A 72,089-nucleotide genomic window follows, 5' to 3' on the forward strand; every position below is an offset into this window, starting at 1 on the left:
TAAAAAAAATAGATCTCCATGGATTAATTCTCAATTGAAGCTGATTTTACAATTGCTTGTTTCTGAAGTGAGGTTTTACAGTGTGTATATTTTGAAGCATTTTTTTTAAAATAAACAGTGGGGCTGTGAGTCCTAGGAGGGTGCTCTTTCAAAAGGCAACTGGACTTTGTTTTTCCTTGAAGATGTTTCGCTTCTCATCCGAAGAGCTTCTTCAGCTCTAACTGAATGACAGAGGATGGAATTATTTGGGTTCCTTGCCATCGTCTGGCTGTTAGCACTCTTTCTTGAGGCCCCTTGGAGGTTTATCTGTGCCCTCGGGGTCACCTGGATGGTGCAAATGGGTGTGGAACCTCCTTGGATCTGCAGAAAGGACTGTGTTGTAAATGGGAGATAGGTGGTGTCATATCCCACCCACCCTATCTTGAGAGAGGGCTCTTCAATGTTAATATAGACGGCCTCTTTGACCTCACTTTCAAATCAAAAAGTCCAGTTGCCTTTGGAAAAAGCACTTTTGGAACAAGCAGGACCTGGATGGTGGAGAATCTCCACAGACAGTGGGGTTGGGAGGTTTGCAGCTGAGATGATGGTGTGTCCCATCTGGTGGATGGGGTTACTTCACCTGGAGTGAATACTCTTAATGGGTTGGGGTCATGTTGGCGTTTTGATCCCTTGAACGTTAAGAGTTAAATGCAAATGGAGCCATGTTTCTGCTTGCAGGGGTCACCCATCACCACAAGAGCCCCCTTTGCCATCTCCTTCCCCCAAATGTGAGCTCTTTCTTCAGGGGGTGGAAGCCTCCCCTTGACGTCCTTGCACCCCCATCGAGCTCTCTTTCTGGTGTGGAAGTGGTGGGGGTTCTGTATCTATCCAGATGTGGTTTGGTGACATCTTCCCCTCCGGCTGGAGGCCTCCCCTCCTTCTATCTTGCCCCAATGAGACCCTGCAGTGCTTGGGCCGGATCCCCATGGCCTCCTGGAAGTGGCCCCCATTTTCCATACTCTGACAAGACCTTGTAGAAATGGCGGCTGCTTTGGAAGCTTTCTACCCAGATCCTCAGGCTGTTGGGAGACTGCAAACCTCTCCTGGCTCTTTCTAGCTTTGGGAATGCAGACACTGCATGCTGTGGTGGGAGGTTCAGGATGAGCTTCCTAAAACCTTTCCCTTCCTCCTTTCACCCCCTTCCTCCTCCCAAAACCCAAATTTCTTCAATAAAGAAAGACAAAGGAAACCTGGGAGAGACAAACGTCTTTATATTTCACTTCTTCCCCCTCCCCCCAGAATTAGGTGCTAACACTAAACTCTCCACCTCTATCCTTAAATCTCTGTCCCCCTTAACAATTTGCTAAAAATGCAGCATGCCTGAAACAGAAGCAGAGAGTTAGAAGGAACCTTGGAGGTCTTCTTGTCTAACCCTATGTTAGCAACCCTAGTTGCTATGCTGCTAACTAGGGCATACAAAACCTTTGCTAGACCAATACTTGAATACTGCTCACCTGCCTGGAACCCACCCTGCATTTCTGACATCAATACATTAGAGAGGGTCCAGAGGTATTTTACAAGAGGTGTACTCAACTCCTCTGCTCGTAATAACATTCCATATACCAACTGGCTTGAAACTTTAGAGCTGAATAACCTTGAACTACGCCGTCTAAATTCAGACCTGAGCTTAGTGCACAAGATAATCTGCCATAATGTCCTACCTCTTAATGACTACTTTTACTTCAATTGCAATAACACAAAGGCTATCAATAGATACAAACGAAATGTAATCCGTTCTGATCTTGATTGCAGGAAGAATTATTTCAGCAATAGAATAGTAAATGTGTGGAATACATAGCCAATCCTGTTAGTTCCTATAATCCCCATAACCTTTTACGTTAAGCTTTCTACCATGGACCTTATGCATTTCTTAAGAGGTCCCTAAGGGGGTGAGCATAAGTGGACCAGCATGCCTACTGTCCCTGTCCTACTGTCCCATTTATATGTACTCTTTTTGTGTGTTTATTTTTATGTTTTATTTATTTATATCCATTTATTTCCATGTCTTTTTCATACTTGTTTCCTTGTACTTGTTGACAAAATAAATAAATAAAAATAAATAAATAGATGCTCAAGCAGGCAACCCTCCCATTTAACATCTCAGACAAACGGTTGTCCAATCTCTTTGCAAAACTCCCCAGTGTTGGAACACCCATAACTTCTGTAGGAAAGTCCTTCCCCTGATTAATTTGTTCTCTCTGCCAGGAAATTTCTCCTTAGTTTTAGGTTGGTTCGAAGTTACTTACTTTGATTCCAGAGAGTCAAAGAGAAAAGGAAAGAAGCAAGCAAAGAAAATTTTTGTTCTCTGCTGGTTATGCTGACTTTTGAGTTCAGTGTTGGCTCAACTGCCCCACTGCATGTGAGGAGGCCCCTCCCTCATAAAAGAGGTTTCTGACCCCACCTAAGGCTGCCCTGACTGGATGGGTTGGGGGCTCCATCTACCTTCCTCAGGAATCCTCAAGGGGAAAACAACCCAAGAAGTTTGGGAAACTTTGAAAAGTAAGCGTAGGCATTCATATCTAATGGATATCAATTGTTGGTAAGTCAGAGCTCAGCCTCCGTCTTCTGCCTGTTTTTCCTTCAGGGAGGGAAAGGCAAAAAGGCAACCAAACAATAAAACAGGGAAGGAAACATAAATCTCTTGCCAGTCCTGGGGACCTGGTGGTCAAATTGTCAGGGCACCTGGCTTCAAATTGTTGCTGGAATTAACAGAGACTCAATACTCCAAAAGGACTGGAAACTTGAACACATTTTTGTCTGCAGTGGATGTGGTTGAATTTTCATTTCATAAAAGAAAAGCTTCAATGTTTTTTTCCCATAAAGGAATTATAAATTATGAACCTTGTCAACTAAGGCCAAAATTAATCTAAAAGTTAAAACCATTTTCTATTTCCGCTCTCTAATTTCTATAAGCTTTTTATCAACACTATTTTCCTTTAATGCCCAATTTCACTGCATCTTCCTCCTTTTTATCTGTTTTTACTTCTGTTTCCTATTTTTCTTCAGTCAAAGAATTTTTTCTTCATTTTTTAAATACACTTTAAAAATTGTTTCTTGGATCTTCTCTTCTTCTGATTCTGCCCTTCATATGAGCAGCTTCCCCTGAAAGAGAGAAGATTTCTCCTTCAGCCCCTCCAGTTCTGAGGGAAGACAGAAGCTCCACCCCTCTCTCTCCCTACTGGCTGCCTTTGTTCCTCACCTGCCCCTGTCATCATGGCAATCCAACAGCAGCCAATCAAACAGGAACGAAGAATGGTTGCCAGGGAACTCAGCCACCAATCAGCCTCCTGGAGGAGAGGTTAAAGAAAAAAAGACAAAGGGGGGAGGGGAGAGAAGTTCAAATGAGGATGAAATAAAAACGGTTTTAAGTGGGATGAGAAAGAGAAGAAAAAAACAACAACTGAGAGAAATGCAGAGGGAGGGGAGGCTGAAGTCCTGGAAGAGCCTTTCCCCTCCCCCACCTGGAAATGGCTGCCCTGGAGAGCTTCTCCTCCAGTGGAGGCTCTGGGGCAAGTGGGAGCAGCGGCTGCCCAGGAGAGCCCGGCCGGAGGGTCTTCAGAGGCCATGAGGGACCCCCAGGATGCCCCTTCCTCAGAGCCCCAGAAGGTCCCTACAGGGAGACCCCCACCCTCAACTTCTCCTTTCCTGGAAACACACAAAGAGAAACCAAAGCTTCACAAACCCCCTAAAATTCAACACCAAAGCCCATAAACCACGTTAGTCTCTTTACAGAATAGAGAGGGGGGGGGAGGGAAGGATTTCCTGAGATCCCATCCTCTTTCCTGGGAATTTTCCATGGGGGGAATTTTCCATGGAGGAAAAGTCCACAATGGGTCTGGGCTTTCTTCCCCCCCCCCTCAGTCTTGTGTGCAAACTTACTTCATTGGTTATCACCAAGGTGATGTGGTAAATCCTAAGTTAACACCCTTAACTTAGGTTAAGGAAAGAGAACTGCTACATAGACATAATGTATCATGCCAAAACACCAGATCCTGGCTTAGCATGAGGACCTGCTCCATTGCTATTGGGATGTATGAAATGGGATACACCTTTTTTAACATTTATTTTCAGGGATTCTATGGCTGACCAAAGATGAGTCCCCTGCTCTTTAGAGATTTATTTGAAGATGTAAGGGAGAAGGAAGCTATTTTTTTTTCATCTGGTTCCCTCTGAAGATCAACATCTTTGCACCTCCCTTGGGCAGTGCCAGGCTGAGATGTGCCCACCTTGCTAAAACTACTGCAGAAATGTCTATGAACATTTCTATGAACACAGTTCTATGATGGTCTATGGAATTTGACCCACTTGGCTCAATTCTGCAGGGCACACACAACTGTCAGCCACCTGGTGGGACACCCACCCAACACACTCATAGGGGCTCTGCAGTTGAGTCCTGCAAAGGGGACTGAGGGGATCCCACCAATATTGGGTGTGCTGAGGCTGCCCTAATGCAAGCATGTTTGCAAACACCTTAGACTCTGGTGAGCTCTCCTAGCCTCCAGGTGCCTGGGACTTGACTCCTGAAGGGGTTCCTGGCTGACCATCTGGGCTGCATTGTGCTGACAACAGAAGGGGGTGCTTTGATATGGAACCCCCACTGTCTGAAGCCCAAATGTTTGTGATGTATTGCTGCTCTCCCATCCTTTTCATGTGCTAGAAGGGCTCCTCCCTCAGAGATACTTTTTCCCAACCATGCCGAGGCTGCCTGAGCCAGACAAAAGTAGGGGGCTCCATTGGCCTTCCTCTTCTCCAGCATGCCCTCCCTTCCCTTGACAGGAAGGGACATCCACCTCTTGCAGCCCACCTGGCCTTCTGGGACTTCTGCTTCATCAACCTCCCTGCAGCCTTCATGAGTATTTGAAATTCGTGGTCAAAATTGGAGCTTTCCTGCTGCTTCTATAGAGATCAACCTGTCTGAGCTTAGCAAGTTGGAGGCCACTTGGCCGGTCTTGCAAGACTGAAGCCAGACTCAGGAAGGTCAGAGCCTCAGCCAGTTGTGTATGAAAGTTACCCCCCCCCCAAAAAAAAAGCCATAGGTGGAAAGTTTTTTTAGAAGTGGTTTGCCATTGCCTCTTTCCTAGGGCAAAGGACCCCATTGAAGGACTGGCTGTTGAGGTATCTTACTGCAGCATCATTTTCAGGACATGTCCTTACAGGAAGGACTGTGACCACTACACAACACTGCTCCAAGGGGACTATCTGCTATTTTTCACTCATCAGATGGAAGAGATTCAAGATCCCAAAAGGACAAGTTGCTTCTCATTGTAATTATCACCTCACTGGCCTTGACACCTCTCCTCCTCCTCCTCCTCCTCCTCCTCCTCCTCCTCCTCCTCCTCCTCCTCCTCCTCCTCCTCCTCCTCCTCCTCCTCCTCCTCCAGTGACTGCCTTTGATGTAAACATCACATTGAAATGACATGGAAGGGATCTTCTATTAGAATAGGATAAATGCAACAGGATAGGCTTTTTGTGGCTGAAGTTACAGAGCAGGCAGGAGCTGTGATCTTCAATGTACTTTCTCTCTCTTCCAGGGGAATCTTTGTTTGTCTGTGTTTGAACCAGGAAAGCCATTGGATATTCCACCCTGTGCGACTTATTCTAATTCTTCCAATTGTTCTTTAGAAACAGGAAGGAGATTGATTCAACCCCAGGAATTATGGACCTCTTGCTTCTGTTTCTGATGCTGCTGGTGCCCCAGTCAGTCTCTGGGAAACTTAGAAAGAAATGCCCACTGAATTTGGACCATCAGGATGGAGAAAAGCCATGGAGCTATTATAGGCCAGGAGATTTTCTCATTGGTATAGTCCTTTCTGCATCTAAAATAACACTTGCAACGTTACCTTTCAACATGGCTCCTTCTAGTCAGATTCGGTTGTAAGTCATTCATTGTGATTGAGTTTCATTCCCTCCATTTGCAAGTCTAACATCTTCTTCTTCTCCTTCTCCTTCTCCTTCTCCTTCTCCTTCTCCTTCTCCTTCTTCTCCTCCTTCTTCTTTTTCTTCTTCTTCTTCTTGTTACTCTTATATTGCAGTACCTGACTAATTATTTGAATCCTTTTGCTTTCCACTTTTGACTTATTTTCAAGGAGAGGCTCCAATCCAAATTATGGGGAAAATAAACCTGAAAGAAATCCACATTATTTTCCTTTTCCTGTTCAATCCTCAGTTCATGACTTGAATACTAGGTTTTCTTAAAAGTAGTGATTGTTGTAGTTTCCAGGTAATTTCTATATTTTTATAACTGTAGATTGATATTCAATCCCTTATTTTTTAGGAATGGAGATGACATGTTTTAGAACGATTTTCCGAATCACTTATTAAAAGTCCTTTTTAATAAGTGATTAAAAGCAAAATGCTTTTGTTTTAATGACTGAAATATCCTGCAACTTCATTACTGGACTGATGAAAATTAGTTTTGCTACAAATAATCATACATTTCTTAATTTTAGACCTTTTGATGAACTATCCCCATCCTATCTTCTGAACATTCATAATATTAAAAACAGTGATGAGTGACTATCTTTTGTCTCTGATTTGGATTGATAATGATTTAAGTCTTGGTTATCTTGTGGAGGAAAGAAAGATTAAATATAGAAAAAGTGTTTAATTTTTGCTATTTGTGATCCTAATATTAACATGGTTTTACATTAGTTTGACTCATAGAAACCCACATTATTTTCCTCTTCCTGTTCAGTCCTCAGTTGATGACTTGAAAACTAAGTTTTCTTGAAAGCAGTGAATTCTTGTAGTTTCCTCTAGCCAAGTCATTTCTATATTTTTATGACTGTAGATTGATATTTATTCCTAAAAAATAAGAGATTGAAAAAATAAGAGGATGACATCTTTTTAAAAAAATAAACAGTTTTTTCTGAATCACTTATCCTCTTCCATGTATTATGTTTTTGTTTTCATGACTGAAATATTCTCCATTGGGCTGATGAAAATTAGTTATGCTACAAATAATGGTATATTTCTTAATTTTAGTCCTTTTGGAGAACTATCTCCATCCTATCTTCTCAACATTCACAATATTAAAGAATGATGGGTGACTATCATTTGTCTCTGATTTGGATCAATGTTGACTTACGTCTCAGTTAGCTTGTGGAGGAAAAAAGGTTTGAATAGAGAGAAAGTGTTTAATTTTTACTATTCATGATCCTAACATTAACATGGTTTTACACTAGTTTACCTCATAACAAGGCTAAGATACTATGCATGATTTTCAATATTGAGATGGTTACCAAAAATCCCCAGCTCTTGCACAATCTCACTCTTGGCTACAACATTCATGACAACTATGTAAACACATTTGGGGCTTCAGATGCCTTGCTGGACATGCTGTCTACTGGAGAAGCCAATGTTCCCAACTACAACTGTGGAAGGAAGGATAACCTGTTGGTTCTTCTTAATGCAGCTTTTGAAGACATCTCCATCCAGAAGTCAACATTAGTCGGCCCCTACAAAGTTGCCCAGGTTTGTATATATGTTTATCTCTCTGGTAAAGTGAGTGGAATGTTGGTGTGTGAGTGAGTGAGTGATAGATCCAACCATTTCATCTCTATGAAATGCAAACTCTGCTTTTCACCGTGGCATTTTAGGTGCCATGGTGTCAGGATTGGGACAACAATGGGGAGGGAGCAATGTGGAAAACAGGAATATTTACTCATGGCAGCCTCCCCATTGCTATGAGGGCCTCTGTTGCATGATTGTGAAGGTGAGGACAGGCTCTGTGTTCAATTAAAAGGTCTTATGTACAATAGGAAGCTGTAGCACCAATGGAAAGCTCACATTTTGTTGATGATATTAGCCAATGTAATGATATTCTCAAATATTAATTAATCATTTTATAAAATAATTATAAATATGTAATTCTACAAGATGGCAATTGTAGTTTGTACATATAAAAAGTGAATAATAAGGACCCTAATTCTCTAACAGATGTTGTGTGTAAAATACATGCCATCTTCCCCTTGACTAGAGTTGAGAGTGGCAGATGAAAAGGGCATTCCTTGTAGAAGAACCAGAAGCAGATTTGATCCACTATTGGTAATTCTGTTGCCTTGAACCATCTAAGTATAACAAATGTCAGTCAGAGGAAAGAATGCCTCAGATGCCTTTATAGCATTTGACACAGTAAAGAAAGGAATATTACAGAAGAAACTGGTGGCTTTTGCAATGGAGCTCAGAATGTTGACCCTGCTCAGAGTCCTTTCTACAAGCACTGACAGTGAGAACAATTAACCAGTGGAAGAAGCTCACGAAGCTGATGGTGCTCCACTACTGGAGGTTTTCCAAAAGAGCTGGGCATTCATAATTGGAATGGCATACGATCTGCTCTATGAGCAAAGGGTTGGACTGGAAGACCTCCAAGATCCCTTCCGTCCCAATTATTCCATGTTCTACATTCATTTGTTTGAGAGTGTGTTTTAGCACAGAGTTCCCCAATGTTTCCCATCTTCGAAGATTGGTGTGTGTGTGTGTGTGTGTGTTAAAGGGGACATTTCTGTGCAAGTGGATCATATAAATAGACCATGTGTGCACATACTCACACGCTGCTCAGGGACGTGAGGAATGGCTTGTGCACGTGGATGCTTGCCATCCGTTTCTATGGCTTTGTTGCAAACCCCTCATGGACCACTCGTCAGCCATGGCTCATTGGCTGGGGAGCCCTGTTTAAGGATCCATGAAGCCCTGAGAAGTAGGACTGATCCTTACCAGAAGGCAAGACCAGGGTGCTGCCTATATGACCTTCAGTTTCATATACTGTTAAGACTTGGCTCCTGTTCTCGTAACAATTATATGATTATTGATAAGTCAAAGTCAAAAGTTATGATCTTTAGAAAATGGTATCATTGCCAAATAGGGCTATTTGATGATGAGTCAATAGAGCAAGTTCACACCTTTCCTTACCTGGGAGTATTTTTCTCTGTGACTGGATCTTAGCTCCCCCAACATTGAAGGAGGTCATTTAGACCAAAGGGACAAATGAACGCAGTTACTTTTTTTTTAAAGTCCAACTATGCAGCTTTCTTAACCTAAATGATCAAAGTCAAAGTCATCCTCTGAGAAGAATCTTAAGGATGGAGAAAAGAAGTCCAGCTGCTGCCCCCAGGGCTGAATGCAGAATGTATACAATTGATAACGATAAGGGCATGCTTTTTTTCCCTATGAAATTAATGATATGCAAATTGTAAGAGTCTCAAAACTCTGTTAGAACAAAGAAATTTCAATTAAAATGTATTGAAGTGTGCTATTGATAAATTATTTTGGTAACTGTGGTCTCCCTGTCTTTTTACAATTGGAGAAAAATTGAAAAAAAAAGCTTCAAAAGAATCAAGGTTAGCAAAACAGGGAAAGATCATAGCTCTACTCAGTAAGGTTGGCATATTGAAATGCATCAGATGCTACAAATGAACCTTCCAAGTATTGAGTTGAACCTTCCAAATCCCTTTCAGTGAACATACTTTTATTTATGGAGGTTCAGAGATAGAAGAAGGGATACATCTATTACTTGAATCTTAATTATAGAAGAAAGAGGGAGATCAACTTCCTGGATTGCACATTAGATAAATGACGTATTGGGATCCTAATATTAAAAAAGGTATTTCCTGGGTGCTCAGAATTCAAAAATTATATATAATAAAACTATTTTTGGAAGGGAATTATGCTCTGATTGTTGTAAATTTAGGGGTCATAAAATGCTATTTTCATTCTTTATGCTTTTTCTATTGAACTATATATTTTAAAAAATCTACATTTACATGCTATTTTATTAATGCTCTGCCTTTTATGTTCTGTATCTTGATATGTCCTTATGACTAATAATAATACATAATACAATAGTAGAGTTGGAAGGGACCTTGGAGGTCTTCTAGTCCAACCCCTGCCTAGGCAGGAAACCCTATACCGTTTCAGACAAATGGCTATCCAACATCTTCTTAAAGACTTCCAGTGTTGGGGCATTCACAACTTCTGGAGGGAAGCTGTTCCACTGATTAATTGTTCTAACTGTCAGGAAGTTTCTCCTCAGTTCTAAGTTGCTTCTCTCCTTGATTAGCTTCCACCCGTTGCTTCTTGTTCTACCCTCAGGTGGCTTTGAGAATAGTTTGACTCCCTCTTCTTTGCGTAATCAGCAAGAAACTGTTCCAATATGTGCATGAGAAAATAGTTGGATTCATTAAAAGCTAAAAATTGGAACTTGGTAAGACCCTAAATGTAACAGAATTCTTCACTGCTTTTTTTCAGGTCAGTGAAAGAATTGCTTTAGAGGCTCTGAGTGATAAAAGTAAATTCCCTTTTTTCCATCCGATGCTCCCCAATGAAGGGTTCCGATACCCAGCAATTGTCCAACTGCTCCTCCATTTCAGATGGACCCTGATTGGCCTCTTTGCTTCAGAAACAGAGAAGGGAGAGCATTTCATGAGAACTTTTACTCCTATGCTTGTCCGGAATAGAATTTGTGTTGTTATATCACAACAATTCTCAACAACCACACACACAGCATCCCTCGGGAATGCCATCTCTAAGTGGAGGCAAGTTAATGTATTTGTTCATTTCATAGAAGTTGCTGGCCTTTGGGACAGAATTCTTCCCTTCCATTCAATACTTGAAGGTTTCCCAAGACCCATTGAAGGGAAGGTCTGGATCATGACAGTGGTTGGGGTCTATTCCATGGGTAACCATCATCTTCTCAAGTACGTCCATAGTATTTGGACCTTTGATTTTCAGTGGCGAAAGAATTGGAAAAAAGATGATGCCCTTAAAATATATTTCTTTGTGGAACCTGAATTTCAAAATGAGTATTTTCACTGTTCTGTTTCAAAACACGTCTTTTCTGTCAAAGGCCGGAGAAAATGTACCCAGAAAGCACCAGTGGAGACCCAAGAAAAAAAGAATAGGATACGGATGGAAAATGACACCTATTCTCATAGTGTCATTAAGATTCTGGCTCATGCCTTAAATGCTGCATCCAAATCCAAGAGGAGAAGGGAGAAGGGAGAAAAGAGGTTGGGGGCTCCAAGGCTGCAGCCATGGAAGGTAAGGGGTCCCAACAAGGATCCATCAGACTAAATTCCTTTTCAAAGTTTTTGGTGCATTTTCCTCTTAGTTGTTTAAGATCCTAAGCTTCTGCACAGCATCTTATACTTACTGGAAGAGCTCTGCACCCTCCGTTCTACAACCAAGATGTTTTGCATATTCAAAAAAAAAAAAATCTTCCCAGGCTTTTTCTGATTTTTAAGCTTCTGAAAACCAGCATGGCTCTTCTCCATGTAGTCTTTCCTCAAGGCTAAAAGCAACTCCTTTGATCTCTTCCTCGCCTCCTTTGTCCTTCCCAAAAGCAGGTGAAAATCTTCTTCTCCAAGTGCGGCTCCTTCAAGAGGACTTTTATGATTCAACTGGGTCATTAATGACATTATTGTCAAATTAATAATATGGTTTTTATCATATCATTAAAACATTACTACTAGCTTATTATAATCAGTAATCATTCCACATGTAGAATAATGTGAGAAAAATTACGAATGAAATCTTAGGGAAAGATATAGATTGTGGATGCCATTCATTTGTGTTATACAAAATGCAATGATATATCAAGTCCTAAATGTTAAAAATTAGTTTCCAACTGGATTTTACATGTGCACCTCCCTCTATCTCAAAATCATGTTTTATGTTCTGGAAAATGGAAATTTTTAAAGGAGATCAAAATAGCTTTTATAATTTCTGCATCAAAAAATCATGATTCATCTACTTCCTTTTTTAATGAAATAATAATAATAATAATAATAATAATAATAATAATAATAATAATAATAATAATCTTTAATTTATAAACCGCACCCTTTCCTAAACAGGACTCGGGGCGGTGTACAGTCATATTAAAACAGTATGAATACAGAATATAGATATACTTAAATATATAAATAGGTAAATGGAGGAGGTAGGATATGCACTGTACAATATTTAAATTAAAATACAAATAAACATTAAAATTACCCTTAATAACTATCCAATAAGATGTTTGCCAGGAGGTTAAAAGTGGGACTATAAATCAGTTAAGCCAGCTAATTGGAACAGGTGGGTCTTGAGCTTCTGTCAGAAGGAGCGGAGGTCGGTAGTAGTTCTAATATCGGGGGGGGGAGGTCATTCCAGAGGGTTGGACCCATCACAGAGGAGGCTCTGCTCCTGGGCGCTGCCCGTTGACACTGCTTAGTGGACGGCACCCGGAGGAGTCCCTCCCTGTGGGAGCGGATTGGTCGCAGGGATGTGTGAGGTGAGATGCAATCTCGAAAATATAGAAGAAAATATGAAAATATAGAAGAAGCACTGACCAAGGACTAATTGCTTTTCAAAACTTCCCAATAGTATCAGTAAGATTAAAATTTATTTGAATACAATTTTAAAGACAATTGTATCCACTTAATTATCATGCCATGGATTGTTCAATTAAGAAGATCCCCACTCACCCCATCAGGAAGGATTTGGTTGATTCTTTGCTAAAATCAAGTAATATCACCACCATTCACACATGTTAATAAGGAAGTGTGATGATATGTTGGAATGAATTTGGAGGATGAGAGAAAGAGATGCTGCATAGGGAAGAATCAGATAAGATGTGGGGGAGGAAACCAGCAGCTGCATAACAGGCAGAAAAAGAAAGTCAGATAAGATCTGTCAAAAGAGTTCATTAAAAGATTTGGACCTTCCCATTGATAATATAGTCTTACAATAAAGTAGGATTGGTTCATCTGATCATTTCCCCCCTCTGATCTACTTGAATGAGGAATAGCCTTGCAACTATTTTCTTAACAAATCCTTGCTTTCTCCTAATCACCTTGTTGTTTTCAAGGAGTTTATGAATACTCTACTTATTTGTGTTTTTTCATCAATTGATTGATGACCTTTCCTAAAATGTACCCTGTGATTGACATTTTTTGTCAATTATATTGTCAGTGTTTCAGGTAATGTACCCATTGAAAATAGAACTCCGAGGCAGATAGATTCCTCAAAGAACAGTTTATTGGATACATCATATTTCACCAATCATGGTGAAAGCTGACTCTGAAAGGTCACGTTTTTTTCACCGAATATAAAAATGAAAGTTCCCCCTGTCCTCCAAGTCATCAGTCACATTGCCTAATAAAGGTGCTGGCAGGTTGCTTGGTTACTCCACTCCTCCTGTCTAAAAATTCCAGCTATCTAATTTCCCCCCTCCCTCTCCCCTCTTCTGCCTTGTGGCCACCCTGAAGCCAAAAAAATTGGCCTCAGCTAGGTTCACTTCAAGGTTGACATATATCTTCTCACTATACTTTTGGTCAATATACTAAGTGATTGAGAACTATTACTGAACCTTTATTATTGAGTTTTGAAAACAGTGACAACACTTGTTCTCCCAACTCACAATATTTAGAGTTTAAACAACCACAGAAGAAAAATTCAAATGTAAAAGGTAACATGAAATAAAAAGACCCAAGATTTCTGCTTTTTAAATTCCTGGATGTTTCCATTCTAGCTCCATTCATTTCTAAAGAATCGGGAATTGTACAATCTTTCCCTGATCAAAATCTACTTGGATCAAAATGGAGACCTAGCAGCAGATCTATTTAGTATTAGTAGGGTGGTTCTTCCCAAGAAGGATCCCATCGACAAGTATTTGGGATGGTTTGAAAGGAAGCGACTTATAACTAAACACGATGCTTTGTCACAGCTACAGTTGTTCAACAAGGTGGGGAAAATCTTGGTGTCTTTTTTTCATTTTTTCCAAAGAAATAGGACCCTTTTCAAGTGTGGTAAACCTAGTCAAAAAAGTGGTTAACCTTCACTTAGAATTGAATATGTGGAGTAAAACTAATAATTATATTAGATAGATGGGGGGCCTTCAGTTCTTTGGACCAAAGTATCCTTCAGATACTATAATACTGAAGCTGTTATAATCTGATTCAGCTGTATCAAAAATGAGATTTGGGGAGATTATTATTTAGGACACAAGTCATTTCCAATTAATGTCTCTTTTGAAATTTATCACCATGAAACCGGTGAGAGAGACACTCATATACTGAAGAACTTCAGATTGATAGCTTCAGGTTCACTTGTTCCTTGTCTTCAAATATTAGGGATGAAGGCAATTCTGTTAACCAGAGCCTAACTTCAGGTTTGGATTGAGTCCAATGAAATGAAAACAAGATTTGATAGAAATTCTGTTGGTCCAATTGGGAAATAACAGGGGGGGGAGAGTCAAAAGGGACATTGTAGGCCATCTAGTCCAACCGCCCTCTAAAGCAGGAGACCCTACATCATTTCTGACAGATGGCAGTCCAATCTCTTCTTGAAACCCTCCAGTGATGAAGCTCTCACAATTTCTGAAGGCAACTTCTGTTCCATTGGTTGATTGCTCTCATTGTCAGAAAATTTCTCCTTATTTCCAGGTTGAATCTCTCCTTGTTCAGTTTCCATCCATTATTCCTTGTCTGGCCTTCAGGTATTTTGGAAAATAGCTTGACCCCCTCCTCACTTTGACAGCCCCTCAAATATGATCCTCAAATATGAGAGAGAGAGAGAGAGAGAGAGAGAGAGAGAGAGAGAGAGAGAGAGAGAGAGAGAGAGAGAGAGAGAGAGAGAGAGAGAGAGAGAGAGAGAGAGAGAGAGAGAGATGGGAGGAGAGAGGGAGGGAAAGAGAGAGAGAGGAGAGAGAGAAAAGGAGAGAAAAAGAGAGAGGAAGATAAAAAAATGATGGAGGGAGAGAATGAGAGGGAAAAGGGATAAGCAAATGAGAAAGAGAGAAGGGGGGAGAAAGGGAGAGGAACAGAAATGAGAGTTGGAGGGAAAGAAAAACAAGAGAGAGGGAGTGATCCATTTCCCACAGAAAAACTGGGAGCCACAAAACCCAGGTAGATGTGGCTGTGTGGGCCATGCGAATTGATGGGAGTGATGTTGAGTTGGCCACACCCACCCAGTTATTTTGGCTCCCAGTGTTTTCTATGGGAAATGGTTCCAAATGGCTCTTTGGGTATTTAAAATTGCAGACCCCTGGCCTAAGTGAAGCCCAGAGACTACTTGGGTAATGTTCATGTCTACCTCCATCTTACATGAATGATGAACCTCAACATATTTCCTTTTGCATTTCTTCTTTCTCTTCTCAGTCTCTGCCTCAGTCCAAATGTGTGGATAAATGTCAGCCTGGATTTGTCAAGAAGGCTAGAGAAGGAGAGCCAGTTTGCTGCTATGACTGCGTTCCTTGTCCAGAGGGGACCATCTCCACTCAGGAAGGTGGGTGACATTATGCATTTTAAAGAGAAATGTAAGTTTGATGGTTTTGTTCTTAATTTTCATGGTGTCCAATTACTGCCACAATGGGAGAGATAAGAAAAAGATTTTGAAGGATGAGGTAGGAAGAAGGATGTTGTGAATTGGTTAGGAAATCTCTCTTTTATTTGCCAATTTCGATGTATCCTTCCATATTTATCTTCCTTAGGAACATTCGGATTCTTTGTAACTTGAGGAATGGTTTTAGTTTAATGAAGTTTGCTCACTCAAACCAACTTTTTATTACAGGCCAAAAGATTCATCAATCATACATTTTATCAATTAATCTTTATTAAGATCATAAATCCTAATAAGCTGAAATATCTAACTGGGAGGAACAACTGAGGGAGAGATTTTGGGTTGAAGGAACAATGATCAAGTGGATATTTCCTTCTCACCTTTTCTTATCTCTCCAATTTCCTTTATTGTTAAATATTGAGATACAAACAGTTATAACAATAAAAAAGGAAATATAGTCCTCATTTTGAATGGGAAAAAAAAAACCCCAAAAGCTGTGTGAGGATTAAAAGGAACAGAAAGTAGGGATGTGGGGGGAGAGAACAAATAAAAGATCAATCTACTTAATATCCATTGATATCAATGTTTAATCCATTCTCAATTTAAAATTGTTGCCAAATCTAGAGAGAATAAAATATATTGCTTGAATGTTCGAACATTGGAAGTTTTTTAGAAGTGGGGTAGCGTTTCCTGCCTAAGCAGGAGGTTGGAATAGAAGACCTCCAAGGTCCCTTTCAACTCTGTTATTCTATTCTATTCTATTCTATTCCATTCCATTCAAAGTGACTCTTGTTGGCATACAATTAAAGCAATAATTAAAAATTAAAACAATGAGAAATAAACACTAAGAAAGCAAGAGAGGAATGCATGAAGATGCTACTAACTATGCAACCAGCATGCAGGGCTCTGTTACCAGGTGATTCCCAGGACTGTTGACAGAATCACATTTTCAGGAGTTTCTAGAAGGCCTTACAGCTTGGAGATACTCCCTAATCCAGAGTAGTCAATGGTTTTTAAGTGGAAGGGGCTGTACAATCTCCCCTGAAATAGGCAATCTTACAACTCTTCTCAAGAGGCTCTCCATGGATCCAACCACGTTAGACAACTTTTACCCTGTGTCCAGGATTTTTAGAGCAGTTGATTGAGAGCACAGTTTGTAGGTCAATCATCAATAACCGAGTTTATTCCTGGGAGAAACATATATGTAGATCTGTCAAAAATTAAAATTAAAACAAACTCAAAGTAAAGTCAGTGAAAGATAAGAATCTGGTATATTACCTCAGAGAAGGGAGTTTATGGCACCAGATATTTCTTCTTTTAATTTGATTTTGTTGTTGTTCTTATTTTTGTACAGTTGTATATATTGGGGGATTTTTTGCTGGAATGTAGGTATATACCATTTATTGAGGCTTTCTTGTCCCTCAATATCAAATCTCATCTAAAGGATTTTTTTGAAATTTGAAAGACTATGACAGAAATATTACTTTGTTTCCTCAGATACTGAAAAATGCACCAAATGCTCAGATGAACAATATCCAACCAAGAAGCGAGTCAAATGTATCCCAAAAAGAATAACCTTCCTGTCCTGTGAAGAACATCTGGGCATAATCCTTGTGTTCTTTGCTCTCCTCTTATTCTTAACCACAAGCCTTGTTTTAATCATATTCCTTAAATATTTAGAAACTCCCATTGTCAAAGCCAACAATCGGGACCTCTCCTTCATCCTCTTGATCTCCCTCCTGCTTTGTTTTTTGTCCTCCATTCTCTTCATCGGACAACCAAGGAAAGCCACCTGTCTTCTCCGACAAACAGTATTCAGCATTGTCTTCTCAGTAGCTGTGTCTTATGTGTTGGCCAAAACAATCATGGTGGTGCTGGCCTTCCTGGCCTCAAAACCAGGAAATAGGATGAGAAGATGGTTAGGGAAAAGCTTGGCCAACTCCATCATCCTTTCTTGTTCTGGTGTCCAAATTTTCATCTGTGCCATGTGGCTGTGAGTTTCTCACCCATTCCCTGACTCTGACATGCATTCCCAGCATGGAGAGATTATCCTTCAATGCAACGAAGGTTCTGTCACCATGTTTTATATTGTCCTTGGCTACATGGGTTTCCTAGCTTCTGTTTGTTTCATGGTGGCTTTCTTGGCCAGGAACCTTCCTGGGGCCTTCAACGAAGCCAAACTGATAACTTTCAGCATGCTGGTCTTCTGTAGCGTCTGGGTCTCTTTCCTGCCCACCTACCTGAGCACCAAAGGAAAGTCCATGGTGGCCATGCAGATCTTCTCCATCTTGGCCTCCAGTGCTGGATTGATGTGCTGCATCTTCTTCCCCAAGTGCTACATTATCCTCCTGAGACCAGATCTAAACACAAAGGAACATCTAATGATAAAAGTAGGGAACTGATCATTAAATTGTTTCTTAGGTTCATGACAGTTATTGATTGAAATTTGTTGTTGGTTTATATGTTTCATTTGCCTCTGTTTGACATGGAACATTGAACAATGGAGTTGGAAGGACCTTGGAGGTCTTCTATCCAACCCCCTGCTCAAGCAAGAGATCCTATACCATTTCAGACAAATGATTGTCCAGTAACTTTTTAAAAGCCTCTAGTGCTGGATCACCCACAACTTCTGGAGGCAAACTATTCCAAACTATTCACATGCATCCTGCCATCAAAGGAGAGGGAGAAGGAGAAGGGAATTTGGGTATTAAACCTATATGCTTCTATGGTGGGAATTTGGGAGGGGGGAGAATGACAGTTGAAGGGGTGCAAAGCAATTGGGGAACAGATTATGCCAGGCATCTTTGAGGTCATTCACCCTGTGGATTTCACCAGCCCAAACACATCAGCATTTCCCAAAACATCTCAGTGATGTCAGATTGGCTAAATCCGGACTAGACATGGGGGAGGGATGGGGAACTGAGCATTTCATTTTTGTATTGCTACATGGGAACTTCAGATTCCTCCTGACTTTACTGCAGCCAGAATTTTAAAATAAAAGTTCTTTTCACTGTAGACAAATGGAGTTGAGAGTTTTACTTTCCGAAGGGATCAGACTGAGCCAGGACTGACATTAGGTGGAATCTGATATGGTGGTCAACCCGGAGAGGACATCATCTCTACTGTGGGGACCGTATGCACATGATATCAGCTCAAGGAAGAAATTACGGGGAGATTGAATGGTGGGGGGAGGCTTTGAAGAGGGACTGGATCTTTCAGAGTGGACAGGAGAGGTGGAAAGCTGTGGCAATCTGCTGAGATCCAGGTGGTCTCTGGGCATTGGGCAAAAGGAGGAATGGGAAGGGAAGCCCATGGGGATGACTTTCACCCATGGAAGCTACGGCAGTTGCTGGCAGGAACAATGAGTGGAGCTGGAGGAGGAAGAAGAAGAGGGTGAAGAATTTGATAAAGCTGACTGGATGATGGAGAAAGCCATCAAGTTCATGTAGGGGCTTTCAAGAACCTAAAGGTGTATAAATACCAAGTCAGGGACATGCAACCTGATGACCTCCAGCCACAATCGGAGCCTGAGCAACAACATCCACCACCACAGCCAGCACCTCAGTCAACCCAATGGCAGCAGCATCCAGTTAACCTTAGCCAATATTCATTATTTGGTTACACATTTGCTTCATTTCTATTTACATATCCTCCTTGATTCTAAATTTCTAACTTCTGCTTCTGTTTTCTAATCTTTGATAAAATAATTCCCAAGGTGAAAAGTATTCTGTTTCCTCTTCAAGCTTCATTTCCCCCAAGTTGCCTTCATGAGGACTGGAAACCCATTCTCCTTGACAGGATTAGGAGCATCTCGTCACCTACGATCCTTTGTCTTGTGAATGTTGCCATGCTGGATAGCCATAGACCCTGGATCCAAAACCAGGTCCTAAAAAAGGTTTTCAATCTTAGGTGAAAAACTACTCCATTGGCCATCACATAGATGGTTTGTGGTAAATCCAGATGAGCTCACACAACACCCTTAACTTAGGTTAAGAGAACTGCTACATAGGCCTAATGCACCATGCCAAAATATATACACCACATGCTGGTTTTAGCATGATGACCTGCTTCAAAGATTTGCACAGGAGAAGGTTCCCAACTACTGGAATGGACCTGGGATATTGATCCTCCTATGCACCTTATTGTGAGGATGGACCTGCCCATCTCATCAGCTTCCCCTCTCACTCAATCTCCCAGTTCTCCCTTCCAGACTGAGCTGTAGATATTAACTTTCCCCCTGCAGATAGGAAACATAATCCATACACAATCAGCCAAGAAAACACAGAACACGGGGATTCTGAACTGTACCCTTGAAGCACTTGGAGGTCTTCTGGGGTGGAGTTTCAAAAAGAGCCTCAGAGACAGGAATGTCACAATAGTGATTCCACACCAAGTGCACCTACACAACCAGAGGAATTGCAACAAGGTCCTCCTAAATCAACTTCTGTGTGGTTGTGGAAAGAAATCTGTCACAATCTCAACTGCAGAACTCACAGCACAATTTTATTATTCAAACTAAGAAACATCAACATTGAATGGCTCTCATTGTATCAATATGGAAAGACAACACAGAGAGTGTCAAGGAAACTAAAACAAAAACTTCCATCCACTCCATCATTTTCTATCTCTTAGCCAATGATGCAGTCCAAAGGCTGTCACTTTCCTGTCACTCAGTCAGCTCTCATGCAAATTGATATTTCTAAGAACTGATGGCAAATGAAATTTCAGTAACCAGGAATTATAAAGCCAGCTCTAATTTAGGGTTAACACATGGAAAATTCTTGAAAATAAAATAAAAAACTCTTAACATTAGGTTGGGTTCAAGTAACCTGATTGCTTCCATGGAGTGAGAGCACAGGGAGCACTAAAGTTAAGTGGCACCAACATAGAGTGGCAACGAACTCCATAGCTCTGAGTGACTTTCCCTAGCAGTGCCTGGAGGGAAGAGGCCACATTGAAGGACAGCAGAAGTCACTTTGCTGGATGTGGAAGTATCTTGCTCCAGCATCACTTTCTGGACATGTCCTAACAGGAAGGAGTAAGGCCACTACAGACGAATGCCCCAAGGGGTCTCTCTGTGGTTTTTCACTGATATGAAATATATAAATATGTCAGGTACTGAGGATTTAATAGCTGCCAGCTGATGTAAGGTTGTAAACTGTAATCTGTAGGCTGATGCAATGGGGTAGAGACTCTGGTTAGGTGTCTATAAACAGGTGGCCATTAGAGGACTTTTCTCTCTCTCTTCATGTATCTCATTACCCTCCTTGTGTTCGTAGCTGAGTGATAAGGCATTTATCTCCATGTGCATGTCTGTATATATTTGTATATAACATATATCTATAAAGGCTCTGTATGCTGTGTGCTGTCTTTTTGCTCCTGGGGTTTATCTCATAATAATAGTCACACTGCCAAAACCCTTGACAAAATATTTTCACTAAGATTTTCTCCAGCTACCCTTCCTTACATGGAAGAAGTTCAAGGTCCCAAGTGATGTTTGTTCTCACTATAATTATCTTCATACAGGCCTTGAGATCTTTTCTCCTTCTTCTCCAGTGACTGATCAGACTGAAGCAACATGGAAGGGATCTTGCATTAGAAAAGTATAAATAACACAGGGTTTTGGCCTTTGTGGCTCCAGTTATGGGACAGGTAGTAGGTTTGCTGTTGAATGTATTTTCCCTTTCTTCCAGGTGAATCTTGGTTTGTCTCTGTTGGAATCAGGAAAGCCACAGAATATTCCATCCTTTGAGAGCCTTTGAATTCTTCTAATTCTTTTTTAGAAACAGGAAACAGATTGATTCAGCCCCAGCAATTATGGACCTCCTGCTTCTGCTTCTGATGCTTCTGCTGCCCCACTCAGTCTCTGGGACTCTTAGACTGAAGTGCCCACTGAATTTGGACCACCAGGATGAAGAAAAGCTATGGAGCTATTTTAAGCCAGGAGATCTTCTCCTTGGTATAGTCATCTCTCCATCAAAAATAACACCTGCAATATTACCTTTCAACATGGCTCCTTCTACACAGATTCATTTGTAAGTCATTCACTGTGATGGAGATTCATTCCCTCCATTTGCAGTTCTAATAGTCTTCTTTTTTCCTTCTTATTTTACTTACTCCTATATTACAGGACCTGATTAATTTCTTGAATCCTTTTGATTTCCACAGCCTCTCTCTTTTGTCTTATTTTCTGGGAGAAACCTAAAAGGAGTCCACATAATTTTCCTTTCCCTATTCAATCCTCAATGCATGACTTCCGTATTGAGGGTTTTTTTTTAAAGTAGTGATTGTTGTAGTTTCCCCTGCAAAGTTCATTTCCATATTTTTATGCCCATTGATTTATATTCTATCCATGATTTTTATAGGAATAGAGGATGACTTGTTTTTAGAATAGCTTTTCTGCGTCCCTTATCAAATATCTTCTTCCTTTTATGATTGCTCTACTTTAATGGCTGAATTATTCTACAACCTGTTTACTGGGCTGATGAAAATTAGTACGGCTACAAATAATAATATATTTCTGATTTTTTTTATCCTTTTGGAGAACTATCTCCATCCTACAATCTCAACATAGACAAATATTCATGGGTGACTATCATTTGCCTCTGGTTTTGGATCAATATTGGCTTATATCTCAGTTAGCTTAAAGAGAAAAAATAGGATTAAATAGGGAAAAATTGTTTAGTTTTTGTTGTTGATGATCCTAATATTAAATATGAGCATGGTCATACACTAGTTCACCTAATGAAAAAAGAAGAATACTATGGATGATTTTCAATATTGAAATGGTTAAGAAATATCACCACCTCCTGCACAATCACACACTTGGCTACAACCTCTATGACAACTATGATAACACCCTTGGCACTTCAGATGCCCTACTAGATATGCTGTCTCCTGGAGAAGCCAATGTTCCCAACTACAGCTGTGGAAGAAAGGACAACCTTTTGGTGATTCTTGATGGAGCTCACAGAGACATCTCCATCCAGATATCAACATTAGTCAGCCCCTACAAAGTTGCCCAGGTTTGTGTTTGTGTTTCTCTACCTGGTAAAGTGAGTGGATTATTGGTGTGTGAATGACAGATCCAACCATTTCTTCACTATAGAATTCAAGAGCTGCTTTTCACCATGGCCATTGTAGGTTTCATGGCCAGGGATTGAGATAATAGTGCGTAAGGAGAATAGGTCAGAACAGAAATATCTGCTCAGGAGACCCTCCTCCTTGCTTTGAGGGCTTCTGCTGCACAATTGTGAAGGTGAGGAGAGGCTCTGTGTTCAATCAAAGGGTTTTTCTACAAGAGGAAAGTGCAGCACTGAAGGAAAGCTCTCATTTCTTTCATATTACCAAAGTAATGATACTATCAAACATGAATTAACCATTTTATAAAAGAATTACAAATATGTTAGCCAAAATGTCAACTATTTTTTGCCCTAAAACGCTCGTGTTCAAATTCATCCTTCAATGAATTTGAGAACAATATTGCCTCTGGAGGGGATTTTCTAACAGTTGAACAATTTAAATAATATCACAAATGGTGGGACATTCTACTGGCAGGTTCATTTACATGTATAAATACTTACTGTCATGCCCATTTGGGTCAAAGACGGAAATTGTAGTTTGTATAATTGTAGTTTGCACTGAGGAGAAATTTCCTGACAGTTGAAACAATTAATCAGTGGAACAACTTGCTTCCAGAAGTTGTGAATGCTCCAACACTCGAAGTTTCTAAGAAGATTTTGGATAACCATTTGTCTGAAATCTTGCCTAGGCAGGGGGTTGAACTAGAAGACCTCCAAGGTCCCTTCCAACTCTGTTATTCTATGTAGTCTTATTCTATGTATATATAAAAAGGGGGAATAAAAAAGACACCAATTATAGATGTTGTGTTTAAAATACATGCCATCTTCCCCTTGACTAGAGTTGAGAGTAGGTAGATGAAAAGGGCATTCCTTGTAGAAGAACCAGAAGCAGATTTGATCCACTATTGGTAATTCTGTTGCCTTGAACCATCTAACTATAAAAAATATCAGTCAGAGGAAAGAATGCCTCTGCTGTCTTTATAGCATTTGACACAGTAAACAAAGGAATATTATGGAGGAAACTGATGGCTTTTGCAATGGAGCTGAGGATGTTGACCCTGCTCAGAGTCCTCTCTACAAGCACTGGTGGGTGAGAACAATTAATCAGTGGAACTGCTTGCCTCATGAAGCTGATGGTGCTCCATTACTGGAAGTTTTCCAAAAGAGCTGGGGGTTCATTTTGATTGGAATGGAATACGATCTGCTCTATGAGCAAAGGGTTGGACTAGAAGACCTCCAAGATCCCTTCCATCGCAATTATTTCATGTTCCACATTCAATTGTTTGAGAGTGTGTTTTAGGACAGAATTCCTCAATGTTTCCACCTTTGTAGATTGGGAAGGAGGGCAGAGGGGACCTCTCCGTGCAAACAGCTGGCTTAAATAGATCTCCTGTGCACATGCTGCTCAGGCAAGTGGGGATGCACTTGTGCAAATGGATGTTTGTAATTCATTTCTATGGCCTCGTTGCAAACCCATCATGGACCCCTCGTCAGCCTTGGCTCATTGGTTGGGGAACCCTTTTTTAGGATCCATAAAGCCCTGAGAAGTAGGACTGATCCTTACCAGAAAGTAAGACAAGGGTGCTGCCTATATGACATTTGGTTTCAAATATTGTTAAGGAGACTTGGCTTCTGTTCTTATACAATAGTAGAGTTGGAAGGGACCTTGGAGGTCTTCTAGTCCAACCCCCTGCCTAGGCAGGAAACCCTATACCGTTTCAGGCAAATGGCTATCCAACATCTTCTTAAAGACTTCCAGTGTTGGGGCATTCACAACTTCTGGAGGCAAGCTGTTCCACTGATTAATTGTCCTCACTGTCAGGAAATTTCTCCTCAGTTCTAAGTTGCTTCTCTCCTTGATTAGTTTCCACCCATTGCTTCTTGTTCTACCCTCAGGTGCCTTGGAGAATAGTTTGACTCCCTCTTTTTTGTGGCAACCCCTGAGATATTGGAACACTTATAAAAATTATCTGATTATTGATAAGTCAACGTCAAAAGTTATGATCTTTGGAAAAAGGTATCATTGCCATTTAGGGCTATTTGATGATGAGTCAATAGAGAAGTTCACACCTTTCCTTAACTGGGAGTATTTTTCTCTGTGACTGGATCTTGGCTCTCTCAACATTGCAGGAGGTCATTTAGACCAAAGGGACAAGTGAATGCACTGTTATTTCATTTTTAAAATCACAACTATGCAGCTTTCTTAACCTAAATTATCAAAGTCAAAGTCATCCTCTGAGAAGAATCTTAAGGATGGAGAAAAGAACTTCAGCTGCTGCCCTCAGAGCTGAATAGGAAATGTATACAATTGATAAAATTTGGGCATGCATTTTTAAAATAAAATTAATGATATGCAAACTGTCAGAGTCTCAAAACTCTGTTAGAACAAACAAATTTCAATTAAAATGTATTAAAGTGTGCAATTGATAAATTATTTTGGTCTCCCTGTCTTTTTACAATTGGAGAAAATTTGAAAAAAAATGCTTCAAAAGAATCAGGGTGGCAAAACAGAGAAAGATCATAGCTCTACCCAGTAAGGTTGGCATTTTGAAATGCATCAGGTGCTACAAATGAACCTTCCAAGTATTGAATTAAATCTTCCAAATCCCTTATAGTGAACATACTTGTATTTATGGAGGTTCAGAGAGAGAAGATGTAATACTTCTATTACTTGAATGTTAATTATAGAAAAAAGAGGGAGATCAACTTCCTGGATTGCACATTAGATAAATGACCTTTTGAGATCCTAATATTAAAAAAATGTATTTCCTGGGTGCTCAGAATTCAAAAATTACATATAGTAAAACCCTTTTTGGAAGGAAATTATGGTCTGATTGTTCTAAATTCAAGGGTCATAAAATGCTATTTTCATTCTTTATGGTTTTTCTATTGAACTATATATTTTAAAAAATCTACTTTGACATGCTATTTTGTTAATGCTCTGCCTTTTATGTTTTGTATCTTGATATGTCCTTATGACAAATCAACAAGAATCTGTTCCAATATGTGTGTGAGAGAAACGTAGGATTCATTGAAAGCTAAAAATTGGAACTTGGTAAGACCCTAAATGTAACAGAATTCTTCAATGCTTTTTTCAGGTCAGTTGGAAAATTGCTTCAGTGGCTTTGAGTGATAAAAGTCAATTCCCTTTTTTCTATCCGATGTTCCCCAAAGAAGGACTTCAATACCCAGCAATTGTCCAACTGCTCCTCCATTTTGAATGGACCTTGATTGGTCTGTTTGCTCCGGACACAGAGAAGGGAGAGCATTTCATGAGAACTTTTACTCCTATGCTTGTCAAGTATACAATTTGTGTGGTTATATCACAACAATTCTCAACAACCACACACACAGCATCCCTCAGGAATGCCCTCGCTAAGTGGAGGCAAGTTAATGTCTTTGTTCATTTCACAGACTTTGATTCCATTTGGGACAGAATTCGGCTCTTCCATTCAATACTTGAAGGTTTCCCAAGACCCATTGAAGGGAAGGTATGGATCATGACAGTGGTTGGGTTCTATTTCATGAGTAACTACTATCTTCTCAAGTATGTCCATAGTATTTGGAGCTTTCCTTTTCAGTGGCAAAAGAATTGGAAAAAAGATGATGCCTTTAAAACATATTTCTTTGTGGAACCTGAATTTCAAAATGAGTATTTTCACTGCTCTGTTTCAAAACACGTCTTTTCTATCAAAGGCCGGAGAAGATGCACCCAGAAAGCACCAGTGGAAACCCAAGAGAAACAGAATCAGATGCGGATTGGAAATTCAGGTGATGCTTACAGTTCCATTAACATCCTGGCCCATGCCTTAAATGCTGCATCCCAAACCCAGAGGAGAAGGGAGAAGGGAGAAGAGAGGTTGGGGGCTCCAAGGCTGCAGCCATGGAAGGTAAGAGGTCCCAACAAGGATCCATCAGACTAAATTCCTTTTCAAAGTCTTTGGTGCATTTTCCTCTTGCTTAAGATCCTAAGCTTCTGCACAGCATCTTATACTTACTGGAAGAGCTCTGCACCCTCCCTTCTACAACCAAGATGCTTTGTATATTAAAAAAAAATATCTTCCCAGCCTTTTTCTGATTTTTAAGCTTCTGTAAACCAAGATGGATCTTCTCCTTGTAGTCTTTCCTCAAGGCTAAAAGCAGCTCCTTTGATCTCTTTCTCGCCTTCTTTGTCCTTCCCTAAAGCAGTTGAAAATTTTCTTCTCCAAGTGTGGCTCCTTCAAGAGGACTTTTATGATTCAACTGGGTCATTAATGACATTATTGTCAAATTAATAATATGGTCATTATCATATCATTAAAAAATTACTACTAGCTCATTATAATAAGTAATCATTCCTCATGTAGAATAATGTGAGAAAAATTAGGAATGAAATCTTAGAGAAAGATATAGATTGTGGATACCATTCATTTGTGTTATACAAAATGCAATGATATATCAAGTCCTAAATGTTAAAAGTTAATTTCCAACTGGATTTTACATGTGCATCTCCCTCTATCTCAAAATCATGTTTTACGTGCCAGAAAATGGAAATTTTTAAAGGAGATCAAAATAGCTTTTATAATTTCTGCATCGCAAAATCATGATTCATCTACTTCCCTTTTTAATGAAAATATAGAAGAAGCAATGACCAAGGTCTAATTGTTTTTCATAACTTCCCAATTGTATCAATAAGATTAAATTTTATTTGAATACAATTTTAAAGACAATTGTATCCACTTAATTAATATGCCATGCATTGCTCAACTAAGAAGATCCACATTCACCCCATCAGGAAGGATTTGGTTGATGCTTTGCTAAAATCAAGTAATATCACCAACATTCACACATTTTAATAAGGAAATGTGATGAGATGTTGGAATGAATTTGGAGGATGAGCGAAAGAGATGCTGCTTAGAAAAGAATCAGATAAGATGTGGGGGAGCAAACCAGCAGCTGCATAACAGGCAGAAAAAGAAAGTCAGATAAGTTCCTCCCTAATTTTTTTGACCGTTAAAAAGGTTCATTAAAAGATCTGGACCTTCCCATTGATAATATAGTCTTACAATAAAGTAGGATTGGTTCATCTGATCATTTCCCCTCTCTGCTCTACTTGAATGAGGAATAGCCTTGCTACTATTTTCTTAACAAATCCTTGCTTTCTCCTAATCACCTTGTTGTTTTCAAGGAGTTTATGAATACTCTACTTATTTGTGTTTTTTCTTCAATTGATTGGTGACTTTTCCTAAAATGTACCCTATGATTGACAATTTTAGTCAATTATATTGTCAGTGTTTCAGATAATGCACCCATTGAAAGTCAAACTCTGAGGCAGATAGATTCCTCAAAGAACAGTTTATTGGATACATCATATTGACACAATGTTGAAAGCTGACTCTGAAAGGTCCCGTTTTTTTCACCTAATATAAAAATGAAAGTTCATCCAAGTCATCAGTCACATTGTCTAATAAAGGTGCTGGCAGGTTGCTTGGTTACTCCACTCCTCCTCTCTAAGTCACCTGTTGGAATGACCTTGGTTCCCACAGGAAAACTTTTTTTCTTTTGATGGCAAAATTCCAGCTATCTAATTTCCCCCCTCCCTCTCTCCTCTTCTGCGTTGTGGCCGCCCTGAAGCCAAAAAAAATGGCCTCAGCCAGGTTCACTTCAAGGTTGACATAGATCTTCTCACTATACTTTTGGTCAATATACTAAGTGATTGAGAACTATTACTGAACCTTTGTTCTTGAGTTTTGAAGATAGTGGCAACACTTGTTCTCCCAACCCACAATATTTAGAAGTTAAACAACCACAAAAGAAAGATTCAAATGTAAAAAACTAATGTGAGAAAGAAAATAAAACAAGATTTCTGCTTTTTAAATCCCTGGATGTTTCCATTCTAGTTCCATCCATTTCTAAAGAATCAGGAATTGTACAATCTTTCCCTGTTTAATGTGTACTTGGATCAAAATGGAGACCTAGCAGCAGACCTGAGGATTATTAGTCGGGTGGTTCTTCCCAAGAAGGATCCCATCAACAAGCATTTGGGATCATTTGAAAGGCAGCGACTTATAATTAATCACAATGCTTTGTCACAGCTACAGTTGCTCAACAAGGTGGGGAAAATCTTGGTGTCTTTTTTTCATTTTTTCCAAAGAAGTAGGACCCTTTTCAAGTGTGGTAAACCTAGTCAAAAAAGTGGTTGACCTTCACTTAGAATTGAATATGTGGAGTAAAACTAATAATTATATTAGATAGATGGGGGGCCTTCAGTTCTATGGACCAAAGTATCCTTCAGATACTATAATGCTGAAGCTGTTATAATCTGATTCAGCTATATCAAAAATGAGATTTGGGGAGATTATTATTTAGGACACAAGTCATTGCCAATTAATGTCTCTTTTGAAATTTATCACCATGAAACTGGTGAGAGAGACACTCATATGCTGAGAAACTTCAGGTTAATAGCTTCAGGTTCACTTGTTCCTCGTCTTCAAATATTAGGGATGAAGGCAATTCTGTTAACCAGAGCCTAACTTCAGGTTTGGATTGAGTCCAATGAAATGAAAACAAGATTTGATGGAAATTCTGTTGGTCCAATTGGGAAATAACAGGGGGGAAAAGAGTCAAAAGGTACCTTGTAGGCCATCTAGTCTAACCCCCCTCTAAAGCAGAAGACGCTACATCATTTATGACAGATGGCAGTCCAGTCTCTTCTTGAAACCCTCCAGTGATGAAGCTCCTACAATTTCTGAAGGCAACTTCTGTTCCATCGGTTGATTACTCTCACTGTCAGAAAATTTCTCCTTATTTCCAGGTTGAATCTCTCCTTTTCAGTTTCCATCCATTATTCCTTGTCTGGCCTTCAGGTATTTTGGAAAATAGCTTGATCCCGTCTTCTCTTTGACAGCCCCTCAAATATGATCCTCAAATATGAGAGAGAGAGAGAGAGAGAGGGAGGGAGAGGGAGACAAGAGAGAGAGAGATGGGAGCAGAGATGGAGGGAAAGAGAGAGAGAGGAGAGAGAGAAAAGGGGAGAAAAAGAGAGAGGAAAAAGAGAAAATGATGGAGTGAGAGAATGAGAGGAAAAAGGGATAAGCAAATGAGAAAGAGAGAAGGGGGGAGAAATGGAAAGGAACAGAAATGAGAGAGTTGGAGGGAGAGAAAAGAGAGAGGGGGGAGGGAGGGAGGGATCCATTTCCCAAAGGAAAATCTGGGAGCCACAAAACCCAGGTAGGTGTGGCTGTGTGGGCCATGTGACTGGGTGGGAGTGATGTTGAGTTGGCTACACCCACCTAGCTATTGTGGCTCCCAGTGATTTCTGTGGAAATGGTTCCAAATGGCTCTTTGGGTATTTAAAATTGCGGACCCCTGGCCTAAGTGAAGCCCAGACACTACTTGGGTAATGTTCATGTCTACCTCCATCTTACATGAATGAGGAACCTCAACATATTTTCTTTGGCATTTCTTCTTTCTCTTCTCAGTCTCTGCCTCAGTCCAAATGTGTGGAAAAATGTCAGCCTGGATTTGTCAAGAAGGCTCGAGAAGGAGAGCCAGTTTGCTGCTATGACTGCGTTCCTTGTCCAGAGGGGACCATCTCCACTCAGGAAGGTGGGTGACATGCATTTTAAAGAAAAATGTAAGTTTGAGGGTTTTGTTCTTGATTTTCATGTTGTCCAATTACTACCACAATGGGAGAGATAAGAAAAAGATTTTGAAGGATGAGGTAGGAAGAAGGATGTTGTGAATTGGTTAGGAAATCTCTCTTGTATTTGCCAATTTGGATGTGTCCTTCCATATTTATCTTCCTTAGGAACTTCTGAATTCTTTGTAACTTGAGGAATGATTTTATTTTAATGAAGTTTGCTCACTCAAACCAACTTTATATTACAGGCCAAAAGATACATCAATCATATATTTAATCAATTTCTCTTTATTAAGATCATAAATTGTTTCTCTTTATATATAATTTTTTTTATTTTTTCATTTTTGAAACATATAATCACATATATGCTATTAGATAGCCAAAATTGTATTGTATTATTAATTCAGCTTACCGTCAACTCCCATAAACAATTATTGGCTCTTCTGCTCTCCATACACCATATTTCTATGTTATCCATCACTTTCATCTCCCTCTCTCCTTCCCCTTCCTCTCTCCTTTCCACTTCTCCTTTCTCTCTTCCTCTCTCCCCCCTGCCCTCGCTCCTATCCCTCTCTTCTTCCCTTACCTCTCTCCTCTACTCCACACTCTTCATCTCATTTACTTGGTGTATTTCAGTTTCTGAGCGAGCTCCATTTTATATTGATGGTATTTATAGTTCCTTTTCAATATACATATTTAATTTTAACATATATCTTCCTCCTTTTTAAAAAAAATAGAACAAAAAAGTATACATATATAGTCATTGTGCTTTTAAAACCCGACCCCACCCCCAGCCTATTATTGGGCGAGATGTAGACCTGGTTACAATTCCCAGCTATTCTCATCATTATATTTATATAAATATACATCCTTACACGCCCCCAATTTGTGATTCTGTCTTTAAATCTCAATAGTTTCCCATCATAAGTATATTTCATGTTCCCTCTCTATTTTTCCATATCTTGGATTAGATTACCCTTAATTGTCGATAAATGGCATTCCTCGCTGTTCAATGTTCATTACAATTCCCTTAATCTACTATATAGAATAACAAGTAGTACGTATCTCACTTTGTTCATCCTCTTAAAAGTTCTATATATGTCCATGTTTCATATATTTTAACTCATGCTTAATTGTCCTTCTATTGTCATATTCAATCAATTAGCAACTCAGTTTAATTATCATGTATAAAAGTGAAGCACAAACCTCTGCTTTACAATATTACCATAGCAGTTTCATATTTGTCCATATTCCATATATATTAACCTCTATTTAATTATCTTTCCATTAACAACTCCATTTTATTATCATATTTAGGCATAAACCCCTTATCTTAGCTTAATATTTTCCCATATAACGACTTCTAGTTGTTTGATTTTTTCCTAGTAAGTCGTTTGTCCTAGTTCTCTGTTCCTGCCTTCTCCCTTTTCTTTGTTTTGACATGTCTACCCTCTTCAATTTTCCCTAAACCACCATCAAAAAATATTTTATATTTCTTTTGTTGGGTCGTAAACTCTTGGTTCAATTTTCCTTATGCCATTGACAGCCTCCAAAACATCTTTTGTCTGCTTTTTATTCCCTTTTGTTGGGACACATCCCCCTTTTACAATTTTCCCTATACCACTGCCAAGCCCATGGAGTTTTTTGTCTGCTTTTTATTTCCCACCGTTTCTACCCCTTCATTTTCTTTCTCCCCTTCTTCTTTGCCTTCTTCTGTAAATACCTGCTTCTCTGGGTTCAGAATTCTATTTAGGCATAATTTTAATGATTTATGCATATTTTTTTTATAATTTCATGTAGTTCTTCAAATTCCCAGCTTTCCATGATGTCCAATTCCAAAGTTACAGATAGATATACAGTTCTTATTTCAGGGTTCTGGTCCACCTAAAATTTATCTACTTCAGCTGCTGTGGGGGAAGAGAAATGGGAGCCATCTTGGTCTTTTCTCCTTCCTTAATGTCCTGTTCCAAAATTGCAGTTACTTATACAAATCTTATTTCGAGGTTCTGGTCCACCTTAAATTTAGTTAATTCAACTACTGTGAAAATGGAAGAGAAGCTGGAACCATATTAATCTTTTGCAGAAAAAAAGGGGAAAAAAAACCCTTCATATTTCCCAGTTCTTAATTTTGTTATTATTATTTTTCTTGCTACTTTTCACCACTCATTGGTTATAGCTGCTCAAAATATATTAATTGGAACCAGTTTGCATACAGCCAAAACTCAGGTATGTTTCTTCTTTGCCTCCAGCTTTTCCAAGTTCTCATTTATGGCAATTGGTTAATTAGAATTTCCGACACAGCCAAGATTGGGTTATCAGTTGTCACTGAGGAGATAATGCTTTTTTTCTTGATCTTTCTCCCTTGTTACATTCCACCCCTCATTAATTGGGGTTGCTTAAGATATGTTACTTAAAAGACACTTGGACGAAGTAAATCTTCACACTCCTAGACTTCTTTAAAAACACAATATTTTCAAGTCCAAATTTAGAGTTTGTGTTTGATTGGGTTTCCTTTCTGTCTGAATTGTTTCAAACAAATGGCTTGTTTTGGGAGGGGGGGTAGTGTTTCAACCCTCCATTTTCCTTTTCTTTCTCTCTTTTTGAAAAAAATCCTGATCTGACCATCAATATGATTTATGCTCTCAACATTCTCTGCCTTTCCCAAGTTTGATTTATGACTGTGGGTTAGATGAATTTTCTTACCAGTCTTTCATCTCTTCCTCACACTCCTGTTCATTTGCTTTGGCTGGAAGTCAGCTTCTTGTTCAGCCATGTTGCCATGCTGCTGCCCCTACTCTGATTCAGAAGGCAAATCTCCGACATGCAATGGGCCTGTTACGTCCCCCTGGGTCTGATGAGACACTGGCACTTCTTCGCCCCCGTCCAGGGGGGCTCTGATCTAAAAAAGATCTTGGAGATGGTTTGTCAGACAGGGTCCATGTGAGGCTCTTGAGAGCCCTCCCACCCCCACATCTGTCCAGCTGGAGAACTTCCGGTCAACTTCCGATCATAAATCCTAATAAGTTGAAATATCTAATTGGGAGGAACAACTGAGGGAGAGATTTTGGTTTGAAGGAACAATGAAAACCAAAGAGATGTCTCATCATAAAACCGTCAAGTGGATATTTCCTTCCCACTTTTTCTTATCTTTTCAATTTTCTTTTTTGTTAAATATTCAGATGTAGGAACAGTTATAACACGAACAAAAAAAACAAAACAAAACAGGAATATAGTCCTGATTTTGAAAAAGGGGAAAAAGTTGAACATGCTGTATTAGGATTAAAGATAACAGAACGTGGTGGTGGTGGTGGTGGTGGTGGTGGGAAACTAATAAAAGATGAATATACTTAATATCCATTGATACTAATGTTGAATTCATTCTCTATTTAAAATTGCTGCCCAAATCTAGAGAGGATGGATTCAGTTCCTCTTCTTGAATTCTTTCATGAATTAATCTTTCTTAAGATCTCTTTATTTTCAAATTTATTTATTGAATTTATGTGGCTGTTTATTTCATACAAAGTGACTCTTGTTGGCATACAATTAAAACAATAATTAAAAATCAATATAATGAGAAATAAACACTAACACAGCAAGAGAGGAATGCCTCAAGATGCTACCAACTATGCAACAAGCACGCAGGGCTCTATTACCAAGTGATTCCCAGGACTGTTGACAGAATCACATTTTCAGGGATTTCTACAGCTTGGAGATTCTACCTAATCCAGGATAGATAATGATTTTGAACTGGAAGGGGCTGTACAATCTCCCCTGAAGTAGGCAATATTACAACCCTTCTCAAGAGGTTCTCCATGGATCCAACCATGTTAGATAACTTTTACCTTGTGTCCAGGATTTTTACAGAATTTATTGAGAGCATAGTTGGTGGGTCAATCATCAATAACTGAGTTTAAATATTCCTGGGAAAAATGTATGTGTAGCATCTGTCAAAAATTTAAAAATTAAAACAAACAAAGAAACTCAAAGTAAAGTCAGTGAAAGATAAGAATCTGGAGGATTACCTCAGAGAAGGGAGTTTGTGGCACCAGATATTTCTTCTTTTTTTGGTTTTTTATTTTTTATTTTCAAAACAAACACAACACAAAGAAACCTCCTTCTTTACATACTGTAGAAAGTGTATCAGTTGGTTAGAAAAAGCTTTCGCGTGTCTCTTCCACCGTCGTCACAAAAAGTCGTATTAACAGGTATTTTAAATCAGATATTTTTATGCATATTACCATCATTATGCCTCCATTTTCATTTGACTATAATTGTTTAATCGTCCTTCATCATAAAATGTACCAAGATTTAAAACCTGACCACATACTGGCATTTCATTCGTTATTTCTAATATCCTCCAATAACACCATATCCTTATGGCCTATTCTGGCAAAATATCAATAATATTTAGTAACAAAAATTTCTAATCCTCCTTTCCAAATCACTATTTACAATATACATCCAATTTCCTTATGTTGTACCCATACATATGTATACATTATTATCATTATCCCTCCTTCATTTAACTCTATCCATTATCATAGCATTTCCCCCCAATAATCAAAACTTAGCTAAATTCAACAGTTCTTTTTTATTAACCTTTATATATAACCAAATAATTTCTAATCTTCCTTTCATAGGTACCATTCAATATTCATATCCAATTACTACTTGTCATACCAATAAATATGTGTATATTATTATCATTCACAGTTGTTTATTTAACCATATCTATTGCCACTAAATTTCACTAAATTTAACCAGGTTTAGATTATACACTTTCATCTATCAACCTGTATCTTTCCAGTAGCAAAACAATCTCATGTCTTCTGCCATTTGTGGTATCAGTCCTCTAATCATCTCGTTAATCAAATTTGCATGGACTCCTCTTTGCAACTCATTGCTTATTGAGTCTCTCATATAATTTTGATGCCCTTCTTTTGTTTCCTTGATCAGCTTATATTTAATTGTCCGTGGTGTTATCAATGACGTTGCTAATAAAATTTGTCTCTTTAACTCCATAAATTCTTTTGTTTTTTCTTCTTCTGCGCCTTGCCATCTGGGGTACAGTTCCCATCCATCTAACTCCCCTTTCTGTATTCCACTCTTTCCATTTCCAGACACAAACCAATCACCATAGATATCAGCGGATTTGATTTCTTTGTGATCATTTTTTCTCTTCGGTTTTTAGGACTCTAACCTCCACTTTTTCCACTTGATAAACATCTCCAACTTCTTCATCATATTTTACGGTTAGATGCTCTAGATTTTCCCACTTCTTCTCCATCCTCTCAAATGTGTTTGATAATTTCTGAATTTCAAACATTATCTTTTGCAAACTTAGAGCTTAGCTTCTTTGCTGTTGAAGTTATGCCATAAATTCCAGCTGACAAATACTGCTACTCTGGCTTGAAGGATTTTTACAAAGTTAAACAAAAATTCACAGTAAAATCTTCTTTTCACTTTCTCTGGTTAGAGATATAGTTCAAAAGGACACCTGTGTAAACAATTCGTCCTTTGGTTCTTATCACTCTCTATAAACAAAATGTGAGACTTTGAATTGCCAAGCCAGACTGCTCAGTGAGGAAAGTGAAAGTGCTTTATTCCCAATACACAAGCCTCCAGCCTCCGAGCCGCAGCACTAATTTTCCCTCTGTTGTTAGAATTGCCTTGGTTTCCTTTTTTTAATATTCCAAGTTAAAAAAATAAAAATCAAATTCTTGAGTAAAATAGAAGAGAAAAAGAGGAAAACACACGTAGTAATGAAGAAGGAGAATTTTAGTCCATAGGTTGCAAAAATAATAACAAAAAAGATAGTAGAAAACTTAATCCATTCGTTTTAAAATGCTTGCATAAATTACATCCATAAAAATAGCATTTAAGAAGCAAGATAACATACTGACCAAAACCATTCAAAATTTAATTCCGCCACTTATTTCTTCTGTTCTCAGATTTAAATTAATTTTAAGTTTTTTGCGCGCAGTCTCTTTTGAAATGGTAAAAATTCCTCACCAGCTGTAAACACTTTCTCTTTCCATTTCCTTCCATTTGGAGCTGTCCCAACTTCATCAGCCTAGGGGCTGTGCTTTTATCACCAGCTAGAAGAACTTCTCCTGGGTCGATCAGGGACTTTGCGGTGTCATTTAGATCAATAGGACGTATTCTTCCCGTTCAGCATCTCTGCGGGACAGTTTAGGTCTGATTGGACCACCCAGCAATAAAAGTTTCAGCAGCGATCTCAGAGTTTTATTTTCTTGTTGTTCTTGTTTTTATAGTTTTATATACTGGGCATTTTTTGTCTGAAGTGCATATACAATTTACTAAGGCTTTCCTATCTTTCAGTATCAAATCTCAGCCAAAGGTTTTATTGAAATTTGAAAGACTATAAAATAAATATTATTTTGTTCCCTCAGATACTGAAAAATGCACCAAATGTCCAGATGATCAATATCCAAATAAGAATCAAGTCAAATGTATCCCCAAAAGAACCATCTTCCTGTCCTATGAAGAACATCTGGGGATCATCCTCATCTCCTTTGCCCTACTCTTATTCCTAACCACAGTGTTCATTTTAATCCTATTCCTTCAATCCCTAGAAACTCCCATTGTCAAATCCAACAACCGGAACCTCTCCTTCATCCTCCTGATCTCTCTCCTGCTTTGCTTTTTGTCCCCCTTTTTCTTCATTGGGAAACCAAGGAAAGCCACCTGTCTTCTCCGACAAACAATGTTCAGCATTGTCTTCTCAGTAGCTGTGTCTTCTGTGTTGGCCAAAACTATCATGGTGGTGCTGGCCTTCCTGGCTTCAAAACCAGGAAAAAGGATGAGAAGATGGTTAGGGAAGAGCTTAGCCAACTCCATCATCCTTTCTTGTTCTGGTGTCCAAATTTTCATCTGTGCCATGTGGTTGGGAGTTTCTCCCCCATTCCCTGACTCTGACATGCACTCCCAGCCTGGAGAGACCATCCTTCAATGCAACGAAGGCTCCGCCACCATGTTTTATGTTGTCCTCAGCTACATGGGTTTTCTAGCTGTCATTTGCTTCACAGTTGCTTTCTTGGCCAGGAACCTGCCTGGGGCCTTCAATGAAGCCAAGCTGATCACTTTCAGCATGCTGGTCTTCTGCAGTGTCTGGCTCTCCTTCCTGCCCACCTACCTGAGCACCAAAGGGAAATACATGGTAGCCGTGCAGGTCTTCTCCATCTTGGCCTCTGGTGCTGGGCTGTTGGGCTGCATCTTCTTCCCCAAGTGCTACATTATCCTCCTGAGACCAGATCTAAACATAAAGGAATACCTAATTATAAAAGCTCGGACCTGATTTTGAAATTGGTTCTTCGGATTAAAACATTTAATTTTTGTTTGCAGTTGTTGGTTTATATGCTTCATTTGCCTCTGTTTGACAACTGATGTTATTTAAAACTGAATGAGTTAAATATTTATTTTAATCAATGTAATAATAATATAACAATAAATAATCAAACCATAAAATAAGTTAACGGTTAATATTTGTGTTTTAAAGCAATTCGTAGCCCTTCTTTTCCTCAGCACACAAGTTAGCCAATATATGTCTTAAGCAATCCTTTAAGAGAGGAGATATATGAACCATATCCTCAGTTTTTGACTGCTTTTAGCGTGGTAGGTATCTTCAGAGTTAGCTAGGAAGATCTCAACCTCACCTCCTTCGTGATTCTTTCAGAATTGGCATTTCAATTCCCCCAAGGTCTGGTTCTATTGGGAGGAGAAGGGTTAGTGTGGATGATGCGGTCTTGCAACTTCCAGAGCTCTATTTGGGTTTGATGCTCTTTCTCAACAATCTCCCTTCAGTTAAGCTCCAGATCAACTTTCACCCTTTTCATGGGTTCCTCTCTCTTAGCCTCCCATTCCAGCTTTTCTGGGCTGAGGTGCTGAACAGACTTTGTGCCTTCTGGTGAGGAATCTTCTGTAGCAGAGATCTTCATAGCCTGTGCCTTTCTGAAAGGGTTGGCATACTGGTAGTCTTTGTCTCTTGTCAGCTGTGTGATTGTCCTAGCACAGTGGTGGGCAACCTTTTTTTTCAACTGAGCCAAATCTCGCCAAAACCACGATTGAAATTTATTTTGAGAGCCACATTTTTAAAACCGAAAATACATAGGATGGTACACTGTTTTTAGTTTCAATAAACTCTGGCATTTGAAGCACGCAAGTCTTAAAGCTGTCAAGTTACAAGATCCTTGCATCCCTAACCCTTTAGGAAAAAAACCCCAAGGGGTCTTCAAACCTGACAGTTTTAAGACTTGTGGACTTCAACTCCCAAAATTCCTCCTCCAGTCATGTTGGCTCAGGAACTCTGGCATTGAAGCATGCAAGTCTTAAAGCTGTCAAGTTGCAAGACCCTCGCACCCCCAACCCTTTAGAAAAAAAAAACCCAGGGTCTTCAAACCTGACAGCTTGAAGACTTGTGGACTTCAACTCCCAGAATTCTGAGAATTGAAGTCCACCAAGGGCATCAATCATATTAGCCCAGGGATCTGCAAAATTGGCTCTTAAGACTGGTGGACTTCAACTCCCAGAATTCTGAGAATTGAAGTTCACCAGTCTTAAAACAGCCAATTTTGCAGACCTATGTGTTAGCCCAAAGCCTGGCGCTGGGCGGGCCTTGCTCCTCCATTGGTGGAGCCCCAAGAAGCGAGGAGGGAGAAAAAGAGACGGAGGCCAAGGAGCTCCCCCCTCCCCCTCCCAGCAAAAATCTAACCGGGGAGCCGGGCGGGCTGTAGCAAATTAGCCGATCACGCGGCGTTATTCCTTTTTTTAAAGGAAAAAACCTCTTGATTTCCTATTTACCCCCAAGTGTTCAATATCCCACTTCTACCACCATATAATAATGGAAAAGGTGTCCTCAGGGTCGAACCTGCCCCTCCTCTGAGCTCCTTCAGTTCTGAAGAGACCCAACTGTGGGGGAGCAGCTATTGGCCAATTTGGCCTCCTTGCTCCCTCCCTTCCTCCATCCAGACCTCTGGAGAACCAGAAGAGGATTGAAGGGAAAATCCTCACCCATCTTGAATGCCTGTAGTTAGAGTGTGACCTCTGACAGCTGACAGTGGAAAGAAATTATTTGTCTTAAAGGAGGGAAAATTCCTCTATTCTCTGGTACCTTCCGGTGTTCAGTATTTTACTACTTGTGGAATCAGATGTAGGACACAAAGCAAGTAATGAACTGTTACTGCACTGTTTATTTGCTTGCTCTTGTGGGAGTCCCTCAAATAACATGGAGAGAAGGCCCCACAGAACAAAGAGTTGTATTCATATCATCTCAAAATGACAGGAGAGATTAACACATAAGAAACAAATGATGTAAGGACACAGATGTAAGTATTCAGAGGTAAAGGGTGTCAAGTTATTATACCTAAGTGAGCTCAGGTTCCTTCTTCTGCCTGTTTTCCTTCAGGGAAGGAAGGACTAAGGCAAAAAAACCAAATGAGCAATAAAACAGGGAAGAAAACATAAATCAAAAGGAGGAGCCACTTTGATAATGCCGAAATCCCCCCCCAAAAGAAAGCATTTTCCATTGCAAATCTTTGGGATTGTTGTATTGAGATAAGAAACGTTGGCCTTATATTGCTTTATGGCAACTTGATTGAATCAATTCCATTTATCTAAGTCCTGATTTTTCCCACAGTCCTGTCTCCCCATTTGACCTCAAGGGGGTCACCATATGGATCTCCCAAGAGAACAGGGTTAAGCCTTGCACTCTCCTGGGAACAATAACTCAAAAGTCCTAAACATTGCCCTGAGCAGAGTAATAGGATAATGGCAGCCAGGAGAATTGGGAATTCTAGAGCCAGGTTTCATAGCCCACCTGTCCCAGGCAAGCTGAGATCATCCAATTCTAGAAACTCCTGGAGGGATTGTTGTGTGATTCGCTTAGCTGGATCTTCCAAATCCTGCATGGTAACTTTTATTTGCAAGGAATAGTTGGTGAGTTTAAAGCAGGGGTCCTCAAACTTTGTAAACCGGCGGGCCGATTCACGGTCCCTCAGACTGTTGGGGGGCTGGACCGGCTGGGTAAGAATGGCTAGGTGGTCATGTGACTGGGTGGGTGTGGCTAGGTGGTCATGTGACTGGGTGGGCGTGGCAAATGTAGCATTCCATTTGCCTTTGTCCCTGCTGTACTTGCCCCTCCCCTAGTCACCCACCAGCCCTGGATCATATGACTGTGAAAAACATCCCAAAAGGCTTATTTTAAAGCATTTTTAAAGACTTTTAAAGCACTGATTTACAGGCTGGCAGCAGAACTGCTTTTCAAGCCAGCAGCAGCCCCTCTCCTACTCACACACCGGCCCTGGATCATGTGGCTGCACTGGAGAGATTCCCCCCTCAGTCAGCTGGTCCTCCCCAGCACCCTCCGGCCTTACCTTCAGGCAGCAGCCGTGTGATCAGAAGTGCAGCTCAAACAGTGAAATAACTTACCAGAAGTGCAGCTGGAGTAGATGCTCACTGGAAGATAAAGCCAATGGTGAGGGGAGGGACGAGGGGAGGGGCTGAATCCCACCACTCTGCAGGCCGAATACTTTGATTTTGAAGGCCGAATCCAGCCAATGGGCCGTAGTTTGAGGATCTGGAAACACTCACAATCACAACAGAAAGTCAATGGCCAAGATGTTCTTCAAAATTGCTGTTCTTGGCTGTTCCTAATCTTCGTTCAGGAGAGCAGGACCATTTGAAGTTTGGTTAATACTTTTTATTACTAAACAAGCCACTTTTCTACTATTGAGGTAGAAATGGGCTGCTATGACTGTTGAGCCAATTATGGAGATAGCAAGCCCATAAGAGTTTCTGTGTTTAATTACCCCATAAGGTCATCACAATTCTACTTTCCCATGGAAAGCCCCCAATGAGGTTTATGTTCCTACACACTTCCTTGGGTTCATGAGGAGTGTAGTTTTGATCAACTGGCATTGCATGAAAAGAGAACAAGTGCCCTGTGGCACAGGGAGTCTCCTGAAGCATCTGGCAGAAAATGGGAGATGACACAGTTTCCACACAGCAAGTACCATCCCTTTGGTGAGCATGATTGAATTGGGACAGGGACCATTTCTGTTACATGTGTGCAGTTTTCAATTGGTGATAAGAAAAGACATGCTCTGTCTTACACATTGGCAACAAAAATCAGAACACCAAATACAAGCTGGGCAGATACGACCTCATAGATGATCCTCACTCTGTCAAGGACCTAGGAGTACTCATCTCAAAAGATCTAAGCCCCTGAGCTCACTGTAACAGCATTGTCAAAAGGCCATTAAGAGTTGTTAACCTAATTTTGCAAAGCTTCTTCTCATTGTGTAACATTATATTGCTAACTAGGGCATACAAAACCTTCACCAGACCAATTCTCGAAAACAGTTCATCTGCCTGGACTACACATTGTGTATCGGACATTAACACAATTGAGAAAGTGTGGCAGGCCTGAAGTCCCAAAAGAAAAGATGGCTTGGAGGCATGACAGGAGTGGAGTACTCTTCTCGTGAAATACCTCTGGACTCGCTCACTTGTGTTAATGTCTGATATATAGTGCTGATTCCAGACAAACAAGCTGTGTTCGAGGATTAGTCTAGCAAAAGTTTTGTATGCCCTAGTTTGAGGTATAATACTAGCAGAGGAGAAGCTTCAGAAGATTAAGGTAACAACTCTTAACACCTTTTTGACAATGCTGCTACAGTGAGCTCTGGGGCTTAGATCATTTGATATGAGTACTCCAAGGTCCTTGACAGAGTGGGGGTAGTCTACGAGGTCGTATCCGCCTAGCTTGTATTTGGTGTTTGCCAATGTATAAGACAGAGCATTTGTTGGTTGAGATTTAGAGTTGCCCATTGTTTAACCATTCAGACACACAGTAAAGTTCGTTTTGAAGGGCAACACCATTGTCGGTGGTGTTGAATAGTTTTACATCATCAGCGGATGCAGCTGCTTTTGAGATGATCACAAAGGTCATTTATGTAAAGTATAAAGAGGGGGGTCCTAAGACGCTGCCTTGGGAGACTCAGCTGTTAATTGGTGCAGGGCTGGATAGGGCTCTCCCTATTTTGACTATTTGTTGCCCGTTTGATGGGAACGCAGCTATCCACTTATGTAGGGATCCAGAAATGCCATAAGATTTTAGTTTTAACAGTAGTTTGTCATGTACCACTGAATCAAAGGCTTTGCAGAAATCTATCTAAATTGCATCTATTGCTTTATCCTGGTTGAGTTGTGTAGTCCATATGTTTTTGCAGTGTAGGAGTTGCAGATTACAGGACAAGTTTTTTCTGAAACCAAACTGCTTGTTAGAGAGTAGGTTGTTTGTCTCTAAGTGGTGGGTAATTGATTGATTAATGATTGATTCCATGACTTTGCAGGTGACATAACAAAGTGGGATTGGTCTGTAATTTTCAACTAGGCTGGGGTAACATAAGAAACCTCAGATTATTTCTTGCCCTTCTCTTATCTTCAAAGAAAAATAGTATTAGTTATAAGACACATTTCCATCTTCAGATTCAGGAATTGCTGTGGGAATGTTCTGATATAACTTCCCACAGGTCACTAGGAGCTGCAAGGCTCCATTCCTTATTGGGAGGTTTCTTAAATGTTTGTGGCCGCCATTTGCTTAATGGAAAAACTGATTCATCTGGAAACTCATTTTTACCCACATTATCATGACTAAAATTAAGACTTGGTATTTTGTTATTGTCTTGCTTAGGAATACAGAAGAACAGGAACAGGAGTAGCTTTAGGAATAGGAGGGATATCTGCTCCACCTGTGCATCTTCCTCCTCACCACTCCCCACCTTTATCAATTGTAAAGCAATTTTAGTGATACTATTTATTATTTGAAGGTTTTAAAGTTTCACTTGATTTCATTGATTGTAAGCTGCACTAAGTTTAGACAAGATGAGAATCATATAAGTTCAATACATAAATATTAAATGATCTAAATCTGTTAATTGAAACTACTAAATGCCATTCTTGAAAAAATAATGAATTTGTAAATGTCATTTTTTAAAATTTTATTTTGACATGAGATGTTCTTTGGTATTCAGGTCTGGCCTAAAAATAATAATGTAGCACTTAGGGATGAAGATGCAGCCCAGCAGTCCAGCACTGGAGGCCAAGATGGAGAAGACCTGAACAGCCACCGTGTACTTCCCCTTGGTGCTCAGGTAGGCAGGCACAAAGGACACCCAGACACTGCAGAAGACCAGCATGCTGAAGGAGATCATCTTGGCTTCGTTGAAGGCCCCAGGGAGATTCCTGGCCAGGAAAGCCACCGTGAAGCAGACAGCAGACAGGAAGCCCATGTACCCAAGGGCAACATAAAATATGGTGACAGAACCTTCATTGCATTGTAGGATGATCTCTCTAGGTTGGGAGTGCAGGTCAGAGTCAGAGAATGGGGGGAAAGTGCCCAACCAGATGATGCAAATGACAACTTGGAGACCAGAACAAGAAAGGACGATGGAATTGGCCAAGCTCTTCCCCAACCATCTCTGAACTTTATTCCCTGGTTTTGTGGCCAAGAAGGCTAACACCACTGTGATTGTTTTGGCCAAGATGGAAGAAATGGCAATGGAGAAGACAATGCTGAAGGCTGTTTGTCGGAGGAGGCAGGTCACCCTCCTTGGCCGGCCAATGAACAGGAAGGAGGTCAAGATGGAAAGCAGGAGGGAGACCAGGAGGATGTAGGAGAGGTCCCGGTTGTTGGCTTTGACAATTGGGGTTTCCATCAATTTAATGAAGATCCCCAAGCCAAAGCCTGTGGTTAATGAGAGGAATGAGGCAATGGAAGTCAGGATGATCCCCAGATTTTCCTTGTAAGAAAGATAACTTTTAATCTTGGGGATACACTGAACTCGCTTGAAGTTTGGATGTTGATCTTCTGGACATTTTGTACATTTGTCTGAATCTGAAAAAGAGCAAGAGTTAAAGTCCCATAAACATGTCCTTTAATCAAATGCATTGTTTGGATAAAATTATTTTTGTTGTGAATAACTGTGTGTCGGTGAAGGCAGAATGTGTATCTTCATTTCTCTCCAGCTAGAAAAGCTAAATATGTCTTTTCTTTTATATATATATATATATATATATATATATATATATATATATATATATATATGTGTGTGTGTGTGTGTGTGTGTGTGTGTGTGTGTGTGTGTGTGTGTGTGTGTGTGTGTGTGTGTGTGTTGTATTTGTATTGATAAATAAATAAAGGGAGACTAGTATAGATCTATTTCGAGCTAATTAGCTCTCATCAGCTAGCCATACCCTTACTGGGATTTGAACCCGGGCTGTATATATCTTAGGCAGGAGTCTTAGCCACTAAGCCACGGGCTCTCTCCTTATCAGTTGAGCCAGGGAAATAGGTATGTATTTTTATGTAGTCATACCAGGGGTTGTATGTAGTCATACCAGGGGTTGTAACACAAATACATACACACACACACACACACACACACACACACACACACATAAAATTGTTTTTACATTTAAAACAATGCAATACCGCGAAGTCAGAGTGATCATACATTCACATTATGTACAGCTAGTTTCAACCATTAACAATTAATCTACTTAATACATTGTCTGTCCTTCTGTTCAATCACAATATATACATTGGTTCCAGTCTTGTCATCTTGTCTTATACCAATCATAAAATCTATTCCATACCTCATAATATTCTGATTCCCCTTTATTTTTAAGTTCAAGAGTGAGCCTCTCTGCTTCTGCACAGGCCAACACTTTTCTCATTATATCTAGCTCTGATGGTGTATTTTCTTTTTTCCAATACTGTGCATAGGTTATGCGCGCTGCATTTAGTATATGTATAATTAGATAAAGTGTATCTTTCTTAAACCCCTCTGGTATTATGCCTAGGAGAAAGGTTTCTGGTTTAAACATAATTTGTTCTCCCACCATTTGTTCTAACCATGATTGAATCATTTTCCAATGTTTTTTTGCCTCATTGTACGTCCACCACGTATGATAGAAAGTGACTGGTGTTTTTTTACACTTCCAACAGTTTGGGGTCAGATTTTTGAGCATTTTGGAAAGCTGTGCTGGAGGGAGATGCCATCTGTAGAACATCTTATAAGATTTTCTTTATATGCCGTAGCCAATGTTAGTTTCTGATTAAGTATCCAAAGTTTTTCCCACTTAGCCAATTCCACATTGTAACCTAAATTTTTCGCCCAGGCGACCATGGTTTCTTTGACATGTTCTTCCTCTAGTTTATATTCCAACAAGAATCTATACAGCACTTTGATCAGTCTGTTTTCTGTCTGTATCAACAGTTTATCTAATATTGTGTAGTCTTTGGCAATACCTTCGTTCTTCCTATCCTGTACATACCTTGATTGTATCTGTAAATAAGACCACCATTCTACTTGTACTCCTTGTGATGTCAATTCTGATCTGGTTTTGATCTCCCCCTGGCTGTTCAATAACTCTTTATATGTAACTATATTTTCCATGTTGATTAAATTTGGGTTTATGTATGCTTCCATCGTAGATAGCCAAATAGGTATTTTGGTATAGTGATCATGTCTAATTTTGTTCCATATTATTAACAGAGATTGTCTGATGTAATGTCTACTAAAATATTTGTGTGCAGATCCTTTTTCATACCAGAGGAAGGCATGCCAGCCTGCTTGGAGGTCATGGCCTTCCAATTTGAGTAATCTTTTATTTCTCAGCATTATCCATTTCCTTAGCCATGTTAATATGGCTGCAGTATAACAGAGTTCCCAATCTGGTACGCCAAATCTTCCCTTTTCCTTAGTGTCTTGCATGACCTTAAATTTTATTCTTGGTTTTCTTCCCTGCCAGATAAATTTTGAAACCAATTGATTCAAGTCCTTGAAGACACCTTTTTCTAATTTAATGGGAATATTCTGAAATAGGAAAAGAAATTTTGGTAATATATTCATTTTTATAACTGCGATCCTGCCCATCAGGGACAGTTGTAGGTTTTTCCATCTTTCTAGATCCTTCTTAGTTTTATTAATCAGATTAGTATAATTATCTTCTTTGATGGTCGCACACCTCGCAGATAAATGTATACCAAGATATTTAACTTTTTTGACAATTTGGGTACCCAATTTCTTTGTTAACTCCTCTTTTGCTTTTGATTTCATATTTTTAGTCAGCATTTTGGTCTTTGTCATATTTATCTTTAGACCCGCTATTTTCCCATACTCTGTCAGTTCCTCAATGAGTTTCATACCAGACTTCATAGGATCTTCTAGCACAAACACTAGATCATCCGCAAAGGCCTGTAACTTAAATTGCTCCTTTTTAATTTCTAGTCCCTTTATCTGTACCTCTTTACGTATATTCCTGGCTAGTACTTCTAGGGATAGTATAAACAACAGGGGGGATAAACAACAGGGGGCACGCAATTTGGGCGTCCTCCTTGATGCCCGGCTGGCTATGGAAGATCATGCGGCAGCCGTGGCGAGGGGGACGTTCCACCAGGTTCACCTGGTGCGCCAATTGCGTCCCCTTTTGGACCGGGAGGCCCTGCACACAGTCACTCACGCGCTGGTGACGTCTCGCCTGGACTACTGTAATGCTCTCTACATGGGGCTCCCCTTGAGGTGCACCCGGAGACTGCAGTTGGTCCAGAATGCAGCCGCGCGGGTAATTATGGGGAGATCGAGGTTCTCCCATATAACACCGCTCCTGCGCGAGCTGCACTGGCTTCCTGTGGCCTACCGGGTGCGCTTCAAGGTGTTAGTTACCATCTTCAAAGCGCTCCATGGCATAGGGCCTAGTTACCTGCGGGATCGTGTCCTGCCCCACACATTCCTGCGGCCCATTCGCTCACACAGAGAGGGTCTCCTCCGGGTGCCGTCCTCTAGAGATTGTCAGAGGGCGGTGCCCAGGAGTAGGTCCTTCTCTGTGGCGGGCCCTACCCTTTGGAACGACCTCCCCCCAGACATCAGAACAACAACCGATCTCCGCTCCTTCCGGAGTAAACTGAAGACCCACCTGTTTCGGCTAGCCGGCCTGGCATAACTCGACAACTTTTCCACCCCTAGGTCATATTTAATTGTTAATTTTAGTTTTTAAACTATTAATGTTATTGGGGTTTTAACCTTTTTCAGTATTGTAATTATTTATTTATTTTTTACCTCCTCTGTACGACACTGTGCTGACTGTTGCTTGTGTACGTCGCCCCGAGTCCCTGTGGGGAGAGGGGGCGACTAATAAGTTTAAATAAATAAATAAATAAATAAATAAATAAATAAATAAATAAATAAATAAATAAATAAATAAATAAATAAATAAATAAATAAATAAATAAATAAATAAATAAATAAATAAATAAATAAATAAATAAATAAATAAATAAATAAATAAATAAATAAATAAATAAATAAATAAATAAATAAATAAATAAATAAATAAATGGGCAACCTTGTCTTGTACCTTTCTGGATTGCAATACTTTGTGTTAATTCACCATTGATTATTACTTTGGCTTTTTGGTTTGTATAAATTGCTCTGATCGTGTTTATAAATTTATCCCCACAATCCATGTATTCTATTTGTTGGTGCAAAAATTCCCAATTGACATTATCAAATGCCTTTTGGGCATCGAGAAAGATTAGTGCAACCTGCTTTTCATTGTGCACTTCATAATATTCAAGAATATCCAACATAATTCTCATATTGTTTTTAATTTGTCTTCTGGGGAGGAATCCATTTTGATCTGTATGGATGAATGATGTAAGAATTTTTTTCAACCTTTCTGCTATTATTGAGGCAAAGATTTTGTAATCTGCATTTAGCAGTGAGATTGGTCTGTAGTTTTGTATAAACACCTGGTCTGTGTCCACCTTAGGTAATAGTACAATGTTAGCCTCCGTCCATGATAATGGTGACTTCGCCTCTTTCAACACAGCGTTATAGACTTCCAACAACGTTGGGACAAGTATATCCTGGAATTCTTGATATATTTCCGCTGGCAAACCATCCGGCCCTGAAGTTTTATTATTCTTTTGTCTTTGTATGGCCTCGGTTATCTCTGATGTTTTAATGTCTTCATTGAGCATGTCCTTAATCTCCTCTGGTAACTTTGGCAGATCTGACTTTTCCAAATACTATAATATTCCTTCCTTTGTATGGTCTCGGTTTTCTCTATATAATTGTTCATAAAACTCTTGGGTAATCTTTTTCTTTTCCTCTAGTTGGTAGCAGATCTCGCCTTTTTCATCTTGTAGTTTATTGATCCAATTCTCTTGCTTTTGCTTCCTCAACCTATAGGATAGCCATCGCCCCGGTTTATTTGCATTCTCAAAGAAGTTTTGTTTTGCTTTTTTTATAGATTGTGCCAATTTTGCTTTTTCAAATATAGCCAATTCATGTTTAATCAGTTCCATATTTCCTTTTATACTTCTGTTCTGCGGTTTCTTTTGCAGTTCACTATCTAAATTTCTATACCTTTCTTTCAGCTCTCTTATTTTTAGATTCTCAGTTTTTTTCTTCCTGGCTGTGGCTGATATTGTGACCACTCTTATAAATGCCTTAGTTGTATCCCATAAGTTTTGTATGGATGTCTCTCCTGGTCCGTTTTCTTTGAAGAAGAATCTTAATTCTTGGTTGACTCTTTTAATATATTCCTGGTCTTTTAGAATTGATCTATTGAGTAACCAATGATAACTGCCCTTTTGTTTTTTCCAAATAATCCTCATGGGATTGTGATCAGCCCACAGATTGGGTTCTATATCTATCTCCTTCACTTCTGAAATTAACTCCATCGGCAGCCAGACCATGTCTATCCTTGACCAGGATTCATGTCTGTTCGAGTAGAAGGTATATTGCTTTCCCTCTGGACATCTTTCTCGCCATACATCAAACAGATTAAGTTCTTCAGCCATTTGGAAGAATGACCTTGGCAAAGTTCTCCTAGCTTCTTTTCTCTTCTTTCCACTTTTATAGTCCCGTTTTGGGTCAACTATAGCATTGAAGTCACCCAGTAAACAAACATTTTTGTTTCCCATCTCTCGAATAATGCTATGTAGTTTATGATAGAAATTTTCCTGGCCTTCATTAGGTGCATATATTACAACCAGTGACACCTTTTTTTGGTTTAACATTATTTCTACGATTAGTACTCTCCCTTCCTCATCATGATAAATTAGTTTAGTCTGGATCGTGTCTTTGACATATAATGCTATTCCACTTTTCTTTTGGTCAGCCAGTGCCGTGTAGGACATTCTAAGATCTGGATCTGTCTTTTAGTCATATGGACCTCTTGCATTGCAATTATATCGTAGTTCAAATGTTTTAATTTATTAAATATTGTTTTCCTCTTCTGGGGTAAGTTTAGACCATTAATATTCAATGATAGAATCTTGATTTCTCCCGACATACTTCTATGTGTATTTGGGTCGTGTGCTTCTTGTTCCCCTTATTTCTCTCACTTCCTTTGGTTCTTCCCATTTTTCGTCTAGAACGACTTCATTCTCTTTTCGTGTCTCCACTGGTTCCTTTTCTCTTCTTATCTGTGCCCTGGGTCCTTGCCTCCTTGCTCCCGCCTGTTCTCCTTCATCTTTCTCATCCTCCTGCCCAACAAGGGTATTGTAAAAATCTTCCGCTTGTTTTATTGTGTCTATTCTAAATCTTCTATCTCTCCAAGTTACCAGTACACCCTCCGGCATCAGCCATCTGAAGTTAATTTCAAATTTGTTCAGGACGAGCGGAGGAGGAGCTTCCGGAGGAATGGCGGTCGGCCGCTAGAGCTCCGTCCTTTGCGGGGCGTTTTCCAGGGAACCAGGAGTGCTGCCGGTCCCCTTTTCCAGCATGGGGGCCGGGTCCCCAGTAAACAGCTACCCTGGTTTCTTTTATGACCCGAATGGGTCCTCCAGGGTTGCTGGGTGTCTGGAAAAAGCATGAGGAACGTGAGGAACGAACTGAAAATGCAGCCGATGGGAGGAGGCGCCCGGAGAAGCTGCAGAGAGGCCGTCTGCGTTTGGAGCCGATTGAAGGAGAGGCAGATGGCCTCGAAATGGCGGACGGAGTGTGAGGAGGCGCGCCGATACCAGCGATGCCGAATTTGGATTTCAGGTTGGAGGCTGGTGACCTAGGACCACCTGGGACCGTGGATTGAGGTGGCGAAGGCTGGAAGCGCCAGACGCCAAATCCCTCGGCTTGCAGCTTGCTGTGAGAGGTAGCTGTGGGAGCTATGGGAGGTTTGAAAAGGTTTAAAAACCATGTTGGCTGAATTTGCGAGGATTGGAGACCGGCCGGGACCTTTGAGGCCGGTAAAGACTGGATGGATAGGCCGAGAAGGAAGCTGGAGGCCGATGGGAGGCCGGTGGGAGCGGCGTTGGGGCCTGGAATGGTGGTTTGGGGGCCAAATTCGCAGCTGCAGGCCAAGGCAGGATTAAAAGCCTAGGACCTGGTAGGAATAGGACTACGACTATGATTCAGGAGGCTGCATAGAGACTGGGGGGGGGAGCTTTGTTGGTGGATTGCTAGGAGGCCCTTGTCATCGTGCACTTGACTGCACCCCACCTACCCCCCCGCTGACTATTTATTAACAACTGCCCCGGATTCCATCTGCGTGAGCCCTAGAGGACTTCTTCCTACCCCATATGATTCACTGCTGATTGACCATCTGCCCCCTGCCTATTCCAACTACAGTCCAACTACCCCTTGCCATTTGCCACCTACCACCCACCGCCCCCACCTCTTGATTGTCATCTAACCAACCTATTACCATCACCCCCCCATCTAAGTCTAATGACTGGACTATTCTGTTTTGCTGCAACCATGCTCTTCAAATTTTTACTGGATTATGACATCTTCAGCACAGACCCTAAGCCCCGACGACGAACTCTTTTAACACTTTATGTATTTAAGGTCAGACCTGATCCTACTGCGAGAATCCCCCCTCTCGCAGGTGTGGCCCTCCACCCTTTCGAGGGCCCACCTTGATGACGGATTTATTAATCCCGAGAGGTGGAGGAAGCGGAGACTCAGGGTGTTTTTAGTTAGTTGTTTTTTAAAAATTTGTAGGGGTGGGGTCTCAGGGGTTGTGGGGCGGGTGGGTCAGATCAGGAGCGATGTGAGAGCCGGGCCCCCAGTGTGGTCGCGAGCAGAAGGGGCGGAAGGGAGGAGGAGGGGGAGGACACCATTCCTATGCAGGGCTCTTTAATTCCAACGGTCGCAGGGAGGGGCAGATACGAGGACAGTTTAAGAACTTACAGTCGGTTGGGAGACCGTGGTTGCTGGTTACACCCGGTCGCTTGTACCAACCCCCGCGTTCTAGGTGGTCAAGAGTTACAGACCCAAGGCCTGAGGCTGTTGTTATGCAATGCGAGGTCCATTGTTAACAAGGCCCCCCTCATTCACGATCTAATCTTAGAGGGGGAGCCGGACCTCGTGGGAATAACAGAGACCTGGTTGGGCCACGAGGGAGGTCTTCCCCTCGTGGAAATGTGCCCACCAGGCTACCGAGCATTTGACCAGCACCGCGCCCAGGGAAGGGGCGGCGGGGTGGCAGCAATTATTCGGGAGGACTTAGAGCCGAGGGAGTCTACTGTGCCACAGACGTCTGGATGTGAAGCCCTTGTTGTGAAATGGGGGCCTGGGAGACAGTTGGGCCTGCTGATAGTATACCTGGCTCCTCGCTATACATCAGCGGCCCTGCCCGAACTCCTCGAGCTGATCGCATCGGTGGCGGTTGAGACCCCCAAACTTTTAGTGATGGGGGATTTTAACCTGCCATTGATGGGAGAAGTATCAGAGGGGGTTCGGGAGTTCATGGCTTCCATGACAGCCATGGACCTGACTCAAATGATTCAGGGCCCAACACACGAGGGAGGACACACTCTGGACCTTGTTTTTGTCTCTGGCCAGTGGCTGAGTGATCTGGGAGGAGGGGACTTAACCATCACTCCCCTGTCATGGTCAGATCACTCACTCCTTCGTCTTGACTTCCCTGGTGCTACCTCCCGCTGCGGGGAGGCGGAACCGGAAAGTTCCAGATGGTTCCGCCCCAGGCGCCTGATGGAACCTGATAGGTTCCAGACGGAGCTTGGGCCACCTCCTGTAACCTTGACCCGTCCCCGGGTAGAGGACCTGGTGGTTGCGTGGAATAATGCAACTACCGGGGCCTTGAACCGGGTGGCGCCTTTGCGGCCTCTCCGGCGGCAACGATCCACCCTAGCCCCTTGGTTTACCGAGGAGCTAAGGGTGATGAAATGCCGCAAGAGACGTCTAGAGAGTTGTTGGAGATCCTCTCACTCCGAATTTGATCGAACACAGGCACGAGCCCATTTAAGGACGTACCTTGTGGCATTGAGAGCGGCCAAACGTCAATATTGTGCCACTCTCATTGCATCCGCGGAGAACCGCCCTGCCGCCCTGTTTCGGGTGTCCCGCTCCCTCTTGTTTCAGAGGCCGCGGGAGGCCCCCCTACAGGGCAGGGCAGAGGAATTTGGTAAATATCTGCAGGATAAAATCGCTCAAATCCGGAGAGATTGGGTTCCTGTCAGTGATCCAATGGAGACGCCCATGGCGAGTCTTGAGGAATCGATCTGGGAGGAGTTTGACTTGGTTGCCATCGAGGATTTGGACAGATTGCGTGGACGACTGCGACCCACCACATGTTTATTGGACCCGTGCCCCTCCTGGCTTGTACTGGCATCCTGGGAGGTTACACGAGACTGGCTCCTGGGCCTAGTGAATGCCTCGCTGGGCGAGGGGTCTCTCCCGGCCGCCTTGAAAGAGGCGGTGGTGAGACCCTTGCTCAAGAAGCCTTCCCTGGACCCTTTGGAGCTGGCCAATTATCGTCCTGTCTCCAACCTTCCCTTTCTGGCGAAGGTTGTAGAGAGTGTGGTGGCCTACCAGTTTCCACGACATCTGGAGGAAAATGATTATCTAGACCCGCGCCAGTCCGGCTTCCGTCCCGGGCACAGCACGGAGACGGCCTTGGTCGCGTTGGTGGATGATCTCTGGAGGGCCAGAGATAGGGGTTGTTCCTCTATCCTGGTCCTATTAGACCTCTCGACGGCTTTTGATACCATCGACCATGGTATCCTGCTGCGACGGCTGAAGGGGTTGGGGGTCCGGGGCACCGTTTTGCGGTGGTTCGGCTCCTACCTTTCTCACCGGACGCAGCGTGTGTTGGCAGGAGAAGAGAGGTCGACCCTACGCCCCCTTACTTGTGGGGTGCCACAGGGGTCGGTCCTCTCGCCACTCCTGTTCAACACATATATGAAGCCGCTGGGTGAGATCATCCGTGGTTTCGGGGTGGGATACCATCTGTACGCTGATGATACTCAGCTGTACTTTTCCACCCTGAACCACCCCAACGAGGCCATCGAAGTGATGTCCCGGTGTGTGGAAGCCGTACGGATCTGGATGGATGACAACCGACTCAAGCTCAACCCCTCCAAGACGGAGTGGCTGTGGGTACCAGCTCCCTGGTTCAGCCAATTAATTCCATCATTGGCCATTGGGGGCATTCAGCTTGCCCCCGTGGAGCGGGCGCGCAATTTGGGCGTCCTCCTGGATGCCCGGCTGTCCATGGATGACCATGTGACAGCCGTGGCAAGGGGGGCGTTCCACCAGGTTCGCCTGGTGCGCCAATTGCGCCCCCTACTGGACCGGGACGCCTTACGCACAGTCACTCATGCGCTGGTGACGTCTCGCTTGGACTACTGTAATGCTCTCTACATGGGGCTCCCCTTGAAATGCACCCGGAGGCTACAGTTGGTCCAGAACGCAGCCGCGCGGGTAATTATGGGGAGTACTAGGTACTCCCATGTGACACCGTTCCTGCGCGAGCTGCACTGGCTTCCTGTGGTCTATCGGGTGCGTTTCAAGGTTTTGATAACTATCTTTAAAGCGCTCCATGGCTTAGGACCTAGTTACTTGCGGGATCGTATTCTGCCCCATACATCCCTGCGACCAATTCGCTCGCACAGAGAGGGCCTCCTCCAGGTGCCGTCCACTAGACAGTGTCGTGGGGTGGCGCCTAGGAGTAGAGCCTTCTCTGTGGCGGGCCCAGCCCTGTGGAATGACCTCCCTCCGGATATTAGGAATACCTCTGACCTCCGCTCCTTTCGTATTAAGCTGAAGACCCACCTATTCCAAGCAGCTGGCCTGGCTTAACTTTGATCTAACCATATCGCTCCTGACGGGTTTTTAAACTGGGTATTTTAATTATATTTAATTATCTAGGGGTTTTTAAATACTGTATTTTAATTGTTTTATTTATCAGCCGACCTCCTCCTTGTCTGTGTCTCAGTATATGTCTTTGTTATATGTTTGTTTTGTCCACATATTTATTTCATATGTTTCATTGTACGCCGCCCCGAGTCCTTCGGGAGAGGGTGCGGCTAAGAAATAAATATATTATTATTATTATTATTATTATTATTATTATTATTATTATTATTATTATTATTATTATTATTATTATTATTATTATTATTATTATTATTATTATTATTAGGACAGACGTTAAAAATTGATAGGGCCTTCTTAATTCTCTAATTCTCCTCAGTACCTGTTTTAGAACTGTTAGTTGTCGTTGGTTGCAAATTATCGGGTCGTCTCTTGTTCTATTCAGCACCTCGTCACATATTGATTTTTTAACAAACTTTACATGAACTTCTCTTGGTAAATTATTCTTTTTTGCGTAGTTTGTCTATATTCAATACGTCTCGTCGATCTCACTTGCCATCTCATCCTTTTCTATTCCCAAAGCCTTTGACATTAGGTCTGCCATCGTGTCTGTTAAATCCTCGCCTTTTTCTTCCTTTACGTTCTGGAACCGTAGGAATTGGGCTGCTTTCTCCGATTCTAATGTGAGGACCGTTAACTCAAGTTCCTTGTTTGCCTGGATCAGCCTAGCACTCAGCTGCTCCATTTTTTCATCCTCTCTTTCCAACCTTCCTTCTATTACATTTATTCTTTGTTCGTGTTTATTGATCTGTTCCTGGAACTTCTCAAATTTATCGTCCATCTTCTGCATTCTCTCCTTTAATTCTGCCATATCACTCCTTATTTCTTTAATATCCTTTTTAAGTTCTTCGTGATTTTTAGCCATTGCCTCCTGAATGGTCTGTAATATCATCTGCAATTCCTTAGTTGAATTGGATCTTTCTCTCTGAAGCATATCCTCCGAAGATCTTGGGTTCGAGGGACTGGCAGCCGCTAGGGATGGCTGGGATGCTGGCTTCCTCCCCGTGCCAATTTTCGTTAAATTTGTACTACTTGTCATTTTTTTGGAGGAATTGGATCCCTACTTTAATTTTTCTCCAGAACTCCCACTTTCTTCTCCCCCTCGTAACTTTCTCCAGTCCTCTTTCTTTCTTTCTTTCTTTCTTTCTTTCTTTCTTTCTTTCTTTCTTTCTTTCTTTCTTTCTTCCTTCCTTCCTTCCTTCCTTCCTTCCTTCCTCCCTCCCTCCCTCCCTCCTTCCTACCTTCCTTCCTTCTTTCTTCCTTCCTTCCTTCCTGCCTACCTGCCTTCCTTCCTCTCCCTCTCCTCCCTTTCCCTCTCCTCTTCCCTCTTCCTCTACTCAATTATCAATTTTAAATAGTGATACGGGGTAGTAAACTCTATATGTACATTTGTCTGAATCTGAAAAAGAGCAAGAGTTAAAGTCCCATAAACATGTCCTTTAATCAAATGCATTGTTTGGATAAAATTATTTTTGGTGTGAATAACTGTGTGTTGGTGAAGGCAGAATGTGTATCTTCATTTCTCTCCAGCTAGAAAAGCTAAATATGTCTTTTCTTTTTTGATGTCACCATTTCATCAATGAACGTTGAGAGAGAAGGAAGGAAGGAACGAAGGAAGGAAAATAGTTCTACAATTTTACCTTTTCACCTCTTGAAAATTGAATCCCAGCCTTGTGTCAGTGCCTTAAGGTAGCAATAGAATTCAACTTACAATGGAATGAAGGACGTGTGAAAAAATGCTTAGTGTAGCTTTATGCCAGCTGAATTGGATAATCAGCCCTTTTGCCATGGAGCAAAGAAACATTAGGTGGAGGTGAAGGTGAATTGGATATGGAGTGAGGATATTAAAATGCTTTCCTCTATTTTCTATAAGCAACAACAACTTTGCAAAAGGTCAAGAAGGAAGTTCGCCTTGGCCTTGAGCCATGATTCTCTTCTTTTCTCTCCTCTCCGCTCCTCCTTTTAGGTCAGGAGTGAGACAATGGATCTAAAGAAGAGCCTCTAGCAGAACCCATGGAATGTCACCCTCAGGAAAAAAAATGTTCATGGAAAATGTCAGCATTATCTTCCTACCAAAAAAACTTCCTGCTGTAACTCACCTTCTATGGTGGAGATGGTTCCTTCTGCACATGGGCGACAATTGTAGCAGCAGATGGGCTTCCCTTCCTGAGCCACCTTCATGAATCCAGGAGAACAGCTTTCCACACATCTGGAAGGAGGGAAGGGCTGGGCAGAGAGGGGGAAATTTTAAAAATCCACAAATGAATTATTGTATTTTCCAAAAGAAGTAAAAGGAAATGTTTGGAGCTCTCCAGTTCAAGGCTTAGCTTTGCTAAATTTGAAGAGATCCTCAGGTCTAATTCCTTGTTCAAGCAGGAGACCTTATACCATTATGGACAAATGGCTGTCCAATTTTTTCTTAAAACCCTCCAGTGGTGGAGCACCCACCACTTCTCTAGGCCAGCTGTTCCACTGATTAAGTGTTCTTACTGATGGGTGATTTCTCCTTAATTCTTGCTTGCTTGAATCTCTCTTTGATCAGCTTCCATCTGTTACTTCTTGCCTTGTCTGCTGATGATTTGGAGAATGGGTTGACACCTTCTCTGTGACAGCCCCCAAATATTGGGAGATTGCTATCATGTCACCCCTAATCTATCTTTTCATTAGAATTGGCATTTCCAAGTTTCCACAATCGTTGATGATACAGTTGAGCCTCCAGTCCCCCCAATCATCTTTGTTGCTCTTGTCATGTACATACTCAAGGGAAAGTTGGAAGGATTCTCTACTTTGGAGAAGGGAATCATGTTGCCCTGTGATTTAAAACTTGCTCCCCCACAGAAAACAGTTAGACTACTAACTGGATTTAAGGATATTTTTTCTCAGACAGCTGAACATGTAACCAAAGAAGATGTTTTCTCCCTGGGAGAATTGAAATGACATCCCTGACCCAATTCTGCAATCCTCTTGGTGAGACCTTCAGAAAGGGTTGGATAAAGTCTTTCCCCCCACCTTGTCCAGCATTTCCATCTTTGCAGGAGCATTCTGGTGGATCATCAACTTGAAATCTTGGTATCCCTCTCTTTCTAGACTTCCAAATGTCACTTTGTTGATAGATATATTAGATAAAATAATCCAATGCATAATGTCCAGGTCTGCAACCAGCTCTCCATTCTGATCTAAATATACTCCATTGATGCAATTATTATAAAACTGGGAGTTTTGAAAGAAGGAATGAAGCTGGAATGGAAGAGAAAAATGACCATGTTACAAACGACATACAAAGCTCTATGGCAAAAAAATCCTCTGTGCTGGAATGATCTGTACTAAGGAATATGCAATAAAATATCTATTAAAAGGACTAAAAATGACCATTCAAAGCAAAGACTGATGAAAGTTGTCCTCTATCTCTCCCCATTCATAACTGTCACTCCAGAGGGAGATTAGAAAACCAAAGGGAAGTTTAGGAAAGGAGACACCCAGTGTGAGCTTGTGAGGTCCAAAGTTAAGACCCTGAAGGAAGGGGATGCAGTGCACAAGGACATTGAAGGAATTCTGCCAGTGAGGTCAACATGAAATAAAATGCCCCACAGAGAAACAAGGCTATAAAGAACTGGTTAAGGATCAATGGGAGGATAGGAAGAGAAAAATCTTGGCTCACCTTGGGGTTACCTATCGGAGCTTTTGCTCTAGTAGCATGTTGTGCTTACGAATGTTGCATTATCACCTTGCATTGAGGTGAGAGATGAGCTATTTGATTTGGAGAAGAGACCCCAGATCCTCACTGGGAAAGATGATTCTCTCACACGAGTTAAAGTCACCTCCATATAATTTTATGCAACGTCTATGGAATGTTTTATGGAATGTTCTTCATTCTTGCTCCTTCTAGAATTTCTCCTAGTTAAACCTTTCACCTTGCGAACTGACCTCAGCCCTCTTAGCTTCTTGGCCCAAAGATGTTTACCACTTTTTCATGTCTCAGATCCTGCTGAGAGTTTAAAGCAAGGGAAGAGGAATCCAAAGGGGGGGGGGTCTTAGCACAGGAATGAGACCCCTCTGAGTCAAGTCTCCTTTGGAGCAAAGGGGCAGCCTAGGAGGTGAGAGGATCAGAGTTTTTAACTGCCTAATATGGACAGCACACTTTCTGAGGTTGGGAGAGACAGGGCAGTGCTCCTGCTTGTGAAGAAAAGAGTCCAAGGTAAAAGAGCTGAATGTAAATCAGAAGTTAGCAAGAAGCTTTTGTTAAAAAACAAAAGAAAAGAAGTTGGAGGCTAAACATATGAAGAATGGCTACAGGAATTTGGTATGTCTTGTCTAGTGAAAGAAAGAACTGAGGTGACATGAGGGGGTTTCCAATATTTGAGGGGCTGCTACAAGGATGAGGGGATCAAACCATTTTCCAAAGCAGCTGAAGACAGGACAAGAAGCAATGGGTGGAAACTAATTAAGGAAAGAAGCAACCTAGAATTTAGGAGAAATTTCCTAACGGTGAGAACAATCAACCCATTGAATGGGTTGCCTTCAGAAGTTGTGGTTGCTCCATCACTGGAGGCTTTTAAGAAGAGACTGGACAGCCATTTGTCTGAAATGGTGTAGGGCCTCCTGATTGAGCAGGGGGTGGGACTGGATGACCTTCATGGTCCCTTCCAGCTCTGTTGTTCTATGTTTTAGAAATGAGCAAGATAAATTGAAAGCAACAGGGAGACCAATGTAAAATTGGAACTCAATTTAATTTTTCTACATTCTGACTAAATTATTACTATTGTCATAATAGTTACACAGTTGTTACAATTGTAAAATTGATTCTCAACTTCAGAGCTGTGAAAAAGAAAATAAGTACCTGCCAGGCCTTCAGCACTGGAATTTTGAAGTTTCTAATATTTTTAAATGTTGTCCTCCTGGATCTGGATAAATAAGCTGTATTTAAGGCCCGTCCCACAGCCCAGACTGTGTTGTAAATGAAATAGCTGTCCAGAGTCAGGATCCGATCCTGTTCCTCTTTCCTCAGAGTTTCCAGGTCTACTTTCTGCTTGCACCGTCTCCAGACTTTCACCGAAAAGGCATCCTTGGTGTAGGAGCACAAGAAAGAGTTCTCCACCAAGCGCCCCGTGGAATAATAAAGCTCTACAGACCAATCATCATTTGCCATTTGGTTTGTCTTCATAAGAAAGGAAAAAACACTATGGATGTATTGAAAGGAAATACTTTTATCTTTGAAATAACGACTGAAGCCCCAGCGGATTGTTGTGATCATAACTTTTCCTCTAAGAGGTTCAGCAAGAAATGCAAATATCTGATGCATAATTTTAAACCCTGAAGCACCTGTATTCACGTCTGCACCATAAATAAAGACATTCACTTTTCTCCACCTGAGGTATTGGTTCAGGTATACAAGTGGGTCCCCAAGAGCTGTGGGAAAGGATTGTGATATAACTGGGCAAATGCCATTCCTGACCAGAATAGAAGTCATCGTCCTCATGAACCTTTGTCCATTCTCAGTGTCTGGAGCAAGGAGACCCACCAAGGTCCACTTCAAATAGAGGAGAAGCTGGACCATCCCTGGGTACTGGGCTCCTTCTGCAGGGAGCAGTGGGTAGAAGAAAGGAAACTGAGTTTTATCCCTCAGAATCTGAGAGTCAAAACTGTAACTGATCTGAAAAGGAAAACAAAGAAACTCTATTTTACTGAAGAGCGGGGGGGGTTGGGGGTGGAAATAGCTTTAATGGAGGAATTGTTTCACTCCTTGTAATGAAGAAGTTTCCCTAGACACATTTAGCAGAGTTGTACAATCTGCTTTAAGAGTGTGCCAGAGAGAGGATTGTCTTCTCTGCTCCTTCTCTGCCATTTGATAGAACCTCCATCCTTACTTCATGCAATTCCCACAATGGAACTTTGCTCTTCATTTACAAGAGAGGCTGGGTGGTTGTATGTTGCATGTCTACAAGTGGTTTTCCCAACAAAGACACACCTGTGGGATTTTGTAGGTTCCCAACATGGTCGAAATCTGGAAGGAGATGTCAGTATCAGCCTCTTCCAGAACAGCCACTGTGTTTCTCTGCCTTCCACAGCTGTAGTTGGGAACGTTGGCCTTTCCCTCCGAAAGCAGGTCCAGCAAAGCCTCCGAGGTCATTTCTGCTCTGAAATAATTGTCATAGATGTTGTATCCCAGGGTGACATTGAACGAAATGTTGGGATCCTTGTTGATCGCTTGGATCGCAAAAAGGAAGGACAGGATTTTCCAGTACTCTGTTAATGTTTTCCTGAAAGTATGAATATATCAGGACATAATCAATGAAAGCGACATGTCATTTAACTTTTCTTTCAACAATCGTATTTCTAATCCACATAAGGCTGAGAGGTTTAGAGGCATTTTCAAATCTCCAAAATATATATCTCACCTATCTGAATGGAACTCGGGGATTCTTTCATTTAGGGATATTGAATGCATATTATATCTGGATTTATTTAGTTATAGCTATATTATGTCTGAGTTTATCTAGTTTATCTAGTATTACTTCCCTAACTCTTTTTATATTTAAATTGATTAAGAATTTTTCCAAAAAAATGAAATGTTAATCAAAAGGGAAAAAAAGGAAATAAATAAATAAATGAGAATTAAAGAAATAAAGGAGAGAAAAATAACCTGATTTCCAACCTTCTTTTCAATAGAAATTTTTCATTTCTTTAAATTCTACATTTTTCACAGTCTAGTCTCCCACTCTGAGAATTCCATGATTCTTCCATCCTTGAGCATACAGCAGCCTTGCTGCAATTAGCATACATAAAATCCATCTGCTATGAATTCCTTTTAATTCATTGTTCAGAAGTCCCAATAAAAAATAATTCTGGTTTCTTCACAATTTTTTGCCTTTCTAATTCTTTGCATGATTGTGTCAATTTGTATCTAAAATGTCTTAGTTTTCTCCCCAATCCACCCTGCATGATAAAATGTTCCTCCATGCTTTTCACAATTCCTGCTTTTGTTTGAAATATGTTTTACATGGTTTTGATAAAGTCTCTGGTGTCATATACCAAGAATAGAACATTTTATTTTTTTCTAAAAAAGCATTCTCTTAAATTATGACAGAGTGCAAATTGAATACCAGTTACCCAAATTCTACCTATTTAATTTCCATATTTAACAGTGCATTCAGTCAGGCAAATTTAATTTGTTCATCTTGTTTCAAATGCTTAAAACTTTATACATTTTTGTTATTACATGTTCACCATTTGTACCTAATTCAGTTTTAAATTTAGCTTTAGCTTATTCTTCATATTGTCGTTATTCTTGCTGTTGATTAACATATCAGACTGCTTTTCCATTTCTTTCTGTCCCTTTGCCTATTTTTGTTTTCTAATAATTAACAATTGGAAGTGTGACAATTGGAAAGGGAACATACAGAGACACCCACAATGGCACAAAACATGAGCAGCTATGACTATTAACAAATGGCATAAGTGCTCAGTTGCTGAAGGTGTTGATATATCCACAATAGAGACTTAGCTGACATTTAAATCATTGTATGATAAAGATACTGGCAATCACTCAAATGGGATTCAGGCATTTAAGAAAAGTCAATTCTGAAATGGGACCCATTCATTTAACAGGTGGTACAGAATAAAATTGAGGATATCTCATTTTTATTTCAGAGAAAAAAACAACAATATTTTTGTATTTTTCTACCCATTCTGATGACCTTATTGGGCATGAGAGTGGTAGAAGAGAAGAACCATCCTCTCTTCTCCATCCAAAGTCCAACTCTGCTAAGATGATGTCAAGAAAAGCAGAAGCTGCTTATTCAAGGTCAAGAAAAATAGACAACCTCTACTGGTTATTTATTTGAGAATTTCAAATCAGGTTCATCAGCTGAAAAGGATGATCCAAGGATGAAATGAGACAGAAAGAGAGAAAAACTAGCAGATCAAAGAGATCATTCATTGTAAAAGAGGCGGCTGGAACTTTAGAACTTAGGGTGGAATGGAGAGGCCCTAATTCTGAGCAGGAATTTTGACATACTGAGCAATTTGAGTCAAAGGAGATTTGTTGAAGCTTAATGGAAGAAGAAGCATCTTTGTTGCAGAGACAATGCCACCAATGAGGAACTCTCCTGGCTTATAATAGTTCTTTGGATGCACCTCATCCCTCTTCAGAGTCAGGATGCATTTGGCTCTGAGACGTCCCAGAACTTCCTGGGGCAGCAGAAGCAGAAGAAGCAGCAACATGACTTGTGCTCCTGATGGAGTCTCCAGTCTTGCTTTGAAGGCAAGATGATAGGAAGAGGTGGAAGAAACTAAAGCCCACTTCCAAGACTGAAACTCCAGAAGTTTCCTAATCCAGGAAGAGTCAGACAAGGCTTCACATTTGCAGCTCTTGCCTGTCTTAAAAGCCTTCAAGGTTCTCTCTTTCTCCAGGGCCACTCATGCCCCCAAGATTTTCTAGTGCAAAGACATTGGCCAAAAAGTCTTTGATGTACTATCAAAGGGGAACCATGTTATGTCTGTCTTTGTATGACATCTTGAAGCTTTCCAAAATGTCTTTTGAGATTTAGCACCAAGAGAAGAAATAAATCACTATGATTTGGATAATGACCACAAGGAGAGACATCATCTCTCTAAACTCTGAGGGAGTCAACAGGCAGATGCACAATGGGAGGAGTCACAAATGGGGTGAAACTCTGAAGATGAGCCCAGGAGTGAGAGAGAAGCTGCTCCCTTAAGGTCTCTTAGAAAATATCTTGATATTTTCCACCCTGAAAAGAGAAGTTTGGGATGAATCTGAAATGTCAATCCTCAATCTGGATACAGTTTATCCTGCTTCAAGGTGGACTGTGGCTGCCTTTATGAAGAGATGGGTGCCTGCCCTTCTTTCTATGACTACTTCCTCTCTCTTATAATGTACCAAACTAGAACAAAATCCCTGAAAATGACTTTTATTCATTATTTGAAAAGGTTGAGTTTAGGTTCTATTATTGGAGCATTTCAACTCTGGAAAAAATAACTATTGTTTTTCAATAGAGAAATAATACACTGTTCTTTGTAAAGGTACAATAAAACCATAGAAGAAACCAGAATGTGTTTCAGAAAAGAGAAAAAAATACAACATATGTACATCTTGAGGAAAAGTTAATAAATAAGTCAAATTAGGACAGCATAACATTTTTAGATGTAAAACCTTTGAAACCTGTTGAGGAGGTCTGGGCAATCAAACGGAATAAAATCTACCATGTATAAAACTTTTTCACTTTATTTAATACTTTACAGCAGGGGTGTCAAAACGGCGGCCCATGGGCTGGATGCATCATGTGTAGGCCACACACACCCCAGTGCCACAAAGGGGGAAAAGTCGTGAAATGTCACATGACGGCAATGTGACACAGTTACCGTATTTTTGGGAGTATAAGACACACCTTAGTTTTGGGGGAGGAAAATAAATTCTGCCTCTGCCTCCTAGCATCCATGGTATTCAGCTGACACATGGGAACAAGGTCAGCCAATGAATAAGCATAGCCACTAAGGCAGCCAATTAGGGCTATTTGGACTCTGAAATTTGCTGTTTGAGCAAGAAGGAGACAGGAAGGAGCCTGGCTTAGCCAAGAACTGAAAGTGAAACTGCTTGTGATTTACAATACAATAGCAGAGTTGGAAGGGACCTTGGAGGTCTTCTAGTCCAACCCCCTGCCTAGGCAGGATACCCTATACCGTTTGCTTGTATTTACTGCTACCTTGGAAAACCTGCTTTTGGTAATATATTGTATATTATTATTATTATTATTATTTTGAATCCTGCTGAATCAGTTACTTGTGTGTGATTCCTGAAAGTGATTACGGCTGCAAACTCTGGTCGGCCAGGTCAGCTTCATCCCTTATTGCAGCCTGATTCAGCACAGCTGATTGGCGGGTGGATCGGACTGCCCGAATACCCCCAATCAGCTATCCCAGGCTTCAGGGATTGCCACAGACCATCAGTGCCTCCATGCCTCGCATTTTTGGCCTTTGGTGGGGGTGGGTGGGGCTACGTTCAGTGTATAAGATGCACCATCTTTTTGGGGGGATAAAATGGTGTGTCTTATACTGTGAAAAATAAGGAAGTTTGACACCCATGCTCCACAACCTTTGGTTAGATGGATGTAAAGGATTGGTCAGAAAACGGAGTGTATTAATCCAATGACCTTTTGGCAACCGAGGTGGCCCAGGGCAAAAGGTCCAGAGGAGATTCCTTGTGATGGATTGGATCTCTGGGGAGAGAGGAACCATTTGGACCTCAGGAAGTGGACAGGATCCTTAGGACTGAGAGCTCAGCCATTGCCTTTAGACTCACGCCCTTTATGGCTCATTAAAGGCACAGTGGTTAGAATGCAGTACTGCAGGCTATTTCTGCTGACTGCCAAAGGCCAGAAGTTCAGCAGTTCGATTCTCACTGGTTCAAGGTTAACTCATCCTTCCGTCCTTCGGAGGTCAGTAAAATGTGGACCCAGATTGCTGAGGCAATATGTTGACCCTGGAAACCGACTGGAAAGACTTGTAAAACACTGGCATATATGTCTAAGTGCTATTACTATGGCTATTAAAGCAGCCTGGAGGCTTCCCTGAGGTCTGCTATGCCAAAAATGGGGGGGGGGTGTTCTGTTTTTACCCCAGGAGGCTTCCCTGAAGCCTACTAGGCTAAAAAAAAGGGGGGTCTGTTTTTACCCCCTACTATGCCAAAAATGGGGAGGGCATTTTTACTCCCAGAAAGCTTTCCTGAGGGCTGCTAGGCCAAAAACAGGGTAGGGGTGGGGTTCTGCAAATGGAAGGAAGGAAGGAAGGAAGGAAGGAAGGAAGGAAGGAAGGAAGGAAGGAAGGAAGAAGAAAGAGAGGGAGGGAGGGAGGGAAAAAGAAGAGGGAGAAAGGACCAGAAACCTGGCACTAGACGCAGCTTCAGAGGATACCTTGAAAGAGCATAGCAATCCAGGGCTGGAAGGGACCTGGAGGTCATCTAGTCCAACCCCCTGCTCCAGCAGGATATTGTTAAAGGGAGATTCTGTATTTTGACCCCATAGTCACATGACTACATAGCCACGTCCATCCAGTCACATGACCCCCTTCCCCACTAAGCCACACCCACAGAACCAGAAGGAAATGTTTTCAGATTTCTCCCCTGATTCAGAGTTTCAGCCAGATTTGTTTTTATGACCAAATGATGGTCAGAAACTATTATACAACATCAGCACTGTTTAAAATAGTATTTTTTTTGTATTAAAAGTTTTATTGATTTTTACAAATTTTTCAGGGAAAAAGGGTACATAGGGATATAAGAAAAATTTTAGACAGCTACATCGTGTGGGCGAAAAGAGAATCCCCCAAATCTCAGTACTTTTACATTATATTTTAAAAAAATAGAAAAAAACATCAAGATTAAGTGATAGCAGTTCAGGTCTAGCAAATAGTCATTCTGTTTCTATCATTTCTTTTTTTAGATCACTTCATAAAACATTATAACAACAATTGCGGTAATATTTCAAATCATTTTTGTGATCTGAGTCTTCTAGATGTTGCTTGTCCCCCCCCTCCCGTCTCTTGGCAGAGCCTCAGCCGCTCCCTCCCTCATCTCTAGTGTAGGATCCCCTTCTCCATATAGGAGAGCACTATACTTCTTCATAAAAGCCTCAGATTCCATGACTGTAGTGATTCTAGTTCTACTGCTCTCCCAGAAAATCAGCATGCCTTCTGGTAATAACCATTTAAACCAGACCCCCTTGTCATATAATTTTTTTAGCTAAAGAAGAATATTTCTTCCTCTTATCTCTTACTTTCTTTGGGATCTGTTTTAGGATAGTTATTTCTTTATCTTTATATTTTAGTGGACCACCCCTTTGAGCTTGTAGAACCTCATCTCTTGTGGTTTTTCTAAGAAATTTTACATGAACTTCCCTTGGAACATTATGTGTTCTTGCATATGCTGAGTTAATCCTATAAATCAGGTCGATATCCCAACCTAATTGTTGTTTATCTTTATTAATGTATTCAGCTAATATTGTGGTCATAATCTCCTTAAGATCTTCATCCACTGCTTCTTCCAAGTTTTGAAACCTAAGGAAAAAAGACATCCTTTCAAATTCTACCTTTATAACGTGGTTTTCAAATTCTACATTCCCCCTTTGAACTGCTCTAATCTCCTCTCTCACCCCAACCGCCCCCTCTTCCAGTACACCTATCTTCTGTTCATTTTGTGTGACTTGTTGTTGTGTTTGTCCGAGCCGATCATTTAGGTCTGCAAGTTGTTTTTTAATTTTATCCTGTCCCTTTAAGAGAGATTGAAGCATGTGCTGGGTAGATAAGTCCTTTGAACTTTCTTCTGGGGCCTTAGGTTGTAAAAAAGACCCCAATTGTGATTGATGAGTGACAGGAATGGAAGTAGTCGATGTCAGGGCTGAAGAAATCTTGCCAGGCGGTACTTTTTTCGGGGCCATCGTGAAGCTCAGAGACTGTTATAAATCTTTGCAGAGAAATGGCGTCTGCAGGAGGGCACAGCCGGTAGAAATCACAGGGTAAACAAATCAAAGGGAGAATAAATCTTTCAACCAACTCAGTTATATAAATCCAAATGTTCCAGGTAATCTAGATCCAAGGGAATAAAGTTTTTAAAGAGGCTCCTAGAGATCTCTGGGGTAGAGACTAGTTCAAAGCCATAAGATCTTGCAAAGAAGGAATCTTTTCCATCAGAGTGAAGAAGAAGGAGGAAGTGGCCATCTTGGCTCAGCCTTCACAGGGTGGGGAAGCAACAGATCTCAAGTTTCCATACACAGTTCAAAGAGAAGCCAGTTCACATCCTTCCTCCCGCAATTGCAGTCTAAAGTTATTTTCCAATCATTTAAGAAGAGTGAAAATAGTTTTTAAAACTCCCTCTCTCTCCTGCATGGAGAGAGATTTTACAAACGCCGCTTTTCCGAGGGGGGTGGATTTCCCCCCCCCCTCCAATCTTAATTCTTCCAAGATTGAAACAAGTTCTGAGCAGACTGCAGTTTATTCAGTAGACAAAGCAGTAAAAGATTTGGGGAGATTTCCCCCTCACCGCACTTCAGCTGTATCTTTTTCTTTAGTTAGAAACCTCCCAGAGCCGTCCGGCAAAGAGGTGACGTCACTCGCCCCCCCACTGCTCCCCGGCGCCTAGGTGAAGCTGGGAAAACGCCCCCACCGACTGCCGCCACTGCGGGGGGTCCCAGCAAGCCGCCTTTCGGCAGGAGACTCTATTTCTGAGCCTCCTGTGCTCCTTTCGTATTATAGTATTGTTGCAGAAAATGACAGGCTTAGACTTCTCAGGATATGTTGTGGCCCAGCAGCGGCCGGCTGAGCTGTTGGTGGACTCTGACAGCTCAGACCATGATGGGACTGCTCTGGAGGATGAGGAAGGCTCTGGAGGGTGTTTGGAGTCAGAGCAGGAACTAGAGAGGCCTGTTGGGCACCAGGTGGCATCTGAGTCAGGGAGCAGTGAGGAAGAACAGAGGGAGGTTGTCCCTGATGTGCGGATGCGTAGAGCTGAGAGGAGAAAGGAACAGCTGTGGAGTAGATGTCATAGAAGGAAGTAGGGAAAGCTGGCTAAGGTTGTGGCCCCTCCCAAAGAGTTTATAGGTGGAGCGACGGGAGGGGAATCTTTGCAGGAAACAACAGTCCATTTTACTAGCCGTTGAGAAAGCATTCCGTAAGTCTAATCTTGTTTTCTTTTCTTTTTTTAATATATATTTTATTTTTATTTTTAAAACAAACAAACACAAACAAAACAGCACATACAAAAAGAAAACTTCATCACTTTCGTCAAGCATGTCGTTTGGTTACACTAAGTCCAAGTTCCAAATGGGTAGATTTCTGAGCTGGTTGTGCTGTGCAGAGTTGAAAGGAAACCCCAACCTTTGCATGAGAACAACTTTAAAGCCTTCGTGAAGGAAGTGACAGGGTGATGGAGCAGGGGTGACATTAAAGGCCAGGATATTACAGGAGGTCCATGTCTCGGTGAGGGCATGAAAGATGTGCTGGAAGAGAGGTCACTTGCCCACACCCCACACCCAGTCTGGCCTAGGCAGCCTCAGGCATAATCGGACATCTCTCCTCTGAGTAAGGGGCCTCCTTGTGTACCGTGAGGCTGGAAGAGCGGCGGTGATATCACTGGCATGGGTGGGTCAAAGTGCCACCATGCAACATCTCTTGCCAGAATCTTAGTTTGGCTAACCAGCTTTGGATCCACTCATGTGGGTGTTATTACCCCAGGTGTTAGGTGTTGTGTTCCAAATAGCATCCAAAACTAAATAGCATTTACTTAGGTTCCAAATAGGTTCCAAATAGCATCCAAAAGTAAATATCATTTACTTAGGTTCCAAATAGGTTCCAAATAGCATCCAAAAGTCAATCGGAGTCCAAGGCAAAGTATTGCTCAAAGTTCCAGTTGATGAAGAGAGCCATGTTGGCACATCTGGGAAAACACAAACCTGAAAGCTTCCAAGTTTCCCCCACCAAGTTGAAAGTTCAAGATCTTGCCCCCACACCCAAAAGTCCATCACATGGTCCAATCTCCCACTGTCATGCTGGCAGTTCCACCCCTCCAGTTCCAGTCAGGTGCAGAGGTGCGAAGACAAAGGATGACCTTGATTTTCTAGAAAGAATTTTGTTATGGCTACCTCTCATCTAACTCCCTACAATCCCCCACTACCATTTTCCCACAATAGAAAAGGCATATCAGAATAATAGAAAGTGTGGAGGGCCAAAGATCCAAAAGAAAAGATGACTATGTGAGCCAATAGATTTACTGGTCCTGACTAGAAGATCAGGCTGAGGCAGAATCGGAGCTTGTTGTGCTTCTCTTGGGGGATTCACTGGGCTTTCAATGCCTCTCAGGGTACTAGAGTTGGATTGGCTCAGCCTCAGGCAAGCCCATCATTGGTGGGGCCCCTTCAGTATCTCACTGTAGAGCCACTTTAAGGACGTTGTGTGAATGTCTTCCTAGGGTGTTGACAGTTCTGGGCGCCCAGCAGAATTGTTAATCATTATGTGAGTGTCTGGTCTCCCAGAACTCCCCACCCTGCTAAAGTTGAGAAATACTGGTATAATAGCTGTTTTTTTAATGTTTATAACAATCTTATTAGTTTATGATATAACAGCTAAAAAAATACAAAAGCAAAAAGAAGGAGAAATGGGGAAGGAAGGGGAAGGGAAAAGTGTGGAGAAGAAGAGAAATAAAGAAAGAAAAGTACTCTTTGTATAGTTGAGTAAGGCATTAACAGCAAACCTCAACTTTTTACTTTTACATACTAGCTCAAACTAGCCATTACTGTAACAACAAATCTATGTAATCAATAAAACCCAAATTCAAAGTTTCATTTTTTTCCACTCAAGCACAAAGTCCAGAAGTGATTTCCAAGGAGGAACAAAGGTATTTGTGTTTTTTTTCCTTGATCAAAGTAGTCAATTTAGCCATCTCTTCTAACTCCGTCAACTTTTGCAACCATTCGTCCATTGTCAGGGTCAAAGGGTCCTTCCATTTTTGAGCATAAAGTTATATTTTGTCTGCCAACATGTATAGCACCAAAGTTCCATTTTTTCTCCTTTTCCATTAAAGCAAAGTCTTTGGCTTTATCTTTATATTCACTTTAAGAATTTTCTGCATTAGAATATGAATCCTACTGAAATATTTATTTCCTTTGTCACATGCCCACCATAAATGATAAAAAGTCCCTTCTTTACATTTATTCTTTACATCTCGACTGGACTACTGTAATGCTCTCTACGTGGGGCTCCCCTTGAGATGCACCCGAAGGCTGCAGTTGGTTCAGAATGCGGCCGCACGGACAATTGTGGGAGCCACTAGATACTCCCACATAACACCTTGGCTGCGTGGGCTGCACTGGCTACCTGTGGCTTTTCGGGTGCGTTTCAAGGTGTTGGTCATCATCTTCAAAGCACTCCATGGCACAGGACCTAGTTATCTGCGGGATCGTATCCTGCCCCATACATCCCTTCGGCCGATTCGCTCTCACAGAGAGGGACTCCTCCGGGTGCCGTCCACTAGGCAATGCCAGCGGGTGACGCCCAGGAGTAGGGCCTTCTCTGTGATGGGCCCGACCCTTTGGAATGACCTCCCCCCAGATATCAGGACTACCACCGACCTCCGCTCCTTCCGTAAGAAACTAAAGACCCACCTGTTCAATTTAGCCGGCCTGGCCTAATTCCTAATTCCCAATTTTAGTTCCTCAAGCCTGCATTTTTTAAATTTTCTAGGGGTATACTTTTAGTTGTTTTTAATTTAATTTTTAATTTTTACTTTTTGTACAGTTGTATGAGGTTTAATTCGCTTTTAAGGGTATAGGATATTCGTCTTTTGTATTCGTTTTAATGAGACACCTGTACACCGCCCCGAGTCCCTTCGGGGAGAGGGGGCGGTCTATAAATACTGAAAAATAAATAAAATAAATAAATAAATTTACATTTCCAATGTTCATTTGAAACACCTTTATACGTTCGTGATATCTTACCTGGAGCTAAATACCAATGATACATCATCTTATAGAAGTTTTCTTTTAAATTGTAATTTAATGTAAATTTTAAATCTTTCTTCCATATGTTCTTCCATTGTTCAAGCATTAAATTATATCCAAAGTTCCTTGTTCATTGAATCATACAATACTTTACATGTTCACTTTCCAAATTTAAGTTCAATAACTTTTTATAGACCTTAGTGATAATGTGTTCACCACTACCACATAATAAGATTTCCAGTTCAATACATGGCAATTGTGACTGAAGAAAAAGAAATCTGCTATTTGTTGTCATAGTGGTTAAAGAGAGAACCCTGGGGACTATTTAATGTCTGAGCATGTCACAGATCTGAAATAGCTGCCTGCTAAGTGGGAGCAAAATTTTACTTCACTTTGACAGCTAATGCTCAAGGGCACCACCACAGAAGAAGCTGATGCAATAGTCCAAAATCAAGTTTAGTCAAAATGTAATCATTAAAACTTTGCATAGTTTAAAAAAAATATCACACACATAAAATAGGAGAATGTGTCTTTGCCATTGAGTTCTTGTTTACTGGCTCATTTCCAGCTCTGCAAAGAAGCCAGGGCAAATGTACAACTTCTCCCCTATAATTATGGAAGTGCTGGGGATTTCTTTCTTCCTCTGTTCTCTCCAGGGAGTTTTCCATCTGTCCCTTTTGAAACTGGTTCAGTGAATGGCAAATACAAGAAATAATGCAAAGTTATGTCCTGTCCTGAGCCAGAAAGCCCTAAATATAGATAATTCCTGGCTCAGCCTACAATTTAAACACTACGAATCACTCCATAATTTCAGACTCTGGCCTTCATGAGTCTTTTCTTCTAGAGATATTATTAAAAAATGTGATATATGAGTCCTTCAAGACTCATTTCAATTTATTTCCAGATGGACATTAAAACACTCTTATTTTATCCTATCTTGATTCAGTCCACCTGAACATTTGCTAAATAGAATACTGGGATAACTCCATGAGAAGGTTATTACACGCAGAGGATCTATCCTTCCGAAGAAAGTTACCCCATTAGAATGTTAAGTGTAACACTTTCTTAGTAGTGGTTTTGTTTGGCTGGACTAACAATGAGCTCTGCCTGCCTATTGATATACTCTTGCATGACATCAGTTCCTTCTGGTTTCTCAAAGACAAAAAAAATCAGTCAGACCATTTCCTTCAAGATCCTAGAACTGAATTCATCTCTCCCTGGCCCTGAGATTTGTATGGGTTGAAAGTAAAAATCTATCCCCTAAACAGGATTTCCCCAGTCTCAAGGTACAGGTTTGTTTTCTCCATTGGTGCAACATTGG

Source organism: Natrix helvetica (assembly GCF_964273705.1).
Source record: "Natrix helvetica genome assembly, chromosome: 1".
Lineage (NCBI taxonomy): Eukaryota > Metazoa > Chordata > Lepidosauria > Squamata > Natricidae > Natrix > Natrix helvetica.